At 42.4% G+C, this 60,948-nt stretch overlaps 3 protein-coding genes and 1 long non-coding RNA gene across 5 annotated transcripts in view; 1 reads left to right on the top strand and 3 right to left on the bottom strand.

Moving 5' to 3' along the window:
- lrrc17 (leucine rich repeat containing 17) overlaps positions 1 to 2,490 on the bottom strand; it is a 20,492-nt gene extending 18,002 nt beyond the window's left edge. The window contains exon 1 of the mRNA XM_035618389.2: positions 2,268 to 2,490. The gene's annotated coding sequence lies outside the window, so the exon portion shown is untranslated. The remainder of the gene's footprint in view (positions 1 to 2,267) is intronic.
- Positions 2,491 to 17,237: 14,747 nt separating this feature from the next.
- On the bottom strand, positions 17,238 to 21,407 carry LOC118319373. Its single transcript, XR_004795973.2, has 4 exons — positions 21,270 to 21,407; positions 20,440 to 20,896; positions 19,199 to 19,492; positions 17,238 to 17,872 (listed from the first exon to the last, which is right to left on the bottom strand). It is a non-coding gene; the product is annotated as an uncharacterized LOC118319373 (long non-coding RNA).
- Positions 21,309 to 60,513, top strand: ccdc146 (coiled-coil domain containing 146). 2 transcript variants are annotated; one of them, XM_035649598.2, is made up of 23 exons: positions 21,312 to 21,461; positions 22,843 to 23,042; positions 36,993 to 37,075; positions 38,072 to 38,287; positions 40,123 to 40,180; positions 42,036 to 42,118; positions 42,351 to 42,444; positions 42,657 to 42,730; positions 43,552 to 43,779; positions 43,953 to 44,042; positions 44,494 to 44,590; positions 45,780 to 45,872; positions 46,378 to 46,545; positions 47,080 to 47,168; positions 47,734 to 47,898; positions 48,113 to 48,188; positions 48,529 to 48,677; positions 48,769 to 49,000; positions 56,759 to 56,869; positions 57,053 to 57,190; positions 57,770 to 57,895; positions 58,579 to 58,701; positions 59,937 to 60,513. In XM_035649598.2, coding segments are annotated over exons 1-23 (2,895 nt in total). In that variant the 5' UTR covers positions 21,312 to 21,460; the 3' UTR covers positions 60,138 to 60,513. The 2 variants fall into 2 exon arrangements, 1 of the variants encoding a protein (XP_035505491.2); XR_007031912.1 differs by lacking the exons at positions 58,579 to 58,701; positions 59,937 to 60,513 and having other exon boundaries at positions 21,309 to 21,461; positions 57,053 to 57,309.
- fgl2a (fibrinogen-like 2a) lies at positions 23,292 to 32,598 on the bottom strand. The gene is made up of 5 exons (XM_035649671.2): positions 31,753 to 32,598; positions 30,796 to 31,003; positions 26,254 to 26,473; positions 25,416 to 25,586; positions 23,292 to 25,330 (listed from the first exon to the last, which is right to left on the bottom strand). Exons 1-5 carry the CDS (start codon positions 32,332 to 32,334, stop codon positions 25,015 to 25,017), a joined length of 1,497 nt encoding a protein of 498 aa, XP_035505564.1. The 5' UTR covers positions 32,335 to 32,598; the 3' UTR covers positions 23,292 to 25,014.
- Positions 60,514 to 60,948: the final 435 nt, after the last annotated feature.

Genomic DNA, 60,948 nt, shown 5'->3' on the forward strand with positions numbered 1-60,948 from the left:
GCCGCGTATGGCGAGGGAGCAAACGAGCGAGAGAAACCCCTTGCACATCCCTGAGGACCTAATTGAAACCAGACGAGTTCAGAAGAAGAAAGAGGAGAGAAACGGGGGGGGGGGGAATAAGTGGAGGGACCCAAAATGACATTTAGCTTTTTCAGACAGGAGTCAGACATGGTGAACTCCCCAAAACAAACATCCGATGGAACCAAGCCAGAACAGTGTTCCTCTGTGTGTGCTCCTTTACACTCCTTTACCCTAATGGGAATTCTATTTTTTGCCTAGTCTCCAGGGTCCAGACATACCCACAAGAATAGCAACTGCGAGCCCTGCGCAAAAAAGGTCACTGTCTCATGCAAACGCTTCCGTACGTTCATTTGACTCCCCCACGCACGTGTTTTTTCTGACCGGACAGCTGGAAGCATGACGTGAGCGGGCATCGGTGTGGCCTCCCGTGGTTCGCTTGGCTGCAACCAATCGGAAACGGCAAACTATGAAACAATCAGCTCCAACATGGAAAAAAACATTAAACATGCGCTTACTAGGTCGCTGAAATGCGTCAAGTTTTATGAATTATGTGACAGAAAACTTAAGAATTGTGGAAAGGAATTTATTCTACTGTTATGTAATATTTGACTGTGTTTTTGTTAGCTATTCTGTTGGGTTACTTTCTGTGTCTGCAAACTGCTTCATAAGATAATAATAATGTTAAAAGCAATGCTGATTGGTTTGGTTTGGCGCCAGACACATCTGCACTTTAAACACACACACACACACACACACACACACAGAAAGAGAAGGGGGGGGGGGGGGTCTTTTTCTTCTTACTACAAAGTGTTGCACTTAAATGTAACCGCGGTGAGCTGAACCAGCAGAAATCTAAGTAAAAGGGTCTCTCACACCCAGTAAACAGAGGAAACTTGCAAGTCTGGCTTTTTTTCTCCCCCCCCCCCCCCCCGCACCGTTTTCAACACCAAAATCCAGAGTGAAACCACACTTCGCTCTGCTCTGCACCGCATGAGGCTGGAATTTTACTGAAACTTTACACAGGGGCATGTAACTCCCAGTGTAGATGTCCACATAGCTACACACACACACACACACACACACACACACACACACACACACACACACACACACACACGGACACCTTAACATGCAGCCACACAGTTGTAAACCATGCAGCCGCCCTGACGTCCCTCTGAGTGTTTTGTTACTTTACACATGAATTTTTATTTGTCTATAGGATAAAATCTCTCCTCTATTGCCAGATTCTCCAACAGCAACACTAATTATTTTTTTTAACACCTCAGAATAGGTTAGGCATCCAATGAACATGAGTCACTGGGTGGACATGAGTTTCTTCCAGTACAAAGGCGGTCAAAGTGGGTTTATTAACCCCTCGCTCTGGCAGAGGTGCCCCCTCTAGACTCTTTCCACTGAGCTACACGGGATATGGCTGTGATTATCGCATTTAAGTCATGGTGCAGGCGACCAGCAGCAGCCAGTTACATGACAAAGGCATCCGAAACTCGCAATCCACTCTGAGAGCGAGTCAAAATGTATGCGAGTGTGCAACAACCCTCCACAAACTTGAGTTTCACAGGGGTAAAAGCAGAGGGTTTACTTCAGCAATTCCCTCAAATGAGAGCTGCCGCAAGCTGCAGCGTAACTGCTGTGAAGTGTTAAGGTGCTAAATACGTTCCAAAAAGAACAATCCAGCAAAGATGTCGCTTATTCGTGCAAACACGCTTCCAATGCTGTGAGTAGCTCAGTTCTGTCCACTTACATCTTCATTGCAACGTCTAAGCTGCACAGACTTTAAGCGAGATCTGATACTGGACACGTGTGCTCATGTTGTGTATCTGCAGTTTATCTTGAAAAACACAGTCGGTTTTCAGCATAACCACATTGCATTTATTCTTTGTCAGTGCAGTGGCAATCAATGTCTACGAAACAAAGGAATAGCCCAAGAAAAGGAGATGAGTCACACTTCAAATGAGGCTGACATAATCCTTTGAGTGGATTTTCTTACATATTCTAAAACCTAAAAACTATTTCACAATGAGATTTAAATAATACCATGTGCTTTATTTCACCCTTAGCCTTCAGGGAAAGCCAGAACTAAACCTCGGTGCCAAACTATACTTGCCAGAAAATCTTCTTGCGTGTTGACTATTGCATCAGGAGGGATTGGGGGTTTCTCTCGGCTGCAGGATCTTTTGCAGATACTCAGATCTGTTGATGGTACAGTATGAAGGTTTCAGTCCTACCTGTGCTGGGAGAGAGTCTGGCTCGGACTCGTCCACTAGGACCTGCAGATCTCCGGTTGGTCCCGCGTCCCCGGCTCCTAATCCTGTCATGAGAGCTGCGTCCAAGCCAAGAAAACTCTGCCTGGCTGCCTGTACACTTAGAGCCTGGAGTGAGGCAGGAATGACTGGCTGCTACTCCAGTTCCTCTCTCTCCCTCTCTCTCCCTCTCTCTCTCTCTCTCTCTCTCTCTCTCTCTCTCTCTCTCTCTCTCTCTCTCCCCCTCACTTACTCCCTTGCTTTTCACCCACTCAGCTGGATCTCGCTCAGTGTGAAGAGAGAGACGGCGAGAGAGTCTGTGAGTAAAGGGAGACGGAATCTCCACAGGGCTGTGGAGGGTTACACACACACACACACACACACACACACACACACGGGCGTAGGAGGGCTGCAACTCTGCACTCTGTTAAACCGATGGACTTTCTCTTAAGACATGCTTGCTAATTGTCCTGATGGACTGAGAGAGCCTCTGGGTGGCACAGAGGTAAAACACTGCGACCCCACCACTACCATGTGGTTTTTTGTGGTTTGTTCCCACATAGCCTGGGTCCACTTCCAACATCTGCCTCACATCTCTCCTTTGTTATTAGGCCTTGGAAGATGTTACTTTGCATGTTGCAGCAACACTCAGTGGTTTCGCCAAGGCTCTCCTTTGCACATTTGCCACCGATCATTCGTATTGCATTGATTTCCAGTTGTGCATGAGGTGAAACCAACCACTTTTATCGTCTTTTATTTTCTGTCCTGCTACTGCTTAGCAATGCTAGCAGCATGGCTATAGGGTTGGCGGTGCCAGTCGGTTGGTCGGTCAGTCTTTGGTCCAGACTAAAATATCTTTAAAACCTTTGCTTAAATTCTCGTCAATATTTGCGATGAACTCCACAGCCGCCATCAGAATAAATGCCAGAGATGCTGCAAGCACGGTTAGTCGATTTTTGGTTAATCGTGAATGATTATTTAGCTATCGTAAAATGTAACAAAAGTTTATGAACACAGATTTGTTTCAATCTGCCTCATTTATGTGGCACTTCGGCAATGCATACAGCTCCCGGCACCTTCGGTGTAATTGTTTTGCACTGCTTTGCATCCGCGTGTTGACTTATGAGGCGGTGACGAGTCCCACATTGGCTGGACATTTCCCGTCACTTGTTGCAGACACAGAGCAGCTCCCACGGGGAACAGATTTGTCGACCGGCGAAGGGGCAGTGGTCCCTGATAATCCACATGCTGCTGCCTGCTCTGTCTCTCTCTCCTCTCCTCTGGATCAACACGGAAAGCCACAGCTCCATGTTAGGCACACCGCTCTGCACCATCTTGAAGGGATTGTTTACTGTCAAACACTTCAGACAGCTCGAGGGCACTTACACCAGAGCAACTGTCCTCCGCGATTGGGTGGAGCAAGGGAGGTTTTGTGCAAAAAAAAGGATATAAAACAGCCTGTCAACCGGCACACAGTGGACACAGTAGCCCCAACAACTCGCATGCATGCAGGCGACTACTGTACACACACAAGTGCAATAAATATGTTTGCACATGCGAGATACTGAAACCTGCGTCTTAGTGTGTGTGTGTGTGTGTGTGTGTGTTAGGGATGAGATGGGCTGTTATTCATGTGCCAGGCCAGCTGTGGTGCCAATGGGGAGATGAAGTATGTGGGCCTTGTTAAAACGCTTGATCTTTGATCCCGATGCATACTTTTTAAGAGATCTTTATACAATCCCTGGTCTATTTAAAAGTCCAAATGAATCTTTCATGAAAGCAAAATGTGTGAACATGATTAATGTATTCAGACAAAATGGTTTCAAGGCATTTTTATGCTATGTTATATTCTTTTAAAATTCAATGTCTACACTGGACAACATCGAAGGAGGTAAGCAGACGGAGCTCACAATATCTAAAGAAGGCTTGAAGTTGCTGGATTTAAATGAATGAAAACCGGTCACCTCCTGTGAGGTAGTGAATCCATCTAAATGCCTATTTAATTCATGCTGATCGTATGCTTTGGAGACTGGTTCGGCAGTCATGAAATGTAAACAAATAAACTGCCCTTTAATTAAGCTAAATTTGCATTTCCTCCACTTCCATCCTTTTCCATAGGGAAAACATCTCGCGGAGGGGTCGCTGCAGGGATTTCCTGCCCTCAGATTGAAAGAAAGACTCCCATAATCCCGTCAGACAAACTGCAAAAGGTCCTCATTCCTTCACTATCTCTGCCTCAGCTGTCAAGGCCGATGAAAAGAGAGCAGGGGGTGGTGTGCAGACCAAGACTTGGTGTTAGAGATGAACCCAACCTCGAAAAAAATGCACTACTGAACCTCTTTAGAGCTGCTAAAAGTTATATATTTTTTTTTTTGCTCATTGAGACACAAATACATGCAGTTTCCCATGGCTCTACAGAACATTCAAACATCTTGCAACTTGGTTTTCCTGCCTGCAACTGTACTGTATTGGTTTACTGGCACATCTTAAGCGTAATTTCCTGCCAGGGGGGAAGCGGAGGAGACCAAAACATGGCCAAAAAGCAAGTATAATTTGGCCCCTTTTTTTGCATCCACTCATTGTGGATTGCGTGGATGCGTTTGTGTCTTCAAAGTACATATACAGGCAAGTCTGTGCTCCAAATCTATGCTTAAAAGGTCCTTCCAATGGTAATGTGGTGCCTACAGCTTGTTTCTTCAGTTGTTCAAATCTTGAGTTTCATTGACTGAGACTTCAAACTTATAAATTAGACATTGCATTTGCATATTTACCATTTTTCATGGTCAAGTCAAGCTTAAACTGCGAAAGTAGGGGACACGAAATTAGGACTATGAAAAGGGAGGCGGACACTAATCAGAAAGCTAAGTGGAAGAACATGGTTTTCGTTGTCTGGAACCCACAATTTAATTTGATACATATATGTTTAATCAGTTAAATCTGCTCCTCCACTTTTTTTCCTCTCCATTTGTCCTTCTTTGTCAATGTCTCTTTCTCATGCTTCTCTGTTTGGCCGCAATCCAAGACAGACTGGAAAAGCATTGGAGCAACACATGTACACAACAACACAGCCGTACGGACTATTTAGACAAACCAGATGACCCGATATGTCCGTCTGTTGAGGCTATACACTTGAATCCCTTTTAATCATAGTACAATACACTGAGTCCTTCCCATCAAAGTCTAAAACAAACAAAAAAAACAAGTAATTATTTCCTTTTCACCTTCACTTGTTATCTAAGAATTTTTCTTCTCACTATCATGCATCACTTTTTTATCCATTTCATTCTATCGTGCCGTGTGTGTTTGTGTGTGTGTGCCATTTCCACTTCAGTGATTCATTTGTTTTGCATAATTTCTCTCTCTCTCACTATCACTCCCCCTCACACTTCCCTCTCTCTTTGTTATTTTCTACTCCTCTTCACTGAGCCAGAAAAGGGGAGCGACGAAGGCTACTGGAAGAGTGAAATTAAAGCTTTACCGACTGCCCGCGTCCAAATCTGTCGGCTTCATGTTGTCATGTTACAATGTGGACTACAAAAGCTAAATTAGACGTGAAATTCCGCGTTACACCAAAGAAATAAGCAAACGCAGTCAATGAAACATCCTCGCCACATTCGAATTTGCAGGAGCACTTGTGCTCTGTGTTATAAACTTGGCTGTTTGTAATAGTCTGTTTCTGGGTGTCCTGGTGGATTAAAAGGATCATAACACGTCACAACAATGAGCAACTAAGACGAATGAGGGCCGGGGGGAGAAAGAATAAATAGGAAGAAGACATTAAACACATTAAATAAGTGTCAAAGAAGAAGAGAACTGCACGTCTGCAGTTCTGTGTGCTGTGATGATTTAGATATAAAAAATGATTTAACTGCGACTTTGTGTCCAGAGTAACAACCGTCATTAATCCAGGCTAACAGGGGGTGTTGGAAGGGGAGATTGTTTGGACACGTTTTTATCATCTACCACTGAAAGAATTCATCCTCCCAAGCAGAATCGCATCATACGATGTACTGCAGGTCATCGGTCTGTTGTGCCACGCAGTGAAATGTTTAGTTTTTAGTTAACCAGACGATTACGGGCAACTGAAAAGAGCATGAGAGATCAGAAAAAGTGAGCACAGGCTTTGGGTTTTTTTTTTCAGCCAGTGTTTAGCATCTTTAGCAGTAAAGAAAGCTCCAAGTCCTTGTATTGTATCAAGTAGACGACTTAATGAGCACCAAAATAGATTTGTCGTTATTTAACCTATATAATTCGACTCCACATGTTGACTGTGATGGACGTGTTGATACTGCAGCAGCTGTATTTAGAAACTGTAACCGTTTTATCGTCGCGCCCTGTCCTGCCTCTAATGACCGTCTCCTGTTTCAGAGTTATCACCATTGCTGCAAAATCTCCCTCTCCCCCCAAAGTGATGAAACACAAAGTGCAGAGAGAGAGAGAGAGAGTCTCCTCTCTCAGGAACCAACGGGATGAAATGGCACTTAACAAAAACAAGCTTTTTTTTTTTTATCACGGCTACAGCTTTGGGGGAGTCATGGGGGTAGAGAGGATTAAATGCTTTTAAATGTCACCGCAGGAACATTGCACCGCTGCCCTACTTTGGCGTACTGTAGTTGCGCAACCACAATGACCGTGTCAATCAACCCTGATTTTCTGAAAAATTGACCTCTGGCCCCGAATGACCTACAGGTCGACGCCCTGACTGCATGTGTAACCCTCGGCATTGTAGCCCAGAGGCTGCATTGCTGTTCTCCCAGTGGGGGGTGCACTGCGAGGTCACCAGGACAAGCCATCCGCCACCGGAAATTTCCCCTGCCAAGCAAACATTGGTCCAAGGTAGTGCGGCCTATCCCGTTCCTGGAAGAAAATAGACACGCACTCATGTAAAATGAATTTGCATCGAACGTTCGGCTGCTTCTACAAGTCTGCGTTGAGCCGCCAAAACTGCAGGAGCTTGCGTGTTGCATGCAACTATTTCAAGCATTAGGTTTTCAGAACACTGAGTGATAGACAGCTGCTAAACAAATTAAAATACGTTTTATGAAATGTATGGGTTTTGTTCTTTTTTTGTGACAACATTTACTGCAGCATAGTGTCTCTTGTTACTTTGTCTTTGCCCATCAGAGTTAACGGTTGACTTCCTCCTACTACAGTCACTCTTCATCACGTGATATTTTCTCACGGCCTCTAGAGGTTGCCGAACGATAAAAGGTAACCATGGATCGTAATGAGCTGCTTGAAGATATGAAATATGGGCTATAGGTTGGGGGGGTTCACTCTGCTTCGGGGGACATGCGTGATTGCTAATATCTCATTGGCCCCTATAACTTCACCACACCTCTGCGTGCAGAGTAATCCCCCCCAACTGGTGGTTGGGTAATCCCATATGACGTCGTGCTGGGTGGGGAGAAGAGAAATTATCATTTTGGCAATTTTGTCCAAGCAAAATTGCATCGACTGAGGGATCTTTACCCCCTCTGCCCCAGCAAAGGAGTAGACTGTATTACATTAGATCTGGAAAAAACTTTCCCGTGCCACAAGTTTTTTTCATCCCACAATCCTGACAGTCAGCTTAGATTTATCATGAATATATCTTCAACCCGTTTCAGTTCTGGATGTGTACAAAATATTTGTCTCCAACAGGCTGAACTTATGTATTGCTAAGGTACAATGTCCAGGGAATTCAGCAGAATTTGTCTCTTTCAAACTGTAGCCATGTGCAGTACAGATGTGATCTCTGGCTCCGAATTGTTTGATGTTTTAGTTGAAATCACCTTAAAGAACCTTAACTTGTCTTCGCCAAAAATGAAATAATAAATACCCCTGTGTGGTGAATATCTGGTTCCAATGTTTCCACCCTTTCGTCTGAGGTAATGGTCCCATCCATGAAAGGAATCAGCCGTGAAATAGAAATCCTCAACCCGGCCCGAGTTAATTTAATTTAGCCAATGAAAAAAATATTTGTTGTGATACATTATGTGAGGAAACAGTATGAGAAATCTAGTGAGACACAAAACTAAAACTGTCTGCTTGTCCCTGTGTGGCACAGCAGATGGAAAACTATGCCGACTAATAAATCCAGAAATCAGTCCGTTGCGACTACTTATCCGATTGACTTGGAACTTGATGCTGAGGACCAGAGGTCAATCCGTGATGACTGTGACGTTTTATGGATCGGAGGTATTCTGTATTCTGTGATGTCACTGATGATCTCGCAGTTTTACACAAACGGGGAGTCAGGGTCTCAAAAACCGACACAACTTGGTCAGAACCACCGCGGGTCTACGGACCAGTGGCGTGGCGTACTGTCGGCGAGAAGCCTCTGTTAGTCCGCGACAGTGGCGGCTCCAGAGGAGGTTAACGTAGACGCCGCACGAAGCATAAGGTGTTTCCGCTACTCTTCTCCCCGACCTGCTTTGGCAACCGGGGCAAGGCGGATGGTTCATCCAATCAAATGCCAAGTAGTTTAGTTGGTTTTTTTTGAAAATGTCCATGGCTTTCTCCAAGCAGCCAAACAGTCTCCAGCAAAGCCTTCCCCCGATGGTTCTGTAAAACAAACCATATGGTGCATCGGGTTACGACACAGATGCTTATCTGTCCTTTTAACATCGCAAGACTCCTCAGATGTCCCCGCCACCGATGGACAGATGCGGGGGAGGACGGGTGAAGAAGAAAACATACTGGAATTAAGTACTAGTGGAGAACATATCGCAATAAAAGTCTGTAAATACTCATATAGTTTTCCTCAGGGTTCAATACTTGGTCCTTTCTATCTATATTGGTCCTTAGTGGAAACTAGAAATCAAGTCATAATCCTTTAAATTACTTACTTTCTGAAAAGTAGTGCATTGAATTCTGTTTGTTTTTTGTTTTTTTTAAAGTTCATGCAGGCGCTTTTTTCTTGAATAAGTTCCTGTCCTATAGACGTGAGTAATGAGTGAGCTCATGCTGCTTGTCTCTGGTTGCTTGACATTCACTGTTGTTGTTTTTTCTGCGAGAACCATCTGGTCATCCTCGGAGCTTGTCTTTTCGTCCATACCTTTTTAGCCGTGGAGAGCATTTTATTTTGAAAAAGTATTTCAGTAATTGGGTAAATTGTTGATTATGTTTTTGGCCCACAGGGTGAGCGAACCTTTGATGTGATTTTCGTTCCCCACGTGCTGCCAATTGGAAGTAATGTAGTTAGAGCTTGGCTATAAACTGTCACCACTATTACCAGCACTTTTCCATTTTACTTTCGCTCTATATACAAAACACTGCCTGATTTAGTTTGCCCCATTTTCCAACCCAAATGTCTAAGATGTGTTGCTCAAGCTTGCTGCACGTTTCGCATCTATGGTGAATATCAAGGGAGCATTTTTTTATTTGATCAGTTGTTTAATCCTTTATTTGCATATTTGCTTGATTATATTGTTGCTTTATTTTTTCGTCATTTGCTCGAAGACCTTAAGAGTCACAGGCTTCAACTTCAATTCTTCCTCAACTTTATTATAATGTATAATATAGTGGGTGGTCACCTAAAGTTAAAGTCCTTTATTTGAAGGTCATTCGATGCGTTATCTATCCAGTAACAGAATTTCCATTCTCGGGGCCATTAATCATGTTATTGTTCCACTGAAAACCCATCTTTTGTCACAAGGGAAATCTATTTTTGACCTGCTCTGCAAACAGACACCAGTCTCAATAACTCAATAATTCCTTTTGCAGCTCAGTGACGACTGCCGGCTTTGCAAGCAAAATGTAACATCTGTTTAACTGCCTGTTCCTTTAATTGGATCTTTAATTGGATCTTTTATGGAGTCTCTCGTTTTCTCTAAAAAAAAAAAGAAAAAAAAGGGGGCAATCTGTGATTTTAAATAGGACAGCAGCACCATAAACTTCAACCACTAATAGGGGATGTGTTGTGTAACGGTGCTCTGATGCTGTGCCACCGATGCTGTGGAGCATGTATTAATGTCGCCAGCTGTTTACAGCAGCTGCCGCACTATAGTGCACCAACAAACTCACGCAGGTAGTGGAGTGATCTCAACTGCGATGGGGATCTTTCCCCTTGCTATGCATGATCAGCTGCCCAACATCGACCATACCTTACGTTTAGGTTTGAATTCATTCATTTCAGTTTAAATTGGCAGTGGTCATTGAAAGTAGTCATTTGACATAATCGGTCAATACCTATATTCTGTTAGGCTGTTCTGTTAGTTTGGTCCAAAAAAAATCAAACCGCCGAAGCCATTAAAGGAGGGCTATTTACATATCATCCACCACTGCCGTGAATAGAAGCATTGGAATTTTAAATGCGCATGTACCAGTAATAACTCAAAGCTCAATGACTCGGTAAAGGAGTGAGCAGATCATATTTCTTGTACGCGGCAAAACTGCGTACTCGAATAAAACTCGAGGCTTAAATCATTTTCATTCAACGGCAAATGAACCCAGCTTGAGGCCCTTTTCACCTCATAACTTGTGCCGCTTATTCTCCCCAGAATTAAAAAGCTGTCAGGTCATTAGGTATCCTGCCATCCTCCCTTAATCCACCCTGGCTAATCATTCTGCATGAGGCATGCTGTATGAATTTCCCGCTCACCATGCAGACGTCATATCATAAGATAATTCGAACCGGGAAAAGACTCACAACTGGGATACTAAAAAGAATGATTGATGGGGATCTAGACACTGGGGATGAAGGGGAAAGTAAGGGATTCTGAGCTTGTTCAAAGGCTGCGGCATGATCCAATTGTTATTTTTTGGAGTGCGGTATCAGTTATAGAAGCTGTTTGACACTCGTGTGGATCGGAAGGTGCTTGATAAAGAAGCCCCCCTCTCTGGTGCTGTTATCAGGTCATCTAACCTCATCAGATGCTGCTGTCCTCCTTAAAAGAACTCCTGCTCGCTCTTCTGCTTCCACGATCTTGGCGTGAGGAATTTTATCTGCCCAAAGTGAAGTCAGCGGAGGCGGCTCTTCCTCCAGCTCCCCGTCAGCCTTCACCACATGGAGACTTTGTGGGGGGTTTTTTCTTGGCATTCTTGTCCATTTTTTTTCTTTGATTCATGCGCGGAGAAATTAATGAATCTTTCCCAAGCTGACAGCATTTTTGGGAGTTCAGAATAGTTCTTCGGATTCCACCTCCTCCCCGCTGCAGATGACTTGACAGTTCGATCCGATGACTTCACCTTGCAGCTCAGGCCCAGCCTCTGTTGAAGCCCGCTTCGTAGCCTCCCCTCTGGGGAGCTCTTCTCCACATGGAGGCGTACAGGACCACACACTGAAGAATGCGTTCTCCTCAAACTTGATGTCTGATCCCTAAATCTAACACAGTAAGGTCTGTCTTGGTGTGCGCTACTGTGCCATGGCTACTTCTTGCCAGCAGTTACCGCTTTCAACTTTCCTGGAGATTTGAATCGCAGCGACTCCCGGTTCAAATCGATGACGTGATTTATGGTGCACTGTACAGTGTAGGTTGTTTTTGAGTGTCGGTGTGTTGTAAACACACCCCCATGGTGTGTCTAAAGATGATTTACCATGAAGGGCAGGTTCCCGCTGGAGGAACATCTGCTTCCCGGCACTGACTAGCCACGGCGTGATAATTGCATGTATGTTCATATGCGCGTCGCCGGCCCCCGAAGAGGCGCCAGCTTCGCGGCTTGCCGTCTGTTTCGTCTTTATATGCTTTTTCCTCTTCATTTTTATACCCAGAGTGGGTTGACAAAAGTTGATATGCAACCAACGTGATAAGTGACTACTTGTTGGAGTCAATTCAGACACAGCAATGCCAATCATTCTGTGGTTCCAGAGGGTGAAGCGAGAGGATTTGCTGTTGCTCTATATTTTCTAAATTACTTTAACTGAACTGAAATGTTGGTCAGACGAAACAGGTCATCTGATAATGTAACCATGAGCTGTGGCAACACGTGCAGAGCATTTCCTTCACACTAAATGATTAATCCCACTACACCTCGCTCTCTGGAACTGCTGCTCTCTCACGGCGGACAGCCCAAGACGCAGGAAGACAGGAAAGAGCCACCTGGGTCAGATAGATTTCACAATCCTTCATACAGTAATAGGCATGCCTCCATATCGGGGTTTTTTGTTTTTGTTTTAATGACAAAAACATGAATGAACCTCAAACCAGAGAAAGAGGAGAAAGGCTGGTTTTGCAGAACAATCAATCTCACCTGTATACAATCAAACCTATAATGAAAAATGTACGTCATTCGATGTCTCCGCCTCTGTGGAGGCATTCGAGACACACACATCTGTTCAGTTGAGAACTACAGTGTTTCTGTGAAGCCCGTCATTTGAGACTATGAGCCAGAAGCACCGCAATAAAAGTTCCTGTGATTGAAAAGTTGGACTCTCCGAAGGGGCCCACGTGTTTTCACAGAAGATCTGCTCTGCGAAGAGAAACCGCTTCACGCAGATCACAGTGACATGGTCCCACGGTCTCAGGAGTCTGTCGGTCCGAACGCATGCTTCTCTTCAAGTGTTCGAGCCGACCTCGAGTCCTGCCTTATTTAGCCGAGTGTGAGTACAACACAGACGCAAAACACACAACACAAAGAACAATCTGCAGCTGTTTCGGAGCAGAAGTGAATCTGCAGCACTGGAAAGCTTTGTCTTTCTTTTCTTTCAATGCCGCCTGCGGCGTTGTGTGCTGAATGTGTAGGCTTCGAGAAGGAGATCTACACAATGCTTTGACGCATTTGTGTGTGCACGCACGGGGTGTTGTTACATGTTCAGGCCCCGGGAGACATACCACGCAGCTGAATGAGGGCTCAAAGGTCACCAAAAGCCTGCGCCCGGAGCTACTCCTTTTTCGCCATGATCTCAGCATCTGCTCCTTGTTCACACACACAAAATGTAAGGTGTCACAAGCTACGTTTTTAAACCCATGTCCTCTGTCACTGTCCTCACTCCGGCCGATTATCGTCTCATCTTCTCGACTGGCAGGTCTGCGACTCTCGTATCCTTTCTCGTCCCTCTGAGGGGCTTTAAGGCCTCACTAAACTGGCCACTGAATAGTGGAGTCGGGAGGGTTTGGGAATGCGTGAAGCTGCACGAGGACTGGCTCACTGCTGTCGGGGGGTCGGTTTCCAGCTCCGGACAGACAGAGTGAGTCATGACCTCTCTCAAAAAAAGAAGTCTCTGAACAGACACACAATAAAAAAAATTGGTTTGTTCCTCGTTTAAGTTTTCCTCTTATGAATAGATGGCGACTGTTTTCAAGAGAATCAGATTTTGTCTTTGGTGAATGCAAATCACTTAGAGGAACTTCATTTCCCTTTAAGAGTTAGACATTTGCACCATTGTAGTTGCATGTTCCCTCCCTCAGATCTCTCGACTCTGTAATTTTGGTTTTTGGGCTGTAGGCTACTCCCCAAGGACGAAGCAGAAAACTCTCCGTACTACTTAGAGGCATTTCCAGCCTGTTTCTGACCACAGACAGTGGGGAAAACACACACACACACACACACACACACACATATACCATGCAATAAAATGAAATGTGCCTTCTTCAAGATGGCACCACCAACCATGGAAAATCCTAGTCTGTGTCTGTGGTTTGAGCGTTTAGTCAAATAGAAAATGAAACAAAAGAAAGCTGATGTAGGGATTTTCTTTGTGTAAAATGAGTTTGGATTATGCTGAATGCTAGAAAAGAAGGTTGCTGGTTCAAAATCTAGTGGGAAAAGTGAGAGAGTTTTAAAAGCACAAGAGTTTTGTTTACAGTGTTTCACTGATTGTCTGAGAGATCTGAGACTTACCTTCTTGTTTAAAGGGTATTATTTTAAAATGTATAACAATTGCACATGACAAAATCACAATCAATTATTTTCACTAAGATATCAAAACAATTGTCATAAGCAGAAGGTTGTTTTTGATGTGACTCCACAAAATGGAACAATGAGATGCTGCTCTTCCATGCTTCATAAACTTACATACACTTGAAGGTAGAATCGTGCACAACCATATATTGATCTGGGTATTCATACCTTTAAATGTTATTGGTGGTTTAATTTTTTAGGAATAAGCCCTTTGATCCAGTCAAAATCCTGATTGATGTGATCCAAGCCACCCTGCTGGAAAACCTCATATCGAAGAGTCCGATTTCATTTCATAGGAGTTATTAATGCATTAATGTGTGGACACAGTGAAGGCCAGTAGACCAGTTTTCCACTAGGAAACTTCAGGCAGACACCAACAGGGGCCTGAAAAAAACCCACTGCAGAAGTATGAAATGTGCAATTTTCCCCCCAGAGATCCTTCTAATAATCATCATTTATTAGTGGTGACGAGTGACAATGTCGACCAGATGTGTGGGTTTGTGAAGAAACAGAAAATATGAGACGGAAAAAAAAAAGCTACACAAGGGTAACAAAAATTGATCAAAATAGAAGAAGAAAAAGGAGACGGCGTGGAACGTCAGAGATGATTTGTTTTCTCGAATTTCTGTCGTCTTAGCCGTCGCAACCAGGGAGGGCGGCGTTTGCAAGCATGTGGCTTGACTGTCGGCGGATGAGTGTGGCTGGGATGAAAGGGAAGGAAGCCAGGCAGCCCTGGAGGATCCTTCCCTGGATGTGCGGGGAACGCAGACTTTTACACACACATGCTCGTGTGTACACTCACAAAGCCGGCATGTATATAAATGAGAGGCTATCCTCTAGATCTGGTGAACAGATGAAGGTAATTGTTTCCGTCCTCCTCAACAGGCAAAGTGCAGCCTGTCAGAGAAATCCAATTACATTACAGCATGGGGTTCTTTCTTTCTTTCCTTCCAGTGATACCCCTCGAAGAGGTTGACACCCTCGGGGCCTATGGGTCATCCACAGATGCTTCGCCGGTGATTAAATCTCCTGCGACATGACAAAACCTGCACGTCTCCAATTCTTCCACGAACTTTCTTACTCTCCGTTGTGTTGCCGTTTGTTGCTTGCGTTGTGCTGTAGGTTAGGATATGAAATGGCAGTGACACCTTCATGCACGGGTGGTACCAATCAAACAATGTTATTTCATAAATGTAACACATGTGCTTCATGTAAAATCATTATCAAGTCAAATAAAAGCAGTGGAGTAAACATGTACGATATTTTGACATTTAGTGGAGAAGAAACCGATCAAAATGGAAGCACTGAGCACGGTGCTTCCGCCACAATGTACCGCATATGTTTCCATTGAAATTGAAAATGATCTTAAATAAAATAACCAACATGTTTTGTTGGCTCAAGATGACTCATGTCTCATTTGAGGTTCAAACCTCAAGTGGCAGAGACACCAGTATAATAATAACCTGACTTGAATCATATTGTGATATGGAGAAAAATGTGTAGGTTAAATTAAAATCTTCTTTGAAAAAGCATCGGTACCCAGATCAACTCTGGTTAAGCCTACACCGAACTGAAAGATGTTTATGTAACTCATGTCAAACTGACTCATCCGCTGTAACCGATACAGCCGGACCTGATCTATTTGTTTGGATTCAACATTGAAACTCACTCCAACGTCTCGACCATGACATCCGCACAGTTTTGTGGAAAGCAGTAAAACCGATACCAATCGTTTCTTTCCTCAGTGGAAACAGGACGCTGGTGGTAATTTCGCTCTAATCCCCCGTGGACGTTTGCAGGGTGTCCTTGGATAAATTCCACCTCAGAGGTCAGGGAGGGTCACATACCTGTAATCAATGAACTGGTCACACAACCACTTTTCTGCCTTTTATCAAGATACAAGCAAGGACTTTATACATGTGTTTCAATGCCTAAACTGCAACAGTATTGTCCTCTTAAAAAAGACCTGTGGGATCAAATCTGTTTCCTTAGCCACTCATGGCTCCACTTTGTTTCACTGGTTACAATCCAGGATCACTCATGGGAACAAAGACAGCCATTCAGTGGGTTCCAGTAAACTACAGCTAGACTGGGCGATTGAGGTGAAAAGCATTAGTTAGAATTTCTGGTCTGCCTGGTTTTGTTTTGTTTTTCTCCGCTAATGAATTGCAATTATTGTTCATTTTAAAATTTTTATTTCCATGAATTAACGTTTATATGAACTGAGTATGAACGCAGCCATTGTTTCAAGTGTCACGAGTCAGGGTGAACTATTTGTTTGGCTGCAGAATCATCCATTTAGGAGACACAATAGAAAAAAACAAAACACAAAACTGCTGATGTCAAAACAAACTGTGATGTCAACAGGAACAATCTACAACCTCAGTAAAGTGGCTCTTAGTCTAAAAGTGCATGATAAAACCTGACTGTAGCTGAAAAAAAAGCTGAAGTAAGTGTCTGCTTCCTTTCAGAGTTCACCCACAGTATGCGTGTACTGTATCCATGCAGCAGTTGGCAATTTGTTTCATGTTACTGCAACATCAGCCTGGTGCCACAGATGATTAGTTACTCGTTAAATGAAGCACATGCGGTGCTGCCCTCAGAGGTGTCTAAGGCCTTGTGAGAACACCGAAGACCACAACAAAGTTAGAAAGAAGATAAGAGGCCTTTAAACGGTTTGGTCTCCACATTAGGACAAATATATTGAATCCTCATGTGTCTACTCACTGCACAGAGTTCTTTAAAACAACGTTTTGTTCGATGTTGCCTGCTTCTCGACCTCTACAGGCTGCAAGAAAGGCAACGAAAAAAGGCCATAAATTGCCATGAAATTATTAAATTCTTTCTACCTTCACTTGCTCATTGAATTCTCGATCTAACATTACCTCACTTCACAAGCATGCATTTACGGCAACAATCAAAGGTTTCAAATATAACACCGCAGCCAAAGAATTTGCCCCTAAAAACACACACACACTTTTTCTTTTTGCAAAAACACAGACACACACACACTATATTTAGACCAGGTGTTGCTTTCATAGTGCTGAGAGCAAAGTAAAATAGTGTGAAATGTTTGGATGCAGACTCATGTAAAGATCCAGTACGCCATATTATATCGTACAATTTTGTATCTTTTTTTTATAAGATGCAAACAATATACATACTTATAGTACAATTTGAAGACCCAGTGTGATAATAGTTGTCATGATACAAGGCAAAATGACACAACATGCTGCAATATTTGACCTGATGCCAATGAAAAACATACCATTGTATACAGTCAAATATGATACATTACAGTGCAACAGTGTATTTCACATTATATATGACCTTCTATTCTTCATCATTCACTGGGTTCAATCCATAGGATCCTGCGACTCCCCAGTGCCAACGAAACATTCATCACTTCCTACTGAATACAGACAAACTTTGTTTGAGTTATTGATGAGTAAGTCGCTCTTCGAACTTAAGCATTTGTTCCAAATGAGTCAAAATATCCTTCAGAAAATGTGCTCAGTGGTAACCGGCTCAAACATGTGGCTTCGGTTGACATTTTGCTGGAGACTTGCTGTAGCGATAGTGAAAACACAGGCACGGCTGTCTGCCGCATATGGTTTTTGGCAGTTGGAGCTGCAGGGGGGAAGTTCAAGCTGCAGGGGGTCTCAAAGAGTCAGCAACAGTGAGAAAGTGCCCAGGGGCTTCCAGTCTGCCCACTGACACACTGTGGAACAATGCCCTGGACTCTGCACACAGATCCTGCGGTGGCTCTGCAGAATGACATCAGACCCACAGATTCACAAGGGCACTATAAAAGATGAATTTCTCTGTGATTTATGTTTCTGGTATAGTCCAATAAACGTGGAAATATGTCCACAGCATATAACTTCAGCAGTATGAAGAATGATCCAAACAATGAGAACCAGGAGGAGTTTGATTAATTTATGGTCCCAACTGTCGGGTGAAACAAATGAAGAGCTATCATACAATTTCATCTATAGCTATAACCCGATCTGTCTTTGCATGCTGTTTAAGGTAAAGATCTCTTAAAGACACATTTTTATCATCGAAGTGCACAGCTGATTCAGTTTGAGCAACTATAAAAGTTGGTTTCAAGGTTTTAAGAGACTTTAAACATCCATTTATAAACTGCCTCCAGACGCTTTGTCTGAAGGACACTGTGGAGATGTGAAATTGTACCGGCAGATTACGTGTATGGAAAATATGTGTGTGTGTGTGTGTGTGTGTGTGTGTGTGTGTGTGTGTGTGTGTGTGTGTGTGTGCGTGTGTGTGTGCGTGTTAATTAGGGCATTTAAAACTGTGAAGCCACATGAAAGACAGGAACCTGGAGGTGGAGGGGGGTTGTATCCCCCCCCCCCGATCCCAAAGTTGCGTTTGTTGTGACTACAATACAGCAGCCAAACAGAGGTCTGGACGCAGCACCCAGGGAGCTCAGTAACTTTTTCCAAAAGTCTGGTTAATGCATGGGCTAGTGAGCGCACACACACACACACACACACACAAACACACATGCATGAAATCTGTGGTTGCTTTGGTACTCTTTACATCGACTTCAGCCCCTAAAGTCTTCAATAATATGATTAAGAGTTGCAATTCCACGTATGATAATAACTGGGTGTATAGTTATAATCTATATTTTCTAAAAGCAAGATTTTTGCATAATTTACATTGTTAGAAGGTGGATTAACATCTTTGAATATTAATATCTACTCTTCAGCATCTCACGAGGAAGCATGTTGTAAATAACTATCAGGATATACCAGCATAAAAGCAAAGCTAGGAATTCATCATAGTTGAACTAAAATGAAAATGGACAATCTCAATGATTTGATTTTGACCACTGACATCCACTTGCCCATCGACTGTGCACGTAGTGTAAACCCAGCTTTCAGCGCTGCTAACTGCGCTGGTGACTGCTTCAACAGGCATCATCGACATCTGTTGTAGATTACAAACTGTACTTCGCAGCCGTTACTGTGAACTGCGGCAACAGAAGAAACAACACGCGTGGATTGACGGGAAAAGACATGGTGAAACACATACTGTACAGATGGGTGACAAATTAAAGGAAAAACCTGAAGAATGTTTGGAGAAACAGCATGGCAATGTGCCCATCCACATGGGACGCGAGGGGGTCACTGGATGGTTTGATGAGAATGAAATGATGCAAAACACATGTGGGAAATGCACCAATGTGTTCGACAGCAGCACCATCGTTGAAACTTTAAATGAGGGAATATCTTTTGGAGGAGTGGTGTTCATCCCTCCGTTAGGGTTCAGAGACTTGCCAGGGTGCACCGAAGCTGTTCTTGCAGCATCTGGTGAACTCACACACTTCAAATTGTTTTGTTTCTTCTTTAATTTGGCCCCTGTGTAGTCAGAAGATTTTATTAGTTAGACTGGTTTGAAAAGATAAAACATATCATTGAATGGTTCCGTCAGTGACCGACTAAGGCAGTCTTTATTTTTAACTTTCAGCTTTTTTTCCCCCACATACTTTTGCAAGTCTAAGTTTTTCTCCGAAAATAGCTACAAAACTGGGGTTTGTGTTTTATTTAGCCAAAAATGGGAATACTAGTGACACATCAGGCGCATTTTATTTTTACCAGAAAATAAATTGGCATATCCAGACTGCTGGAGAGCACTCAAGGTTAATTTGGAAAGCTGGCCTCCACCAGAAAACATTAATCCCGCAAAGTGCCAAGTGATTTGTTCGAATTTAACAAGGCCTGGTGAAATTAGGTCACAGTCATTAATAGGTTTAATTAGAGAGGCAGTTTAAGAAGTCAAGTCATGCTCTATCATTTCCCCTCATGGCCCCTCTCCTTCATTCCCACTTGCAAATAATGGGGGGAAAACAGTGTGAAATTTGGATCCCAGAACTTAAACATTATCATGTCATGAGTGAAAGATGACGTTGCCTGCTATGTTTCACTCGAGTAGAATTATTTAAAGCTGAGTAATAGATTGAGCCATTACATAAAGATACAAGTTAAAAGAAGGGTCTATAGGTAACATGTGAATATGTGCATTAAAACTTAAAGTTGGGGGTGGTTTCTGTATATGTGTTGTTTTTGCCTAAAGTGTGTGTGTTGCCACAATATTCGACCCAAGTGCAGATACCTGTACCATATGGTTTTGTGAATTGTTATAGACAGGAATTAAGCAACACCGACGACATCCTTTAAAGAGGAGGGCTATTTGTGAGTCAGCCAGTGAACCCAAAGTAAAATCAGGAACATATACCTAGATGCAAAACACAGATTGGGACCTTTCGCCCCACAATTCACCATTGACAAAAAGACTCAAGGCTGACCATGGCGTGCAGGAGAGGCGCTTCTGGTTTGGCTCCTCCAAGCATATCTCGGGAGTTATATCATGTCTGTGACAGAACAACCTAAAGGGATCTCACATGCCCACACATTTAAACACGCACACACAAACACACACACATACATTGCTGAGATAACACAGCCCTGCAGCTGTTGCAGGGGTGATGAGTAATGTGCCATGCCAGCCCCCAGAGGTGCACTGTGGGAAAGAAGCTGACCGGGCAGCAGTGTTGCATCGCCACCACCATCACTTTCACCTTGGATTCAGGTCCGTCTGAATCCGGTTTTATAGCAGCGCTTTCATCGCTCTGTCACTGCCCTTTTCTTCTCTCCAGCCAGCTGGCCCGTGACGCTGCTCTGTGTGGCCAATGAACGACACATACGATGCACCGGGTGTCGGACGTCAACAGTAAATATTTACCGCCATCTGCTGGGCGGATACTGCAAGTGTAAAAGGGGGGGCTCTTCTAATCAATAAATCTAGTATTATCAACTAGCGACTTTGAGAGGAAAAACATAATCAAAGTCATGTGAAGGTAACTCCCCCCACCCCCATATATATATATATATATACACATATATATACACACACACATATATATATATGCATATACATATACATATATATGCATATACATATACACATATATATACACACACACATACATATATATATATATATACACATATATATATATACACATATATATATACACATATATATGTATGTGTATATATATATATATACACATATATATATATATACACATATATATATATATATATATATATATACATGGAAATTTCACTTCACCTGACGTGCCTGAGGGCCGTATTGCGTCGTTGCTATGGCAACCACAGAAATCAGTGATTGGGTTTTGCTAACTTTAGCTGCTGTCATGGACTGTTCCTCTGGCGTCGGAGATTCAAACTGTTCGACGGAGCCTCGCGGGGGGAAGGAGTCGGGGGCTTGAAGACGGACGCGGAGAACGGACCACAGTCAAAAGTAAGACCCTTTTTTTTTTTGTTTATCAGAATTGTTTGCTTCTTTGTTCGTTTCAGCCAACGCACAGCACGTCGAGCTAACTCGCGCGACTTGTAGCTCACTCGTTCGCTCTCGTGTGGTGTTTTTTTTTCATTGGATAGGACATGTCTTGGGGCCCGGGGCGAAGTCCTTTTCCACATTTGACATTCGTCGTCTCGTTTAGCTCCGCGTCTTCACCTCGAGCCGTGCCAGTTGTTTGGGAATATGTCGGAGAGCTCATTTGGCGAGACACCTCGCCATAGGCGTCTCACGGATTGGATCAAATGGAATGACTCTAGTGCGCATGTCACCAGGCGTTGTCAGGGACGACCCATTTCAATCTTCAGTAACTTTTTCGTTTTCAGACATAGACATGTCCAACCACTGCCATTATACAGAATGACAGCCATTTAGTGTGTCACACCTGAGAGTAAAAAGTAAAAAATAAAATTAAGAGTATTCTTTTTTCAATAGCTCACTCCTTTCTGAATCGAATAAAAAATCAAACGACCTCTCATGTGTCTGTGACATCCTCGCACAACCGTCACAGCTGTTAGTTTGTGAAAAAGGCCTCGGCGTCCTTATCAGTGAGCATTTTGCTTTAATATGCATATGTCAAGGTTTGCAATTTCAATAGCTCACTCACTTATGGATTTATTGACATCAGACCGCGTCTCATGTGTCTGGGACATCCTCGCACAACTTTCACAGCTGTCAGTTTGTGAAAAAGGCCTTAACAAATCCCTTAGCCCTCATATCAGTGAGCATTTTCGGTTTATCTTGCATTTTTTCAAAGTTTGCATTTTCAATAGCTCTCTCATGTATGAATTAATTGACATCAAACCACCTCTGATGTGTCTGTGACATCCTCGCACAGCTTTCACAGCTGTTAGTTTGTGGGAAAAAACCCAAAGGAAATCCCATAGCTTCCATATGTGTGAGCATTTTGCTTTCATATGCAAATAAGGTTTGTAATTTCAATAGCTCACACATTTATGAATGTATTGAGATCAAACCACCTCTCATGTGTCTGTGACATCCTCTCACAACTTTCACAGCTTGTGATGAAGGCCATAGGAATCCCTTAGCATCCATATCAGTGAGCATTTTTGCTTTATTGTGCATATTTCAAGGAATTACATTTTTGGAGGCACTCAACTGACAGGAAATTACAGATAAAGTATGTTAACCAGCTATATATGATATGGTATCCATCTCCCATAGCATGTTGCTGTGGCTTATGTTTTTGTACTTAACTTCCACCATGCATTCTTTTTTTAAACTGCATCACTCTGTATTTCTAGCCTTCCTCCAATCATCTTCCTCTCTGTGTTTACCCATCAATAAATCGGTGGGTCATTAGTGAGTGTATCTGAGCAGCGGGACAGCAGGACGTCCAGTAGAGGGGAAGTGGCGGTGGAAGAACAAGAGGAGGAGGGTGAGAAGAGAATTCAGGAGGACAGCCCTCTATTGGCCCTTGCACCTGACGCTTCGCTCCCAGAAGAGCAGCCGTCTGCCAGCACAGATGTTTCTGCTAGTCCCGTTTTCCAGTGCCTTGATGAGGTAAGACAGTGACAGTGACAGAAATCGTATGAATGCTTTCAAAAGATTATACATTGTACTAGGGATCTAATGCACCTTTTTACAAACAGCCTGTGCTTGTGAACAGATCCTTCACAATATTAATTTCCAGCTAAAAAGACTGGGGTACCGTAAATGCCTTGATATACCTTACATTGTTCATGAAATGTATTATTATTATTATTACCTGTTTGTAATGTTTAAACAAACGACAATACTTAGAACTCAATATCATTGCGTGGATGAGCACAATATTTTTTTATTTACTTTATCATCACATACAGTGTACAGACATTAAAGTAACTGGCCCACAGTTTAATCGTGTATGTATCCTCTGTGAAGTCAATAGGAACTCGTTCATTTGCTGGAGAGTTGCTTTATTAAAATCAACACCTCATTGACCCATTTAAAATGGGCATGCAGCACATCGTCCCTCCATTGTTACAGGCATCATATGGCCCTGGATACAAGAAGGCAGACACTTGAGAATATCTTTTGATGGATACTCATGCTAAACGTGTATACATGTTTGTATACATTTATTGAAGGGTGATTTCAATACAGAAGATGCTTTGAAATTATGCAATAGGCATAAGTTTTGCCAACAACACTGCAATGTACACATGTAGGTGGAACTTTATTCAATTTTTTTGATATAAAAAGTGCATATCTTTTGGCATGACGGTTGAATATGAATGATAGAAAAGATCAATATTGTACAAAAACAAAGCTCTGAATACACACGTATTTACTATGAATGGTCACAATAATGTCCAGTCTTCATCACTGCTCGAATGTCTACATTCGTTAGACTCTATGACCCATCTATTATATAAAAGCTATCATAACCTCTCAAAATGAAATAAATACTGTACACAGCCTTAAACTTTTCTTTCCCCGTCCTTCCCATTCACAGTGTGTATAAAATGGATTAAATGATGCTATACAGTTTTCTAACACTAGGTAGCAGTATTGTACAAGTGGTGAGTCAGGGAGGATTTTTTTTTTTAAACACTGGTGAATGTCATCAAGAGTTGCGCAGTAGCTCAGTGCACCCTGAGCAAAAGGGTGGAAAAACAATTTGAACATTTTTTTTTTGTCTCGCAGCAGTGTCCTGCTCAGTGGCTGCTGACAAGCACAATTTACTAAAACATCCATCATGCAGAATGTACTTGGGGAGTAACCCAATGTAAATTTATCTCCGGCTACATATTTATACTGGGAAGTTTTATATTGTATTGAATGATGATACATCAGCAAAGTGTCCCAGTGTAATTAAATGAATGACACAGAAGCTATTAACTTATTCACTGCAGCCTAAAGAGTGCTGTGTATCATTGCTGGTGGGGTTTTTTTTTTTTTTCTTTTCTTTTTTTCAAACAGTTTGACCACAGCATGAAAAATTTTCGACCCGCTCAAAACTGTATCATCAGCTCTCATATACCTCACTTGAGTGGCTGCTCTTAATTATGAAACCATTTGGAGTGAAGAAAAATGATAGCTCATTAGTTTTTACTACTACTATGTGCTGCGCTGTGCTGTGCTGTGTCGTGGCCGGGTTTATAGCGGGAGGCAGCATAACAGAAAGTGGAAAATGTCAGAGAAAAGTGAAAAATCTCTCATGGTAACCCGGCGTGTAATATTATGTCCCCTGTAGGAGACTGCCCTTTACACTGTGTGTTTTTTTTTATTAGTCCATCACTGTTAATAGTCCATTGTCCTTTATTATTATCATTTTAATCCAACGTTTTTTTTTCATTGCCACACTCACTTTAGTTGAAAAAGTAATGGCATAGTTAAATTTTTTCCACGATTATTTTTGTTTGAGACATTCAAACTTCTATAGGGTTATAGGGCTTTTAGTCTACTTGTCCGTCCATTTTCTTTGTCTTTGTTTGTGTCTGTCCGTCTCTCTGTCTGTCTGGACTGTACTCGTGAATGTGTACCTGTCCTCTTAAGGAGCATAGTTCTTGGGCCGTATCATCATCTTGACAGTCTTGAAGGCCTGCCTGTAGTTGGTGGGGTAGTACTCTGTCGACATGTTGTGCCACGTTCCCCAGAAGATGCCGTTCCTCACTCCCTTGTACCTCTTGTGGTAGTACTTCCCGTTGAGGTTGGCCGACATGCAGGCATCGAACCACCAGCCCGAGCTGTAGTAGGCGCCGCAGTTCCCGGAGGGGTACATGTCGTTGTCACGGTCGGGCGTGGAGAAGAATTTCTGGTCGTGGTTGAAGTGCTTGTTGAAACTGATGGCATTGCCAGCAGTCCCACTAAAATGACACATTGATATATATCAGAGTTTGTCATCCTTTATAAATATATTTGATCTCTATCACACAGAATGAAATATCATACCTGTATCCACTGACAGACAGCCGATAGCGAAGGAACTCATTGGCCACGTAAAACTGGTCATACTTTGCATATTCCCGGACGCCCTCAAAGTCTTCCAGTTCAATACGCAGAATCATGTCCTTGGTCTTTGTCAGAAAGTGGAGATGGTCGTTGCCCAACCAGAACTCACCTCTGCAGGAGGGTAGCAGGTAGAGGAAGGAGAGGAAAGAACAATAATGGGGACGGTTTATAAACAAGCTCATATGTGTGTATGTGTACACTTGATTAGAAGCTGGATACAGTTACTTAAACTGAATTTAACTGTCACCACAGAGGACAGAAAGAGCAGTCTGACGGTAAAAGAAACGCTGGGAGGAGGTAATATTAGCTCCGTAGATGACATAATCATGGTTATTTCCCATATGAAACTCAATCCTACCGAAGCAGAGATGAAAGTAGAGAAAATGAGCTCAAATTTGAATCAAGTTATACTAGAAGCACTGCATTAGAACAAACTACAGTCACAATGAAAAGACTGCTACTCGTAGGAAATCATGCATTTTATTTCACAGCTTTATGATCTGTTAAACGGCGCTGATGTGTATCTGTTTTGTTGTTTTACACACGATAATCCATCAGAGCAGATGGTGAACGTTTGGCAGTGTGTGACGAGTTATCCATAAAGTGAGTTTACAGAATTGTCACTTCAAATTTGTAGCTCCTAGTCTGAATTAGGGGTCTATGGATTGACTAAATGGACCTGACTACAAGCTTTGAGAGATATTTTTCCCCCCATGCTAAACATGACTTGAGAACTAACATATTTTTTAGCGTAACCGAAGGATTGAAGTTTAATTACCTGAGGTTGCCGAAGCCTTTCTTATACTCGGTCCAGGTGCGGTTGAAGCTGACGGACCCGTTGAGCCGTTGCTGTATCACAGTCCAGCCCCCTCCAAAGGACTCCATGTCACAGAAGACCTCAAATGTCCCATTGCGGGGATCAGGGGTCACGCGATACACACCGTTCTTTCTTCCCTCCAGCACGTTGTAGTCTGAGCAGTCCCGGGGGGCTAAGATGACTGTTGGGAGATAGGGAGGAAAGGGGGGGGGGGGGGGGGGGGGGAGCAGAGAGGGCTGTTTTTAATAGGATTTCACAGGAGGACATTTGATAATCTTTTCACTTTGCTGTGGCATTCTCCTCTGCCCCGACCAGGAGACTGCAATAGAAACAGCCCCTGAGGCTGGGGACGACTGAAGAAAGGAAAAGAGAATGAGATGTCTTTTTTGCTCTCAGACTGTTCCCCCTCGACTTAACAAACAATTGCCTGTGTTATCGGAACTAAATTTCAGCATGTTGTGAAGCATAAACCTTTGTATCACTATCTGTCCGTAATCTTTTTCGGTCCCTTATCTAAAAATCATTTGGAGAATCAGAGGACTCTAACATATAGAGAAAAAAATCCTGTCAGAGGATAGAAGTCCGTGAACATCCATTTTGCTGCACCACGGGCCAATGTCATACACCTACTACTACCTCTGCTTTTCCTGAGATCTCTCCCCCCTCCATCTCTACCTCTTGCTCCCATCCCCTGTGCTGCACTGCAGACCACTGACCCAGCCCGAAAAACCAAGGGCCAAAAGCCCCTGTCAGTTAGCATTTGGGAACTGAAAAGCACAGACCTGTCAAAACGTGGGAAAGTGTAAAACTGGATTAGAGAGGCGTACCCCCTCCCTGCACGTTCGGCACTTGGGGCCTAAATCATCCTGACACTGGGCAGGCAGCATGTGGACCCCTCCGGAGTCTGACTCTCTCCGTCGCTGATACAGTTTTGTCATACTGTTAAATCTGTTCAGTGGTTTAGCAGAATGCAGCAGCATGGGGAAGGGGGCATGCGTAGCACAGAGGGCCAGGCATCGGCTTTCTTGAAAGGAGGATAAGTCTAGTGTTTGAAGAGTGGCGCGCAAGACTATGGGTTTTCTATCTTAGATAAGGAGAAAGTATTTGTGACAAGTACATGGTGCACAGAATAAAAAGCACCAGTGATGTATTTGATTCCATAAGCATTTACTGTATTTTCCTGTCACATTGCACAGAACACTTAAGATGCCAAATGGCCACAGATGGTAGATCGACCCATAAAGAGAGCGATCTGGGAGTATGTGTGCGAGGTTTAAAAATTCATCCTTGTCACGTTAACAGCTTCGTCTGCACTTGGCATTCAAAGTATATTGACCCGCATATTCTTCCCCGTGTCTCCTCCACTTTCAAGTGACTGACTGTAGTTTCTCCACCTCACATCACCCACTCTTCATTTGTCCTCGTCTATCTGACCGGGCTGCCATTGTCCCCCGACAGGCCAGAACTGCCTCACTCCCTCCCTCTGGCACCGTGCCTGACCTGAATAACTCTAATATCAGCCACTTACCGGCGCCCAAATGACTGTTAGCTGATTTGACTGTTAAGATGGCCGAGTCGAATTAGCGCGCTGATTGTTTTGCATGCCTCCTTGCTTTTCTAACTTCCATAGCTCCGTAAGTGTTTGGCCTGCTCTCTTTAATAGCTGATCATTTGGATGATGGAGTGACTGACGGATGCTTTAATAGACTTCCTGACCAACTGACTCACATTGCTCCTTTGACGCTAGACAGAAAAAAAAATGATAGGCATGAAGGGAAGACAACTGTTATCAGCTTGTGACAACCCGTACTCATGTAAGATTAGCACCTTTAATGGAAGGGAATGTGTTCCCTTGTGATAGTGTAATCTTTCCCCCACAAAAAACATCAAAAAACAACAGCTTTCCTTTAAGAAGTTGTGTCAACATATCGCAAAAACAAGCTGTTTCCGACTATAGGCGTGCATTCTCTTGTTCTATAACTGTGTTAATGGAGCTGACAGTAACATCAATTGCTGTCCATTCACCTCAAGGTCCCAGTATTGTCTTGCGGGAGTGAAAGTGAAGATTAGTGCTTGCGGCAAAGAGGGTGAAATAAATGCCCACTGCACCGCGAGCTGCGAAAGATGTACCTTGACAAACGTAATATTAATCCTGCTTGATGGTGGCATTGCGATCTCATTTTGGTGTTTTATTGGCAACATGTTTTCTCCTCATCTTTTTTTTTTTTTTTTCCTCTTGGAAAAAATGGTGTGGATGAAAAGTTTGAAAAATGAATTTTGTTCAGTGTCCTTAGATGCCTTCTCCTAACCCACTATGTGGGAATGTTGCTTGAACTTTAGTGTAGCTTAATGAGCTGTACCAGTGCAGCAGTGTGTGATTAACATTTGCTTGCCAATGATCCATCACAGCAGCTCCCATCAGCTAGATATAAACATGCATCCATCTCCTATATGACATCTCCCAAAAATGTCCCATTCGCTTGTGTGCCTGTCTTTGGATGAAAACAATCACATTTTTTTCCTTTGTCTGTTCTTTGCAAATCTCTATTTAACAATTATTTTATGATTCAGCTACAATCTGGCATCTGGGTACATTATTAAGGAGTCAGGCAAAACATTTCGCCACGAATTGCTTCACTGAGCACTTGTGACATTTGCAATAAACAAACAACATTTTTCATGAAAGACCTTTTTCACTCGCATTAGATTTCAAAGTCGCATTGTGTGCTTAAGTGGGACTTTTCGGTCTCTATCCGTTTTTTATGTTTTTGATCAGGAGTCACTTGAGTGAAACAATACTTGCAGCATCGTTTATACCCGTAACGTGAAACTACTCAGGTTTTTATCATTAGACGTTTGGTTAATTTCCTGTGTAACAACAGCTGCCTCTAGTCTACCTGTCGGATTAACTTCAGGCACCATCAAGCATGATTTCCTAAGTTGCAGGAGAATGATTTTTTGCCAGTTCTTGAGCTTAACATGACAGACTTGATGTGCAAAGACAAGTGGTGCTGACCCTGTGTGCCACCCGTGACTAATGTTGGGAAAGCTGCCTGCGTTTACTACTTGTGTTGCTGGCAAGAGATAATGAGAGTTAGTTGTTATATGCAGGAATGAGCATTCAAGAGCATGACCTCCACAGCAAGGGAGGAAGAGGAAAAATAACGGGAAGGGGGATTAAAGATAGAGAGGGAGACAAGATGTGGTATGAGGAGATAAAATGAAAAATAACGAGTAACGGAAGAAAAGCGGCAAAAATGGAGAGATGAAGAGCGAATGTACTTTGGATAAATGTGTGAAAGAAAAGGACCATGAATGGAAGGAGAGTTTGAAGGAGAAAGAGACAAATTTGGTGGAGCAAAGAAGAAAAAACCCACAGAAGTGAAGAAGCTCGTATTCCCTTCACACCACTGTCCCAGCTAATCTACTTAGAAATAAGCTCACATCTGTTTCCACATAAAAGCCCCAGTATAGTGTGACATTCACTCGCGCAGCATCAGGATATTATTCAGTTTCCGTCCGAAAAGTGACCCGCGTTTCAGCTGCTCCCTCGTCCAAATAAGCTTCTACATCCATGTGAAGTGGAGTGTCGGTTCAGCTTAGCTCGTCTGCGATCCCCGCTGATAGTCATTCCACTCCCCTTTTTTTAAGATGACATTTTAAACGTTCATATTATGTTGTACCATAGGAGCCAAGTTTCTGTCTCTCTCACTCTCTCTTCTCCCTTTTTTGGAGTGTCTCCGTATGGGGAGTAGCAGGGGAATGTCAGGGCACTTGACTGAATTATATAAGAGGTCATCTGAATTCTCACTTTGACCCCAGTTCCCATATTGCTTCACTCATGTCCAGCATGACCTCAACCTTTAACTATTTTGCTGTGGTAATTTTTGCTCAGTGCGTCGACGGGCTACGGTTCACTCTCTACAGTATTTTTTATTTTCTTTTAAAGGTGATGGGGAAATTCCTTTGCACATTATCTGAACATATGTAATGTTACTCTTACGGCGAAGGCATCTCACAACAAGCCATTGTATTTTGTCAAGGAGGTCATTGTTATTTCCCATTTCCCAAGAAAGACAGGCCTCATTGGGTGAAGGCGACCACCCACTGTTGGGTTGTTATTGGTGATTACAAGTCGCCATGTCCCCTCGGGCATGATCGTATAGACACCATGGCGCAACTTTCACCTCGCAGCGACCCATGTGTCTGGTGTGTGCCTTACTTTCATCACAACATCTGTGGTGAATTTGTGGGAATAGATAAGGATAGAGACCAGGTTTCCTAATCGCGCTCAGAGAGAGATTACAGGAGAAATGCATGCGAGGAGGAGCGGCGAGACCTCTTTGAAATGGCAAAGATAGAACAGAATAGAAAATAACACAATAGAAATAGAAGATAAGATGGAATCAAAAAAAATGACTGGGAGAAAAGGACATTAACATTAAATAAAACGATAACAAAGAAAGAATGCGAAGAAACTAATTTTGCTAAAGGCAGACTTACACTGAGGGGTGTTCTGTACTACTGCACACTGGGTGGTGCATGTGGAGCTGAGCTTGTTGACCACTCCGGTGATGTTCTCCACCCGCCTGTCCACCATCGCCTGCACGTTGTCCATGTTGAGCAGGTTGAGCCCCTCCAGACGACCCTGCATAGCCGAGATCTGGCTCCGGGCGTTGCGCAGGCTGGTTGACATCCTATTCAGCTTCACCTGGGAAGGGCCAGAACGGGGGTGGGGGTGTTGGGGGTGGATTATTTCTTTGCACCGAAGACAAACCAGGTGGATTACCCAAGTCACCAGTCTCCCTCGTTGTTTTTTTTACCAGCCAATTACAATTTTAGAATAGGAATGAAACACGTCTGCGGCTGCGTGATGGTTGGCCACCGGCCAAAGTGGCTGTGTGGGTCAACAAGCTTACCAGACAAAGCAAGATTTACTGCCATTTGGCCGATTCCCCCGCCCTGTTTACAGTACCAGGAATTTTCCCTGGTGAATTGGTGCCAAGTGCGACGTTACAGGTCTTTTAGCATTTGTTCGGTTTACATTCCAGCTGGGTACATTTGAATGGGCATGTTTAGATGACTTTGTATATAGAATGGCCACATTTTAGTTTAGTTTGTTCAGATCAGTATCACTAGAGTCTCCACAAGGTTGGTAGTGATACTGGCTTAAGGGGAATTTACATGGTTTTGATGCAGTAACACTATTGCACTGTTTGCTCAGACTTGTTTACAGAATGTGTCCTGTTAACCATACCAAATACTGTTTTCTTCTTTTCGTATGATTGAAAACAAATTATTGAATACCCCACCTCGGAGGCTGACACAGCATCCACTTAACTGATATTGACAACGGTCATGACAAAGTCAGAATTTGGGAAAAAAAAATAATATAAAAATAATAATAATTATTCTATTTTTCCAAATAAACATGTTTAAAATTAAGACACAGACTCTTACCTGCATCTCCTGCATGGAGCTGGGGCTCGGTGTAATTTTCCCAAAAACAGAACCTTGTCCCAGTCCAGTACTGTCCACAGTAGCTCCAGGGACCATCCCGTCTCCCCTCTCCTCTTGACTCAACCCACCTAGCACCTCCTGTCCTGTCAGGTCCAGTTTTATTTCTTCCCCGGCTTCCTTCTGTCCTTGGTCAGATTGTTGATGTCCAAAGGCTCCACTGCCTCGTGCCCCGCGGCACTCCTGGCACCCAGTCCTTAGCTTGTTCACCACCTCCTTCAGGCTCTGCAGCTCCTTCATTGTCTTCTCCAGCAGCCTGAACTGCTTGGGCAGCTGGATGGTGAGGGGGGGTAAGGTGAGCTGGTACGGACAGTCATCGCCCTCCTCTGCCCCGGCTCCGGAGCTCCCACACTGGCCTGAGGGTCTCAGTTTCATGGGGCAGGAGGTGGGGGCACTAGAATCAGATCCCAAAGTGTAAGCTCCTCTAGCGTCCCATCTCTGGTTTGAGTTGACGGGGAAGTCCGCTCCCTGGCTGGTGGCTGTGAGCAGGAGACTGGCACAAACGAAAAGCACAATTTTCCCCATTTCTTCTGAGTGAGATTTGTCAAGGAGAAATAAGTCTGTGTAAAGTGAAAATGTCTGCAACTGCCTCTCATATAAACTCTAGTGAGTGGACGTGCGTGTATAATAGTGTTTGTGTGTATGCGCGCCGATTGCCTGTAAGTATAAGAGTGCGTGAATGTGTGTCCAGTGTCCTATTGGTTCAAGTGTGTGTGTAAGTGTGTATAAGCGCAGCCTGCAGGAGGGAGAGAGCGCAGGGGAACTGCTGCTGCCTCAGATAGCTGTGTCATTAATATCAGGACGAGTGAGGGAGGGAGGGAGGAAGAGAGATAGAGAGAGGGTGAGTGCTGAGTTTTAGGAGATGGGAGGGGCAGCACTATTGCGTAATGCAAAACACCATATCAGCAGCATTGTGGGAAAACCACAGAGAGGGGTGGGGGGGTTGAAGAAAGAAAGGTCCTTTGCCTGCAGTCAGTGCATGGTGCGGTTCGGCCTCACTCTGAAGTCAGGTCACTTTCCTAGAACGGCGAAATGACTCACTGCACAGGAACCAGGAACTCAACTGACACCCCGTTGACGTTTGTGTCTGTGGTTTTCCACAGAACATCAAGTACTTGTCTTTACCAACCTCCGATTGTGAAGTCTTCCCCGAAATTATTGGCTCACCCCGACCAGTCCCTCTCTGTGTGCAAATTAGAGCCAGGTGGGCACAGATGCTGCAGGGTCCATGGTTGGCCAGCAGAGGGTTTGTTTCAATTAGCACAAATGACTTGTTGCCAGCCACAACAGGGGGGAGGGGTATTGTCTGTCTGTCTGTATGTGGACATATTTGTCTTGGTGATAGACTAACAACCATGCAGGATGCAGTCATGAAACTTTACAGGTGTTCAACCAATAAGTACTCAGTACCCACGTAATAATGTAGTAAAGACCACAGAGTACTCATGTAATAATGTAGTAATAATGACTACTCTGTGCGTATGTAACAATGTAGTAATGACTACTGATTACTCGTGTACTAATGTAGTAATGACTACTCCGTGCGTATGTGATAATGCAGCAATGACAACTGAGTACTCATGTAAAAAACATAGTAATTATTGAGTATGTGTGTAATAATGTATAATGATTACTCAGTTCTACTACATCTCTCTAACAATGTAGTAATGACTACTGAGTACTCATGCAGTAATGTAATAATGACTACTGAGTACTCATGCAGTAATGTAATAATGACTACTGACCACTCATGTACTGATATAATGATGACTGCTGAGTACTCATGTAATAATGTAGTTATGACTACTGAATACTCATCTAATCTATCAATGACTACTTGTGTAATAATCTAGAAATGATTACTGAGTACTCATGTGATAATGATTATTGGTGTAATAATGCAGTGATGATTGCTGAGTGCTTGTGTGATAATGTACTAATGACTACTGAGTACTCTTGTAATAATATTTAATGATTACTGAGTACTTGTTTAATAATGTTTAATGATTACCGAGTACTCATGTAATAATTTAGTAGTGAAATGTCGACATGTTGACCAGCGTTGTTGGCTGGTGTGATCCCATCGCAAGATTGTCTCTCCTCTTTTTGGGATTTACGATACTTGCTCTGGATGTTACAAATTAGGCGCATGATTCATTAGAGACGTACAATAAATCAGTTTTCCCTGAGAATCCCGGTCCTCATCCTTGAATACCAAGCGCCTGCCGAGACTGTCCTCTCTCCTGATCTGATTTATATTTTTCTAACTTTTAATACACCTGCAGAGTCGCACTCCACACTACATTATAATGAATAAAGCCAATCCAATTTAGATAAGACCCGACTTGTGAAATATCCAGAGAGAGAGACATGTATCAGACCGGAGCTTTTCGGACACAATGCCCCCGTGTTGTATCAGGAAAGTTTGGACTGGCCACGTTTCATCTCTAGCATAATGTATGAATTGTTTTACATCATTTGTTTAGATAATTGATAAAGCAAATAGATGATGAATTCTCTGTTAATCAACAATACACACATTCATAGAAATGATTAAACAATGTTATTAAAATGAATATTTTGGGCTAGGAGTTACCTACCATCACTTCACGCATTGACTCTTTCAATCTAGATGTCACCTTACTTGCTGTCTTGTTATAAACTTGTTGTTTAATTAACTTGGCACTGATTATGTGCTTCTGGCCTCAGAGCTATTGTTTCAGTACATGATGTGATTTATAACCATGGGTCCTGTAATTGGATTTTTTTCCCCCTTTTTTTTTCCTGAGGCATTAGATGTCTCATGGCCATGTCACTTTTCCACAGAAGTGACACAGTTTCAGTAATTGATTTCATTTCCAGAGGTGGCTCTCAGCCCTGATGGCGAAAAGGAAATATTACAGCAGGGGGAAAAAAAGAAGAAAGAAAAACTTGTAACAACGTGATTCAATCTGGCTTTAGGCTCGACTCCAATTCACAGAGCTAGAATGAAGGTATAGATACTCACAGAGAAAGATGGTTCTCGACGCCACACAGTGGAATGCGTTGCTTTGCCCCGCGTTGATGGTCATTCGTTTTCTCCCGGAGGTCGCAGAGTGTTAAAGCCCACAGCTTCTTTTTGTTGCACACTTCACATACGTACCCGCTGCACCACACACTCATTTACACTATATATGTGTTTATTTTTATTTATATTCATATACAGTATGTATAGGTATTAGTGGTGTGGGAGTAAATTGACAGGTATGCGTGCCCATGTGCCTGCATAAATATCTTCCAGTCATTGTCTCTATCTCACTTCAAAGACGCCCCGCCACATGTGAGCCTCATGCAGCCTCCACCCGTGCTAAAGATAAGTCTTGGCACGGGAATTTAAGCGAGGCTGCCCGAAACCGCTTCAGGCTGCTCCTCTCAGATAACTTCCCGGTGTACGGGGAGGACGTCTGTCGAGTCAATGGCATGCCATGCGTACTGCTCAAAACACGAAGCTGACCTCGCTTCAAAATGTGTCATTTCGCCTCCAATATCTGTTCCCAATTGCTATTTTGGGTTTGGGTGGAATGAGATGACTCCACATGTTCCCGTAATTCGCTCCTTCTCTTCAGAGGAAATGTTAGATAGAAAAATGCCAGTTAAAGGGATCAATTAGGGACGTAACCCTTTTCCAAAATGTAAGGGTGAGAGATGTAACTACACAGATTGTGTAATGCCATGTGTGGTGTTTGCATTGTAGTGTTGTGACCTTGGGGGGGGGCTGATAATCCAAACAGTTTGAAAAACATCAGAATAAATCATATTAGCAAGAGCCCTAATCTATATCATTCACAATATTTACATATCTCTGTCCTTTCAGCCCTTGGAACATGTTTTTTTGACAACGGCAAGATAAACAGTGTGATGGAATAAATAAAAACATAATCGGCTATAATATTTGAAGTCGCGGTGAGATATCAGTCTGCGTGTGTGTGTGTGTGTGTGTGTACACATAATCAGAGCATGCGTGTGTGTTTTATTGCCATTAGATAACCTGCTACGCAGTCCGCCCTGAGATATACGAAGTCTTGCAGCTCTTCGATACAGACATGGCTATCCCTCATTACTCCCCACTTTACCAACCTGGCTCTGAAGATAAGAGGGGAACAACACCTGTCCTCTGCTTCTATCACTGTTACACCACCGAGAGAATTTTCACAACAACACTTACAGATTCCTTTTTGCAAAAACCTGCTTCCTTATGCTGTGCTCTGTTTGTTTTTTGTTTGTTTGTGCCAAGGTTTCACAGCTGTGAATCATTTTTTTATCAACTTTTTAAAAATCCTTCAGACCTAATGGTAACTCTTTTATTTAATCTCAAGAAGTGCTGCTTCTTATCATTATATATGGGTTCTTTTCAATAATTTGTCCTCTCTCTGTCGGAGGTTTGTTTTTTATGCTGATCACGATAAGGTGTTCTGATAGTGTGATGATAAACGTTTATTCAGCCCAACTTTGTTTGAATTCCCTTTCTGAGAGTTTGTTGTGGTCGCACTTTGTGTTGTCCAGACAGATATATATAAGAGCTGGTTTTTTTTCTTTCTTTCTTTCTTTTGTCAGTCAGCATATTACGGCAGAAACAAAGTAATTTTTGTCAAAAAAGTTTTAACACTCAGGAAATCCAAAACTATTTCGGGGTCTATAGTGATTTAGTTTTCAACTTCTGTGACTTAATTATATCACAAAACAATATCACACAGAACTGCTTACTGGACAGAAATGTGTCTGGTTCCTAGGCAATACTGCCCTATGGCAGAATTTGCTCGGGGAAAAATATGGCAACAAAAGATTTCCCCAAATGTGATATTCTATTAATATATACGTTTTTATGGATGCAGCTCTTGGTCAGATCAAAGATTTTGAAAGAGTGAAACCAGGGCTGGCACACATGCAGGAACATTTGTAGCCGACTTAGCTGAATAAAGCCAAACAGTTTGGGGCGGCTGTTATAGTATGTCTGGATTGCTCAGATGGGAAGGATTGACACGGGGAATTTGTATATCCCATATGTAAGAGTTTGGAAAGGTTGATTACATACAGTTAATAACGGCCATAAATTATCAATCATATCAACTGAATATCCTTCTTTACAGTATGTTTTTCATGTCTACTGTATATATTTGGTAATATTCTTGTTTTGTGTTCCTCAGTTGTTGTCATTGGGCAAGATCAGCCAGACCAAAGTAGAAAGACTGAAAGCCAGCTACAGGATACTTCACGACACTCTGCAGCGGTACGTTTCCCAATATTTATTCATGAAAAAAGTTTATAGTTTGACCGCAGAGATGCTGAAAATACAACACACACCAGAGAGGCGTCCTTGAAAAATACTCAAAAACTCCTTATCAAGATCTAGATTTGCTGCTCCCATACACTGTTGTAAAAACAAATAGGTAGAAGAGGCATTTTGAAACCTCTATTATGTTTTCTTCTCACTCTGTTAGTGTAGCCAAGAATCCAATAATAATTTGAGGAAAAAGGTGCATTCAAGCATGTACAGTAGCAGTAAGATCAAGTTACAACCACTGCAAAATCCGTTGAGGTAGCTGTCCAAGTCATGCCCCAGAGCACACTTCTTTTTCAGCTTGATTAAATCCATCTCATAATCCTTACCAAGGCACATAATAGAAGGTTTTGAATTAACTTTTTGGAGACCCCAGTTTCCCGTGCAGACGAGGGGAAATAAATCTGAACGTGCACATTAAATCTAATTGTCTCAGTGCTCAGAGGTCTAACGTGACAATCAGTAGATTAAGCAGGTTTACATTCATGTAGCACCACTATTTTTCCCCCCCAAAAAATGCAAAAGTTTAAAAGAATAGAGTTATGGCTGTTGAGATTATTTGTTGTTACATTATTCATGATTCGCCCAAACAAGGTTTTGTGGACGTCTCTTAGGTATTGGTTTGTTTTTTCTTGACTGAAGAATCATGAAATCAAGTCGATTGTTCTATCAAATATTAATGAAAAACTCTAAAATGCAGCACTGTGCTAAGACAAGCTTATCTATTCTCACTGTTACCTGAGGGCAGGTAAAACAATATATTAAATAGGGATTTTAAAATTTTCAATAGGCAAATAAAATTATAGATTGAGCAACAGTCTAGTTTTGTTTTCCAATGTATTTTTAAACCACTGACAATGATTCTGACTGGACTACTTCATGTAACCATCAGTTACCATTTGTTTACTATATACCATGCACATAAATCCTTGTTTCACCTCACAGCACCCAGGACTGTGAGCTCCAGCGTTTGGGAGAGGCTAAGACGTGTCGTGCTGAGCTGGAGAGGCTGCACGCGGTGTTGGAGAGAGCAGAGGAGCAGAGCACCTCGGAGGAGCCGGAAAGTGAGGTCAAAGAACTGAGGCAACAGCTCCTTCAGGCATACAATGAGCTGAAAGCTGCTGAGAACACAGAGTACAGGACACAACACCAGCTGACGTGGTGAGCCGAGTACCATCACACACACACATACACGCACACACACACACACAGCATCGCAATCACGCACGCCTCAAGTTTCGTTTTTCGGCCCGAAAGCGAATCAAAATTATGTGAAACCAAAAAAACTCTCCTCACACAGCTTTGTCTTGCACACAAAAATGCACCACAGAGAGGAAACACAACATACAGAAGTGAAACTGGAGTGGTGAAAACAGATGTTGTGTTACAGTAGGAGAGCATGTATGCATGTACACACACATACACACGCACACACACAGTATTGCTTGGCCTGCAAAAACATTTTCTGTCCTGCTCATACTGTTTACACTAATAGAGATAAAAACTATTCGTTTTACGGGTTAATTTTGTTATCACTGCCCTAAAATGTTCCTGTGTCAGTATTCCCTCAATGATTTATCACATGGGAGGAAAAACGATGCACATATTTTAATGATACAAATACCTGTTCCAAGTGGGTTTGTTATGTGGATGTGTGAACCTTTAAGCGTCTGAGCTGTGTTCTGACGTCAGCTCTGTTGTCCCTCCCGTTCCGCTTTCCTTTCACTCTCATGAGATTCTTTTCTCATTGCAGTCACTTTTCCTCTTTTCTGCTGCATGTTTCTCTTTTTCCTTCCCCGAAGCTCACTCAGCAGCCCCCCGTCAGCGTGTCCAAACACACCCACAGAAATGGAAAAATAACACACTCAACTCGAGCATCTCCACTGTACACAAACTCGACTTTTCAAGGGCCAAAGGGAGGTTATTGGAACATCGCTAGGCAACATGGTAACATACACTGGTGGCACCGGAACCACCGAAGTTAACGACCAGTGTTGAATTGGGAGCTGCGTAAACAAAGCACTTACAGCAGTGTGGTCGAACTGTCAATTAGAGAGAGATGGAAGCAGCTGGAATTTCAGTTGCAAGCAACTTTCTGTTGAAGTTGAAGTTTATATAAAAACTTATATTAAACCATAAACATCACATAAATTCACGAGTGCATTGCAAAGATACGATCTCCAGGATACAGTGATTTTTAGTCACACGCTGAGGTTTTTGGCCCAAAGGTAATTCAAATATGTTATGAAAACTCTCCCTAAGGATGCACTGATGTACAGTGTTAGAGTGTGTGCATATTCATTTTGACAGCTTTTTGTGGTGAGCACTTGCTCGCTCCTCCTCTCGGTTCCTTCTCTCATCTCTGCCACGTCTTTCACCCTCTCCAGCCTCCATCTCTCCCCACATTTTTTTCTTCTTCCTCTCTTTGTCCACATGGCTGCTTGTCTACATACGCCAAGCAGATGCACACCATTTGAAAATATGCCTCTTGAAAATCCTTGCAACCCTTTATCTTCCGCCAAACAGATACATAGGAATTTTTCACTGCACCTTTTTTTTCCAGTCGCATATTTTAGCATTCATGCAGTGTTCTCTATATATCCAATATATTAACTTGTCAGGAAGATTAATATCATTTACTTTCTGCAATGGGCAGCTATGTGCTCTTGTCAGGTTTTTCATAATGACAGAGCTGACTTGAAATTATTTCGTACAAACCTTTTCATACTGTCGAAAGATGCCAAAGTGAAATAACAGAAATGCTAACAAATTATGTTTCACATCCGCATTTGAACTGTGTTTGGCACGTAATGATTCATTGTGTTTACGTGTGTGGACACATATACTGGTTATTTCATACATTGTGTGTCTGAGGTTCATAGCAATATTTTAAAACTTCTGACACTTTCCTTATAATCTGTTTATTCTCTTCTATTTTTTTTTTCACATTTTCTCCCCCTCCTCATTTTACCAAACCTCACCTCTTTGCCGTGCAGCCTCCGGGAGGAGAAGCAGTACCTGGAGAAAGAGAGTGAGATTCAGCTGAAACCCCCTGTAAGTTGCACCATCCAGCTCTAGTTTCAGAGATGTGGATTACCACTGCATAACTGTCTTCGTGGAGGATAAATATGAGTTTTACTTTCAGCAGCCATCCAGGCTTAATCCCACCATATGAATACTTGCCATTGGCTCTTTTCACAGCCCCGTTAAGGCGAAGCAAAAATGAAACATTTTATATTCCAGTCTCCCTTCCTCACAAAAATATGACATATATGATAATGAAGTTTTTTATTCTTGTTACAGATAGAGGTTTTTTTTTTTTATTAAAGCAGGCAATTCAAGTACACTTATATCCCACTATGTTATAATATACATGATTGTATGCATGATTAATCAAAAGTACCAAATGTTGCAAAAAAATTATAATAATAACGATGCATTCATTCACAAATCCTAATAAGATCCCAACACCTACTTGATGCAGTGTGATGTGTGATGCTGCACGCCACAGCACACTGTATCGTGCCGCAGAGCATATTAATACTGTATTACTTCTATTATTCAGTGTTTCAGACGTCTACCACAATGCGGTGCACTTTGAGCTCCTCCGACACTCGGATGGGCAAGACAATCTTCCAGTAGCTGTCGAATAAAAACCAAAAAATCCAATCAGAGGAGAATACAAACATAACACCCGTGTGTGCAGTCGCAGGGAGAATTTCAGCCACAAATCTCCATTTAAACGTCATCAAAATTCTGTTGACAAAGCTATTAGAACTCTGCTTTCATGCCTCTGGCTGCTAACTATAGTGTTCATGAGTCAGAAAGAGGCTCATGGGTAATATTTAATGGCCAAAACAAGTGACATTTTCGCAGACTAAACAATGGGTATTAAAATATATCAGAAAGCCGTACACGCTTCCTGTAAAACTGTCTACTTCCAAAGCGAATAAATAATCAAATGCGATATTAAAGATAACTGGTGCCCATATCAATGAGACACGTGTTGTCGAGGTTTCCATTGAAAGTGAGGAAAATACTTTCAGAACAAGCAGCACACGTTTACCTACTCTACAGGGAACAGTTACAGGATTAAGTGGCAACACTTGTTTGGACAAGAGCCTTTCACTGCCGCTGTGGACACAACACAAGAACATGAACAAGCCATAAAATGTGCAATATCAGAATTGTGCGGTCAATTAATATTCAATTATCAACGAGAAGAAGGAGTGTTAGTGTGAAAGGGCCTTATTGGACCAACAGCATCAAGTGCGATATAAACTCCCAGACTGTAAAACCCCCTCATGTTCAGTAGAATGAGCCACTCCGAAGGGGTGGTCGCATTCTTTTCTCCCTCTCTCATACTCGTCAGACGTGATTGATCAACTATGCGTTTCATCACTGACGTCTGAAACACACTTCTTAATTGTTTTGCTGAAAAACCATAAACTTGCTTTATGGTGCACGACATTGAACAAGTTGAATTGCCAACAGCTGTTTCAATCGCTGCTGATTACCTTAATGGTCGCGCTTGCGAAGCAGTCCGACAATTTTATTTTCGACAATGTTGAATAACAAACACGCCTTTTGTTGTGCAGACAAATGATGAAAATTTAAATTTGCGCGTCGAGCTGGAACTACTTACACTGCCGCAAAATTGTTCTACCTCTGAAAAAGAGGCCTCACTTCAATTTTTGAGTCAATTGTGAAGTAGTTTTATTGTGTGACAAAAAAAATTCTCTCAAGCAATACAGTCTGTTCAAAGTGTGTAGAACTTAACTAAGAAACACTGTGCAAAGCAAATACTTAGAAACTATTGAAAAAATAAAGTTGTTTTGGCCGCGCCGCCTGAGCTCAATGAAACGCTTGATTAGTGATCTATTGTTCGTTTTGTTGGTGGGTCCTCCAGGAGCTGGAATGTAGATCGAAAGCCCTGCAGGACAAATATGAGGATCTGAGGAAAGAGGTGGCTCAGAGACAACTGGAAGTCAGGTATCTCATTACTAAACCTCCATTAATCCAGTCGGTGTGACATTTTTCATGTCTCCATTACACTGTCTTTGTTTGTGTTTCTTTAATCTTTTCTTTTTTTTTGTGAGCTTTTGTGTCTGGTCCTCTGAATACAGTAAGAAGCACTGCAGCCGAATCCATTAAGGGCTGTTAATCACCATTTTTTTAGAAGATACATGAACCACTGTGTGCGTGTTGCTCACTCCCTGCACAGAAGTCTCAGGGAAGATGTGGAAACCCATGAAACTCAAATACTGAGGGAACAGAAAGAGCTGGAGGACCAGAAGGAGATCATAGAGCTCAAAGAGGTCTGTGTGCGATTGTGTGTGTGTGTGTGTGTGTGTGTGTGTGTGTGTGTGTGTGTGTGTGTGTGTGTGTGTGTGTGTGTGTGTGTGTGTGTGTGTGTGTGTGTGTGTGTGTGTGTGTGTGTGTGTGTGAGAGAAAGAGAGAGTAATACAGCACAACACAATAAAACAATTAATTTGCTTTCTTACATTTGTGTGTCTGTGTGTGTCATAAGGCTGAGAAAGCCCGGCTCATCAGTGTACCTGACCAGATTGTGGAGAAGATTAAAAGGAAACGCTCTAAGAGGGAGTAAGTATGTTTAATGTAATCTTTATCCGGAAGAGCGGTAAAGATAGATTGAAACACAAGCAATAAAAATCAGCAATTTTGTTGACAGGAAAAAACAGTAGTCGCTCCCTGAAGTGAACAATTATCTTAAATCGAATCAAATCAAATTTAATTGAAATGATCCTGAGTTGCTATCCTGTATTTTTTTTAATGTAATTATGCTCAGTGTAAACGTTTGGGTTGGACCTGATATGGAACAGAAAAACAAACACAGATTGTGCCAAACAGAAGCTAAATATTAGTTTCTTTATTCCATTATTCCTGCAAAAAAAGAAATTTTCCAGTTTCATTAGTTGTCCAAAATTCCCTTTGTGACATCTCTCATGTATGAGGAGAAAAAGAAGGTGCTGTTTGTTGCGACAGTCAACCTTATTTGAAAGAATTTAATGGTGGCAGTCCTACTTGCTTAATAAAACTGGCAACCATATGTATTTCTTTCATATTAGAGCTAAGCTGCAGTCAAAATCCCCTAAATCACCAGAGAATACTTCCACTTGGAGCCTCGCTGCAGTCTCTTTTATGTTTATTCCAAATTAATATTTGGCTCGCAAGCGATGCAGTGGATTTGTCTGTATGAGCCATGTGAGCTACAGTATGACTCGTTATTTGAAATTCACAAAGCTGAGTGGTACTGGTGGGGCGGGGGGGGGGATGTAAAAGATGGATGCACATGCTGCTATTTCATAAGATGTGCACTCTTACGGGGAGCTGGTGCTGGTGGTGGTATACGTCTTTGAATGTGTCCTTTTATATGTTTAATTAATTTTTCTCCCTCAAATTAGAGCTGCGTTGAAGAAGACGGACGCACTAAACACAGAGATTTCGGAAATGGAGAAGCAAGTGGAGAAGGTGGAAGTGCGAAACCACTCCCTCAGGGTGAAGAAGGAGGAGGCAATGCAGAAGCTGGAGGCCCTCCAGGCCCGAGTAGAGGCCAGTCAGACGGAGTGCAGACAGCTGCTGAGAGAACAGGAGGTCAACAGGGAGGAGGAGGCGGAATTAGTCGGGAACAGGTACAGAAGTAGTTATTCAGCCAGGGCATTTGAAAGAACAAAATATGTTTTTTTACATGAATATATATTAGGATATACAGTACATGCAATATTTGATCTGCTGATTTAGTCGTGGGAGAGAGGCCTTTCGCTCTGATAATCCACGTACGTCAATGTGTGTTTTCCATCACCAGAGGCCTCCTGGAAATGAAGCTGCAGAACGTCATGTGTGACAGGAAGCACCTGTATGAGAGCCACTCAGTGCAGCTCAGGGAGAAAACTAGGTACAGAAGGGTGTGGAGCTGAGCTCACGCGTACATTAGTCTCCACGTTTTGATGAACATATGAATTCACACATTCTTTGTAGATGCATTTACACTTGTACTCCTGAATAATTAAACAGTAAATCTTACACTGTTGTTGAAAGACATTCAGTCAAAAAGCTTTTGTGGTTTTGATCACCAACTAATGTTAGTCTTATCAGCGCGCTGCTTTACTCTTCAGCACATACTGTCATTTTCTGTGAGTGTATGATAATGTTTAACAAAAGACCAAAAGGTTCAAAGCATTTCTGAAGCTGCATTGCAACTACAGTTCAAAATCCCTAATTTTTTACAAGAATTGCCATTATTATATCAGCCAAATGTGACTCGGTGAATTTCAGCTCGGAAGTGTAGGAGCCACAGCCTCATGATGCTGATAAATATTTAAAAGGTGCCTCTGTTTTTCCTTCAGGCAGATGCAAGCCCTCAAGAGGATGGAGCAGGCAATGACCATGGCCACTGAGCAGCAAGAACACATGCAATCGATCTACGATGACGTACAGGCACAGGTGACTTGCGGATCGTTACTTTCAATGTCAGCAGAAGAATCACACTGTATGCCCAACTTCGGAGCAGTTGGAGTTCATGAATGGTCCTACTTTTCTCAAGGATTTTGTGACAGTTCTTGGGAAAATGTTAAGATACTGTAAAAGTACTTTTGTATATGTAATAACTATACTACTTTGAAATATCCAGTAGTTTTACCAGTACACCTCACAATGTTAAACACACTCTCCTCATAGTTTTTTTTTACTGAAATTGTCAAACTTTCCAGGCTTGAATAGGAACATTGTTGAGCGTAAATGTCACGGTGTCGATAACAAGCACATTAAGTTGTTCATCTGTTTCACACCAGAAGCGTTTTGTTTCTTCAACTTCCTGTAATATTACTGATGTGAGAGAAAGTGGAAACAAACAAAAAAAGGGACAGAGACAGTCATGGGAAAGGCATCAGCACATAACAGTATGGAAGGAAATCGTTATGACACATCAGGGACCCCACACACAAAATATTGAAAACAACGTAGTACAATAGGATTCATTCATTCTTCAATCTGCCAATCACTCTCAAGTGATTAATCACACAGTATTGTGTCCTATACACATTATTAGGGCTAATAAGGATTACTTCTTCTATGTAGCTGAAATAAAATTGGATCACATTATCTTTATAAAAACCCTTATATCTACTGTACTGATGTAGTTTTTTTTTTTTTCTTCTTCTTCCATGGATTAACAATATTTAAATATGAAGTGGTGAAGCACATACTACGGAACACGAGGCCGGGCAACCCTGCAGAGAGGTGCAATCTCAACGCCTGAAGGCATTAATTTTTGATAAGCTCCAGTGAACACTTTTAGTGTCGCCGGATCTAAGGGCTATCAGAGAGGCCTCAGGGAAACTCTGATATATAGTATTAATTATTTTGCAGCCAATGTTTAATGTGGGATTGAATATGCACTGACTGAATGTATTATGAAGTTTTGGTCATCTTTGTACTGGATCCTCGTGGTCTTTCCATCTTCGGAATGTAGAGTCTAAAGGACTATAATCAAGAGAGAGGGAAAAAAACTGAGTAATATATTTCACGCTCCTTTATCTAAGATTCAGGAGGGACTGCAGCAGATGTAAGATCTTGCACGCTGAAAACCGGAACAGACTTTTGATGTTTACTTTCCGACTTGAAATTTTTCCAGTTAGATGCTGTTCCCAGTAGAGAGGCCAGTGTTCAGCAGAGGATGGAGCTTCAAAAGGAGGTGGACGCACTTAAAGTCGGCTTGGAGAAAAAGGTGGGAACAATGTGTGTGGGTTGACAAACATTAAACGTAACGCAGTCTACTGCAGTAGCGGTCTAACAAGTCTATCTTTGAGAAGCCTGTAGTAAATTTTTATTTATTTATTTTTTGGGAGGGGAAAGGAAAAAAGTGTTGAATCAACTATATTTTAGTTTTGAAATACTTTGTCTGAGAACTTCTTCACTTACTGCCATTTGCGCCTGATGTTTTATGTTCAAGTCCTTTTTGATACTAGTCATTTTTAGTGTCTTCATTTTCCAGACGAAATGGCATTTTCTATTGCATAATTTTCTCATCCGACAGTATGTCACATATTTCTACAAAACTTTAATGATCCCTTTGGGGAAAATGCTGCACTCTGCGCAGAAAAGTTTCTGTATCTATCTTCCATCCGTCCTCCTCATCGTCCTTTCTCTTTGTGCTGTGAGCAACCCTTCAGTTTTAGTAGATTCATGCAGTTTTTCAAATGAGAACATCCTCAAAATTTGTTCCCAACCAGCTTTCCGTGGCTGAGGAGGAGGGCCAGAAAAAGCAGCAGTATGGGATGATTCAGGAGCTGCTCAAGGAGTCGAACCATCTCAGAGAGGAACTCCATCACCTCAGATGTCTGACCCAGATCAAAGCCGAGGAGAGGGGCCAGAAGCACCGTGAACTGCTTAGGGCTGAGGTGCAACACAAACACACACACACACACACATACTACACGCACGATCAGGTACAGTGTCTGTTTGAATCAAGTTTTGATGTCTCCATTAGTGCATATGATCACAGATGCAGACACAGATATGCGTATTTCCCACTTTAACGTGTCAGACACATCAAAGACGAAAATGAAGTGGTTTGATGTTAATGTGACAGAAGACCAAGGAAAAATGAGACAAATTCAAAGAGTGCAAATGTCTCCACGGTGTGATCATTCAGAATGATTTTTAAAAATGTACACAGACAAAGCAATTTTAGTTGTTCCCCCAAAAAATGCCTGAAACAACTTTCCAGGAGATTCATTTCTTCCTTCTTACCTGATCAATAAATATTGAAAACAACAATGACCGATTCCAAAATGAATCAGTGAATTCGGAAAACAGGACCTCTAAATCAGCTGGTTCAGTTTTGGGGTCCCCCCCCAAAAAAAGGGATTTAAGGTTGATGCGTCAATCCTACAAATAAAGATGTGATGAAAATGATGTGCCTCTATCCACAGCAACTGCACCAGCTCCTCCAGCACGAGCTGCGGGAAAAAGACCTGATCATCATGGACCACAACAAGCTGAATACGATGCTACAGCGCAGGTGTCACTCTTGTTTACTCTTCGCTTCTCTTAACATGCCACCTTGCATTTAATGTGAAGGTGTGTGTGTAGTGAGAAGAGGATTTGGGTTAAAGGGAAGCTGTTTGAACAGCAAATCAAATTCCTATACACAGAACAGTATTTTGATGAAACTCAACTGATAATTGATTTTGTACTTGTTGTTTCTGCCTCCTCCGATCAGTGTAGCAGCAGGGATCACAATTAATTCTGCACATGTTGTCAGGGCAGAAAACCATAACTTGCTAATTGGATATACTTCAGTGTTCAGGCTTGGACTAATGCAACTGATAATTTGTCATGAACAGACTTAAAATATGACTTTTTAGTTCATATTTTAACACTTTAATATAAACTGCCATTGGCTATGGATATAAACCCTACAGTATATACATCCTACACGATGAAGCAAGATGATAAACGAAGAGAATAAAGGTCGATATGTTTTACATGTACCGCTCTTGACAGTAGCCACTAGCCAGACTTTGTAATGCAGATGAAGAATGGGTTCATTGCTCATCAGTGTTGTTGTTTTTCCTCCCCGTCAGAATATCACAGTATTCTAAACTGTGCGACATAATTATGGAAGAGAAGAAAAAGTACGTCAAGCTGAAGCAGATCGCCTCGCAGACTATCACAGAGCTGACAGAGCAGCTTAAGATCCTGGCAAACGAGACCGAGATCCAGCGCACCATTGTCGTCAACAAGGACAGGTGGGTTTGTGTTTCTTCGAGGGGGGGGGGTTAAAATTGTCTGTGTGTATGACATGTAAAAGCCTTGCGATTAAAGCTGCCTTTGTAAAATCACTTAATGCTTTAACTTGACCAGTGCATTTCTTGCATCAGTCTATATCTGCCACCCTTTTATACCCTGTATAATATTTTTGAATTTTTTCTTTGCTCGGGTGCATTTACGCCTCCTTCCCAGATCGCTCACCAAGGCTCGTATGAAGCTCTCTAACAGCTCCAAAATGAGGGACAGACTGCGTAACGGCATCTCCAAGGTCCTGACACACACACACACAAACACAGAGATGTGATCAGTCAACACACACTGCGGGAAGCACGCTCAGTGCCCTCTTTGCCGTGAAGCAGTATCACAAATTTCAGCAGTTGATTTAAACTGATTAAATATGCCCCAGAGGGTAATATAATTCAAAGTTGAACAGACGTATGCTGTGGTTGCCTTGTTTTTGAGTTCAACATTTCTAGCAGGGCCCTTAAACCTTGTTTTTCGACAGCTGTGGTGTCAAACACACAACCAGCTTCCCCTTAGATTATCTTTTCCTGTCTTGTTTGTTTTATCAGACATTTAAGAGTTTTGTTTTACCAAATATCCTCCAGGTTGCATGGAAGCACCGTCAGATCAGTCAGCAGAGTGACGACGACAAACTGGAGCTGGTGAAGCTCACACAAATGATCAACTTCCAGGAGCAGGCGCTCCTTGAGATGAACAAGAATCACGAGACTGCCGTGCAGCGCCGCAATTTTTTGTAGGTTACAAATTTGAAGTTGAATTTTACCAATTTGACTTGAATTCAAGGACTATGTCAAATGATGTGCCTTTGTGTGTGTCACCTACAGGGGCATTCAGCTCCTGGAACATGAGGAAGTGTTGTTCAACTACCACGGGAAGGTGAATGTCCAAGAGGCGGCCATCTCCAAGGGCAATGTGGTGCTGGAGACAATGGAGAAGGAGACAAGAGACTTGCAGTCGGCCATTAAGGAGGAAAAGAGACAGATAGACCTAAAGAAGAAGAAGGAGTTGCCCCTCAAGAGAAAGCTGGAGGGAGAGATTTCCATGTTGCAGATAGAGGTAGGAAAAATATTTACCCTCATGCATATCACACACACAGACATTAGCAGTGGTCAGATGACCGTCTGTAGATTTCTATATCAACAAAAATAACTGACTGATTAGTTAAAACTGGAAAAAAAAATTGCAGAAAAAGCAGAGTTGGGTGGAAAAATGTGTCTACTTATAAGGATGGGTAATGAATAGACATGTTATACTGAAATCTTTCATCAAAATCGTTTCTGTTGTTTAAACAGTGATGACAGCATCCTGATGACAGTCTCCCAACACCTACGTTTCTTTTGTCTGTGTCGTCTCTAATTTAACTCCTTTTTTAGAGTTTAGAGTTTAGGGGGGGGGGGGGGGGGGGGTTGTTTAGAGTGACAGTGCTAATATTACCACTAATCTGGCAGATCGGGCCAATGTAGTATTCTGCTGTCCACATTTGCCTAATTTCCATTCTCGGCATGACTGCATCAGGATGTGGCTCAGCTGCTCGCCCTTGGCAGGAGTGTGTGTCTGCTATTTTTTCCTTGGAATCTTAAACTCTGTGTCTCTGCGTGTGTGTCTGCGTTTGAATGAAAACCAGAGAATTTATCCAACTTTGCCTCAGGCTTTTGTGTGTGTGTGTGTGTGTGTGTGTGTGTGTGTGTGTGTGTGTGTGTGTGTGTGTGTGTGTGTGTGTGTGTGTGTGTGTGTGTGTGTGTGTGTGTGTGTGTGTGTGTGTGTGTGTGTGTGTGTGTGTGTGTGTGTGTGTGTGTGTGTGTGTGTGTGTTTGCTTGCTGTACCTCATAGGATCTTAGGAAGCAGGTGATTGTGTATTATGTCGTGTTGACAGCTGTCAAGCACGGGGAACTCCAGAAAGAGTAGTTAAGCACAAATACTCACTTAAAACACAGCTAATAAAGCAAATCTTGTGAAATATTTTTTGAAGCTTCATGTTATTATGAAACTTTTGAAAGCTCCAGTAAATATTCTCGGACGTGCTTTTTAATACAAGGCTTCTAATGATAATGAATTTGTGTGTCAGTTTCATGAAACGTGGTCAGTTTCTCAGCCTGGTTTTCAGAGCTGATACGCTCCGTCCTTGTTATTGATGTGAACCGAGCCCAGTCGAACATCCTCAGAAGTTTGAAAAGAGTTTGAAATAACATAAAGCCACAGACATATTCAAGCAACTCTCGCAGTGCGTAGAGAACGACAGACAGGGAAGGAGAGACAGATTTGAGAGAGGCACACACACACACACACACACACACACGTTTCCCTGCCAGTGGCTGCGCCATGGGATTGGGTGTGTCGCTGCTCTGGATCAGAGCGACTGCTTTTGACTTGCTGCTGGACCGGAGTTGTCTCATCAGAGTCTTGTGCTCTCTTGGCTGAATGCAGTGTTGGAACACACTCCAGCATGTGCTGCTCTTTTTGAGTAACGCCCCTGTCCCTTTTCTCCATCTGTTTACTCCTTCTGCTGTTTATCATTTGCTACAACAACGGGGGCTTGTCGGTACATTTTTTATTCCGTCACTCTGTGTTGTTGTTGTTGCTGCTCTCGTCATTAGTTCTTTACGCTTCTCCTCCTCATCCTTGTCTGACCATCCCCTCCTTTCATTGGTCCCTCGAGGCATTCTTAAGGTTTTCGTTTCACTCTGTGTAACTTTATCTACCCATCCTTTCTTCCCATCACAGTTTCTCCAGTCTGTCTCCCTTTTTCATTCTTTCCCTCTCTGACTATCCTGGTATTTTGGCAGTCCATGCAGTAGATTCCTTTCTGTTTTTCATTGGTGGCTTCACCACTCCAAAATATCTCAACATCTATTGGTTCGATTGCCATGAAATTTTGTACAGATATTTATGGTCCCCGGAGAATAGAGTCAATTGTCCAGTCACCACTTATCCAGTGACATATCTCCACATCTACTCGGGATTCACTTTTGTACTGACATTCATGGTTCTCAGAGGATGTGTCCGAATGGCTTCACCTGACATTTGCTCCAGTGCCACTATGAGGTTGACATCTGTGGATTTGGGTAAAATATCTCAACAACCGTGTTGTGAATCTGTACCAGAGAATTATTTCCCCCACAGGATCAATTCTATTCACTTCGCCTGACTTTTTATGTAGCACCATCCTCAGGTCAAACACTCACATTAATAATTTCTGTCAACCGCGGCTGAGTGCCAACACACTAAACTAAGATGGTGAACACAGCAAACATAATTCTGGAATTTTTTTTACAATTAACACATCCGTGATTAGTGTATCAGTCCATTTGTCTTTCCTTCCTGTCATCCATCCATCCACTCTTTGCACATCTCTATCTCCTCTGTGTATAAATGGCAAATCATTTTCTAAAACGCAGTTTTACTTTTACAGCTGTCTAGCTCCCCTGGGTACAAAACGTGAGTCACGGGGGTCTCGTCTATTGCAGGAGCCTTGCCAGCTCAATTCATTCTCCCGGCGAATTCATTTTCTATGCGAATTCAATCTCCATGCAACTGCCTTGCTGTTGATTTATCATATATATTGTGTATTTGTATTCATCTGTGACCAGTTTATCTGTTCATTGCAGACAGATCCCCCCCTCCCTTTGATGGGAAATTTTGACAAAGATAGATCGGACCATCTGTGAGACTATTGAAGTTCAATATACTCGGAGGATTTCATTTGCTCTGAGGAATTTTAATTGCGGCAAAATAAACAGAGGTTGGTGTTGGATTCTGGATTTACTACTTGTTTATGGGTTTGCTGGCATGTCGACATCTCAAACCCACATACAGGTACGCGTGCGTCTGCTCAAACACTGACATCAGCAAAGTTACAATAATACGCTTGCAGCTACATCCGAATATTCTTGAGCAGTCCTCTAATTACTAGCTTGACGTCTGTTGCACACAGTCATGCATAAAATCACAAAGATACAGGAAGAGATAAGGTATATTTATAGAACACACACACAGTCAGTCATGGACTGACAGGTCGGCGCTGATGACATACTGCTCTGTCCCTACAGTGGGGAGTCACATTGTCTGTCTGTCCATCTCTTAAATCTTTGTCTGGCCTGTCTGGAACTTATTACCAAGGGGAAACCCACCATGAATTGTGTCTTGATGGACAGCGGGTGTGAGGAAATGTGGAAGACCGTGTGTGCTGAATGTGAGAGACTCGAGTAATACTGACAAGCCAGAATAGCAGGCACACAAAAACAACAAATCTGATAATACTGTGGTATATCCACTCTACAACTGATTACAATAATTTGGTTATTGACTCACTCAAAACCAAACCAACTGTTGACTTTGGTTCTCTATCTGCATACCAAGGACACTTCAGTTTGACACTGACACCACTGTAAATCAGTGGAACAATGGCATGTTTCTGATATTCTTATGTAGAGTGCAAGTTAAAAACATATATTTTAACTTCTTATTATAATTAACTCCTCATTTGGGTCTGAGGAAACTCCTCTACTCGCATGTTCTCCCAATTAACCTTACATAACCTTATTATGATTATTATTTTTTATCAGGATTACTTTACAGACTGTTCTGCTTTACTGATCCGTCCCTGTCTTCTATGTATTTTTAATTGTGAGACAATTTTTTCTAACCAATTTTTGGAAAGTGCTGTATAAATAAGGTCATTATTTATCTTCATCATTACACTGTTCAATATGCAGTGTGCCATCTATTATGAGGCTTCTTAAGTCATCGTGTGAACAACTAACTGATCTGAAATTATGTAGATTATATGCAAATTGTATTCTGCCCAGATGCTGTCATCTGTACAATACTGTAGTTTATAACATTCACGAGCCAAGAAAGCAGCTTCTCTTTGTGACTGTCAGAGGAACAAAACTGAGATGCAGGCAGGCGGAACAGGGACACTGACACGGAGACAGACGAATTCAAAGAGAAAGACAAACAAGCGCATACGAACAGGGGAAGGAGGACGGGTATAAAAATGTTAAAAGCGAGGGCAACAAAGGAGGAGAGGGAAGAGGAGAGTGACAGACGCTTTATCCACATCCAGCATTTGAATGGCTTAGGGTGGCTGCAAATGAGGTTGGAACACGGATCAATCAGACTCAACCGTTAGGGCTGGGCACACATTCTTCTCATGTGGGTATTTTCAGATTTTGATGTCTGAAAAAGTTCATCTTCATTTCAAGCTTTGAAGTGCATTAACGCGTCGACGAGGCGGTGAGGTTTATTTGCACTGAACACGAAAAGTAAAACTGTAATTCAGTATTTTTGGCATTTGTTTTGACTTGTGTCCTAATTCGGTCCCCCTACTTTAGTGTTCTCCAGAGGTTGGTCAGGGCTGGTAATTTGTTTAGGGGCAGGTACTGAAAATAGTTTGAATGCCACTTCATCTCGCCATAGAGGCGTTTATTCCACAGACAAATATTTCTAGCCATTGCTTGGTCTCGTGCATGTTTTGAGAAATCCCTTTTCCTCCTTGACTCCGTAAGGCACCGAGCCACAATCATTGCCTTGTCTTTTGACCGGGATAATCATTCGCCATCAACTCAAATGGTCCCAAGAAAGAAAGACAGCTAACGCTGTAGCTTACAAAATATGACCAAACAAAAATGTTTGAAACATGTGGCTTTGCTGACAGTTTGTCTATATGTTCAGCATAGAATGAGCACATATTGTTTGTTGCTCTTAATTTTTGTTCTGCGAATACCTAATCCCACATTTAGCTTCTTGTAACACAAGTCATATTTTCTGTAATGTGAAAACTGCCGATAACCCTGATCCCTGTTGATCAGCCCCAATTCCGGATTCTCCGCAACTCTTGTCTATCCCGTTCTGTCTTTCATGTCTGATTTCACATCCAATCTCTCATTCCTTTTCTCACTCTGGGATTCATGCTGTCTTTCCTTTGCTCTTCTTCACTTTATCTTCCTTAGTCTGTCAGTCTTTTGTCAGCCCCTGTTCCACTCTCCTCTCTTATCTCTGCTTCTCAGGCTGTGAGCTCCAGTGTTTCTGCCTCTCAATTTTTTTCTCATTTCATCTCTGTGCCTTTAGCCTAACAAACACCTCGGTTAATCACATGACAGCCATACTATTAAAAGTGAAAACGAGAGTCATCTGATGTTGAGGGAGCGGCATCTTTTTAACAGACCGAACACCTTCGTCCGTCTAATCAGACCCGCTGTCTGTTCGCGTAAGAGAGGCTTCATTAATCTCCTCCACGAAGGGAAGAAAAAAGGGAATCATCACTTTGTTCCACACTGTTTTCAAGTCTGACACACACTCTCGCATTAGATACAGGCACATAAACATACACAGGGGTGTGTGTACGTGCACACACTGTATGGCTGTTTCATAACCCAGGTCACGCCAGGTCAGACCTCCTCTGTGCAACATTTTTCCGCACGCTGTTTTTCTCCTGAACGCCTCCCCACTCCTCTTCACTTTCTGCCATCTATCCAATCACTTCCTCTTCCTTTATATTTTATATCTTCCCAGGAATCTATTAATATTTCCCTCTGTCTTCTGTTTTGTGTTTTTTCTCTCTCTCTCTTCTTTCTACTTTCTGCTTATGTTCCTGTTATGCTCCCTTCCATGGCTCCTTGATCAGCTTCATATATTTTTTATATATAGAATACCTTGATTTTGCTGTCATGGGTCCAGGGGGCATTTGCATTAATTTCCCTGTTGAGATACTGTCACTACTTGAATTGTTCATTTTTAACTACTATCTTTGCACTTCTTATTTATCTTTGTCTCCACAGTCTGCATTAAATATTGGATATCAGAAGCTTTTCTTCATAAAATCGACTGATTCCAGTGCAGCTATGACTCCATGTCCTCTTGATAGTTGTTTCCTTCTAGATCTTTATTCTCTTTTATCTTAATGTGTTGATGATGTTTTGTTTAGCTGATTAAGGAATTTTTTTTTCTTTGAGACTGCTCACTTTGTCGAACAATCCAAACCCAATTTTAATAATTGAACCCCTTATTCCATACTGAATATCATCATTCAGTATATGTATCGTACATATTATGTATCCTCAACTCTTTATTGAATCTATGTGAGCTCCTATTAGCTGGAAATAGTCAACATGTGCTGTGTCTCATTTCGCCAAGAATTTGGTCACGATTCTGCCCACTTTAAGAGCTTTTATAAAGACATTTGATTTATCGTGGTGGACTTATTGATATTTTGGTTGTGGACTTTAGATATACTATATATATGGAGTGTTTGATTTTGAAATTACATACCTTGTGTGCCCTGTCTTTGTTAGGTTTGCCTCCCTTGTGATTGTCTGCACCTGTCCCTAATGGCTTTCACCTGTGTCCAATATCCCTCCCTCCCTTGTGATTGTCTGCACCTGTCCCTGATGGGCTTCACCTGTGTCCAATATCCCTCCCTCCCTTGTGATTGGCTGCACCTGTCCCTAATGGCTTTCACCTGTGTCCAATATCCCTCCCTCCCTTGTGATTGGCTGCACCTGTCCCTGATGGGTTTCACCTGTGTCCGATAGCTCTGCCTACCATGTGTATTTAGTCTGTGTGCTCCCAGTCCTTCTGGTAATTTCCTCTGTTCGGTTCAGTTTGTGTTCTGCTCACCTCCCCCTGTAATACCTTGGTCTTTGCTTGATTAATGTTAATTCACTTCAACATTTTCCTACCTCCCTTGCTCCCTGAGTCTACATTTTGGCTCCTGCCAAATCACAACCTGAACAAATAGTCTTTATTTGGTGGTCAAAACTTTCTCCTCTGGAATTTCAACAAAGGTTTGGTTGTGTGTATATCAACACAACCTGGACAAAATATGTGTGACTGTTCATCTATTTTGACAATGAAACACTGAAATCAGAAGATGTAAAACATCTAAAGCAGGAACAATTGTTCCAAATGTTGGCATTTTTAAATATTTAAATGTTCCCCTGGAGAGTTTATTTGTGAACAAACAGAAGTGTCTTTTAACAGTGTTAGTCACAAAACACACTGTGCTTGAGGTCTCTCAAATGTTGCTGAATACGTACTACTTCATAAAACATTTGCAAAGTTGATGTTTTTTTTAAATATCGAAACTAATATTTTCAAACATTTTTACAAGCTTCCCTGCCTTTGCTGAAACATTGCTGCTTTTCTTGAAGTGTCACTACCACCAGTAGATTACTGAACCTTCTAAACCCCTCACTCACTAGTTGCAGCTGCTGTGTTGTAGTGTCAGCTAAAAGCATAAATCTAAAATGGCTTCACTGTCCTTTCACTTCATTTTACTGTCTCCTCTTTTTTGTATCTTTGCTCTTTTTCCAACTCGTCGTCTTTGAGCTTTCTCGTGTATCCTTGACCCCCTCCCCTCCTTTCTGCTGTCTTAAGGGCTTCAAAGAAAATAAGACATGGTACCTCAGAGGGATCCTGTGGTGTTTTAAATTTCTGTTTCCCTTATCACACTTTTCCAGTGACTCGTTACCTAGCAGGGAGCAGCTCCCATATAGGCACTACATTGTCCCGAGCATTTTTTGTGAAATCCTCAGTGAAATGAGTATCTTTTAATGTCTGGTGGAGAAGCCACTCCAAACACAGACAGGAGCTGACTAGTTTGAGATGTATTCTTTCACGTGGTTCTCTCACGTTTGTGTCAAGTGTCTTGTCTTGTGGAAAATAACTTATTTTCATATGACAGAAATGATCGTAATATGATGAGTGCTGATTGTCCTTGATGAACAGTACTAATGTACTGTATGCATATGTTGTTTAACTCAGTACACTGTACACATACGTGCATTGATTTGTCTAATTCCCTCCTTGTCTCAGCTGTCAGAAGCCAGGGACAAGACACTCGAGTGTCTGAGTCAAACGGTGGATTACAAAGAGATTAAAGGCAGCGACCCTTCAACTGTAGAACTGGTCAAGAAAATTGAGCAGGTAGTGGACAACGTTGCAGAGTTCTTCTCACTGTCTTTCATTACAAAACTGTAACCTTTTGTTGTTATAAGGATTCTGCAAGACCGTAATCCTCGTGTCTCTCTGTGTGTGTGTGTGTGTGTGTGTGTGTGTGTGTGTGTGTGTGTGTGTGTGTGTGTGTGTGTGTGCGTGCGCACATTTTAGCTCGAGGTGAAACTAGCTGAGCGCGAGAGGCAGCTGCTGGAAAAAACACTCCTGGTGGACCAGGTGACCCGGCTCTCAAAGCCGCTCAGCGAGCAGGCTGAGAGCTGCCGACAGGACAGACTCTCGCTGGGACAGAAGGTAGACAACAAGATCCAGTAGGCACACAGACGGCAGCTTAAAGCTGAGCCCATTTACACGCAAATCGAAATACTGCGGACACAAACGCAAGCTCCCAACACAAAGGAACAGATTAACGCGTAAGCAGATACACAAGTGTTATATCATTCACCTGTCCATTTGCAGTCTGGGGTTTTACTTCTCTTTGTGTCTCTCTCACAAACGCACTGGAACATTGCTTTGAGGAGCATGTGCGGCCCACGTGAGGCGCATGCAGAGTGGGCATTTACTAGTTCGCCGAGCATTACGACTTCCTCCAACTTGCACTTCATCTGTCTCTGTGTGAGCGGGACAGACAGAGAGAGAGATACAAACTATGAATGACACGAACAAAAGCCAGTGGAACAATGTTCTTTACATGCGAGAGTGTGTGGCAACAGCATGCCATCATGGTTTTAATGACAATAAAATTTGATTTGAAGTGCAAATCTACCACATACATGTATGTGTTACAAGTCACAGTACGTGGCGTAAGGGGAATATCTAAATGAATGTTGAAATTCATGTGAGATTGGCCTAATGTGTGTTTGCTACCTCCAGCTGAACAACCTCCGAACTCATACCATCAACACCAACCGCAGACTAATGGCCATTTCTGCCGAGCTTTCCGTGAAGCAAGCTGTTGCTTTGTCCCAACAGCAAGAGATCAAAGAGAAAGAGCTCCAGGTCAGAGGCGGTCCACACACACACACACACACGCGTGCGCGCGGCACATACATGCGCCCACAATATGTGACTCTAAAAAGAGTCCAAAACTCTGATCTTAGCGTACATTCTCCCCTCAGTCAGATTTCGGTTTGGTCCTGTCACTCTCCAAAAATGTTGAGAGGCAAATTCCTATCAAAAAGGTTTTACTTGATTGACGTCTGCCATTTACTGATGCAATCAACCACTCACATTACAACAGGAATACGAAACAATGATAGTGATAAAGTTTGGAATATAAGAATAATCATTCACAATGGATTTTGGGGGAAGGTAAAAAGCCATCGGCCAAACAGTTGTTTAATCAACAAATTATGAATTCTGATGCTGGTTTGAACAGGATGTCTCCCAGCCTTCTTTCTCAGTTAAAAAAATTTTATTAATTAAAAAAATGAAAAAGATTTCCCACATGCCTTGTAAATGTTCAGGAGACGTGTATTAAAAACCTGCTGAGCCCCTGCAGCCCGCCACTGACACAGAGTTAGAAAATGTAGGGGGCATAACTATGGCCACATTCTGACACTAATACGACCATCTGTTTCCGGGGCCGCAGTTTGAATTGAATCGAGCCAGGAGAGTGCGGAGGGGACCGAGTGACAGGAATACAAAGTGAACGTTTGTCGCCCTGCCCCTGTGTTTTCCAGATGGACAGGTGCCAGCGGCGGCTGGAGCATGGCCTGCCACCTTGCCCCGAGATGGAGGAGGAGTGGAGGAGAATGCTCCGGGACAAGAAGAGGAGGCAGAGGGACAAAGAGGAGAAAGAAAGGGTAAAGGAACACACTGACGCACAAAGATCATTGATCAGGAAGTGGTTGAAGCACTGAGGGGGCAAGAAAGGAAGACAGTGACAAAGAAATGGAGTGGGGGCACAACGCGGCGGCAAGAATCGATTAAGATCCTGAGGGAACTAAAGGGTTTGCTGTATAACCTGAACATGCACGCACGCATGCACGCACACACACACAGAGAGAGAGAAGTGAAAACTATCTGCTCACCCACAAGAGACTAGACAGGAACAAAAGCTATTTTCACCACAATCACGGGACAAGAGGGGCAGGCGGGCTGACGAACAGAAGTAGAGGCACATATACAGGGATCAGTGTGTCTGACAGCGGTCCAGCTGTCTGCAGCTTGTCTGCTTCTTACAGTCATCTGTATTTTCTCACCAGATTTATTCCTGCTTATAGCCACCAGCTCAAAAATCCGCACAGTACCCTGCATGCACAATGCCAAATCAAACTGCAACCTTGGTGTACGTCAGATGGAAGAATTGAAGCCTTTGTTACACTTTCGGAGTCTTTATTAATCTTACAATTTAAGTTTTCTGAAACTGATGAAAGAATAATGTTCCTATTTTTTAAGGGTTTTTTTGTTTTTGTTTTCATTTAAAGCTGTTATTGCTCCTTCTTGTGTGCGCTCCTTAGATCACACGCCAGTGGATAAACTGTTCACATGCGTGAGAAAAATCACTGTCTCTTTGAAGTCTCTGTGACCTTTAGGCACAGTTCATTTCCACGCTGTTGTGGAATGAAAGCCAACGAAAGGACTGTTGTCATGAGTACATGTTGGAGTTTGTTTGTTTTGTTCTCTCTAGAAGGACATTTTGTGGCCACACTTGACATACTGTATGTCAGCAATTTTTTAAAATATAATTTACGTATATTTCTACTAATAGTCTTATCTTATAAGAAGGTTAAATTTTTTGTATTAATATTGTTACAACCTTCAGCAATCTCTTTAATATATATTTTTATATATGGAAGTTTATACGACAAAGAATATTCATGTTTCAAATTTTAAACGTCCCTGAGATTCTCGGTTCTGAACTTCCCATTGATGCCCTTGCACTTTTCTTGGGATATTTTTAAAAATTGCTCTATTAATTATGCCATTTCCATGATTAAAATTCGGGGGAAATTGAATTTTAACAATTTACTTCAAGGTCGAGCAGTCTTGTATGAAATATTAAAATTGCCTGTGTGTGTGTGTTGTGTGTGTGCAGCTGGCTGAAGAAGAAGAGTGGACCCAGTTGTCTAACGGAGAGTACACCACGGCTGAAACCCGTCCCAATGCGTACATCCCCCAGACCGACTCGCTCCCTCTGCCCAAACCCTACGGAGCCCAGGCCCCCTTCAAACCCTCCCAACCGGGAGCCAACATGAGACACATCCGCAAACCCACACTCAAGCCCTTAGAGATTTAGGAAACAACACTTGTGCAACATTGAGAGTACCGAGTGTTGGCCTGGGGCGGATTCTGAAATCAAAATCCACTCATTTCACAAAAGTTTCCTTCAGAGATATATAGGGATTCAGCAGAAATGATTCAGTATATTTTCTTGGGCATTCACTTATCTGCTTCTTGTTGTGTGCTTTCTATCCAGCATACCACTGCTGTTTTGTCGTGTGTGTGTGTACTTGTAGACTGTGTCTGGTTGTAATTTTGTTCCTTTTTTTTTTTTAACTTTTACCGGCAAGAGTCTGATTACAGTAACAACAAGTGCTGTGGAAAACAGGAAATGCTGGAGATTAAATGTGTGTTCTTGTCCACCAATAAAAGGTTTGGTATCGGTTACTCTACGAAGCAACTCCTCATTATCTTCTCACTACCGTCCTCTGACAGATAAATTCATTTCACATACTTCTGCATATTCTTCGGGTTTGTTGCCCCCCCCCCCCCCCCCACTCGCACTTGTAATCTTGCAGCTGATGAATAAATTGCAATGGGTTTAAGCTCTAAGCAGGGCTAAGAGTGCCTGCTTAATGTCTGAAATGATATATGTTAATATGGAGAGCAACATGAGGCTATAAAGAGCATAGAGAATGACAAAGAGAGAGGAGAATTTAAATGAAGGGGAGCAGATGACGGAAAAAAGGCGGCAGACGAGAGTCGGGCTGGAAAATGATCAGAAGTGGAGCTCCAAGTTGGGTGATGAGCTCACAGTTGGTTACAGAGACAGAAAACAGTCTCAGGCCTCTGAAGCTCTGCACTTTCCCTGAGGCTTCTGGAGATCG

Source organism: Scophthalmus maximus, chromosome 12 (genome assembly GCF_022379125.1).
Source record: "Scophthalmus maximus strain ysfricsl-2021 chromosome 12, ASM2237912v1, whole genome shotgun sequence".
In the NCBI taxonomy this organism is placed as follows: domain Eukaryota; kingdom Metazoa; phylum Chordata; class Actinopteri; order Pleuronectiformes; family Scophthalmidae; genus Scophthalmus; species Scophthalmus maximus.

Excerpts from the sequence above, each read along its gene's own strand:
- fgl2a (XM_035649671.2), bottom strand. The coding sequence starts at position 32,334 with ATGGGGAAAATTGTGCTTTTCGTTTGTGCCAGTCTCCTGCTCACAGCC. Across the intron at positions 26,474-30,795 it reads AGTACAGAACACCCCTCAGT|TCATCTTAGCCCCCCGGGAC; the intron begins GTAAGTCTGCCT and ends ATCTCCCAACAG. Across the intron at positions 25,331-25,415 it reads CTGTCTGTCAGTGGATACAG|TGGGACTGCTGGCAATGCCA; the intron begins GTATGATATTTC and ends GTGTCATTTTAG.
- ccdc146 (XM_035649598.2), top strand. Across the intron at positions 42,445-42,656 it reads AGATCATAGAGCTCAAAGAG|GCTGAGAAAGCCCGGCTCAT; the intron begins GTCTGTGTGCGA and ends GTGTGTCATAAG. Across the intron at positions 58,702-59,936 it reads ACAAAGAGGAGAAAGAAAGG|CTGGCTGAAGAAGAAGAGTG; the intron begins GTAAAGGAACAC and ends GTGTGTGTGCAG.